Below are 72,089 nucleotides of genomic sequence, written 5' to 3'. Positions count from 1 at the left end.
GCCCCTTCAAATTCCATTTTAATTTTAATTTCTTACTTGTGTCTTTTGGTGTATCAAAATTGTGCTTGTGAGTTAAGAATTTTAACGAGATACATTTCGGTCTAAATTTTTCGATTATAATTAATTTAATTCGAATTATTAAATTAATTTAATTAATTCGAATTTTCTTAATATTATTCTTAAAATTCTGAAAAGCTTGTGTCTTATTATTATTCTTTAAAAAAATGGCTCTCAATTTCCAAATTGTCGCGCATAATCAAGTTGGTTATTTCAATCCGGAAAGATGTGATGTTGAAAAATTTAAGCCTTGGATTAGATTTTTAAATGATCATTCGATTGTTAGCTCTGCTATTAAATCAAATGTGATTTTAAACGTCGATCTACTTAGACTAATTTGCACAACTTCTACTGTGGCTGTTGATTCAAAATCTTTTTCATTCACCATCGCAAACACACAGTATGTAGTTGATGAAACAGTCGTCAATCGTGCTTTAAATTTTCCACTAGACAATTTCTGTAATTTACCCTCTGAAAATGATATCACAAATTTTTTCAATGCCATTCACTATCAGGGGGTGATCAATTTAACCAAACTTTCTAAATCAAATTTGGTGTCTGAATGGGATATATTCTTCGATACCCTTTCCAAAGTGTTTGCCAACTGCACAAAATCTAATTTTCATAACATTACTTCCACCCTGCAGTATATTGGTCTTGCGGTTGTTTTCAATCAAAGGATCAATTTTGGCAAACTACTTTTTCCCATTCTCCTGAGACGTCTAACTTCTGCTTTACGTGATCATTCTACAAATCGTAGGGTATCATGTTACTATGCTCGTTTTCTTATGCTCATAGCAGATCATCTACTCACCCCTGAACACAAAGCACTTTTTGCTAACTCTGCTGTAACTGAACCCCCACCAGTTAGCAAAAAGATTTACACTCGCCAAGACACAACCTTCAAATTTATGCAAGTACCAGTACTTGTATCTGCTTTCATGGCCAATTATATTCCCTTGCCTATTTTTAATCTTCCCGGCCATGAACAGCAACCTCAACCTCCAGTGGTTCAAGCCACCCAGGCTCTTCCATTACAGGTAGTAACTCCTCACTCTCACTCTCACTCTCACTCTCTTCCTACTTCTGTTAACAGACCCTCAGTGGTTGATAGGGCTGACCATGAAGTTGTAGAACCACAGCTTCAATCCCAGGTCATAGAGCCAAACACAGAGTCTCATTCTATCTCACCCTCTCCCCCACTGTCTAAAATGTTACCCAGAAGATTACTAGGAAGTAGTACAATGTTAAATATGAGTGAACCCTCAGCTCTGCCTCCTCCTAAGAAAAGAAAAACCTATTCTGAGGCATCTGAAAGCCCATCCTTGTCCTCCCAACAGGACATGGACTTTGAAATGGCCAATGAACAGTTACTAGAGGCATTCTCTCAACAGGATGCATCTATTGAAATTCGCCATCGGGCCATGGCATCTTGTACTGAGTCAAGCACAATTCCATTACTCACAATGGAACCATACACTTCCCCAGATAAAACTCAGGACACCCAGCGAGGAGTGCACATCGAGTCGGTTACAGTGCCTGCCATAGTTACGGCAGAAGAGCATTCACATGCTTCAGAGGGAAAATCTGACTCTCCGCCATCTTTAATAGAGTCATTTTCTCCCCTCCCAGATCCAACAACTCTGGCTCCCTTATGGGATTCTCCACTCGCAGATTTATCTGGAGAAAGTGGAGGGCAACTCGGTCAATCTATCCCTGAAGCAATTCAGACATCTATTCCAAAAGATTTGATAGCATTGACTGAGGATCGGGACTCGCGAATTCCCATTGCACCACCACTGACCTCTCTTGAAGAGGCTAGGGTGATTTTTAATGCAGGTACCCAAGGACAGCAATTGGAAGACTCCTCACGAGCAATCATATTGAGAGAAACACATGCACGTGAGATGAGTGAACCAAATATGAGTGAACTTCAGGTGAGAGCACACACAAACACTGATACTGTCAACCTGTTAGCTCAGATTGCTGCCCTGAAAGAAGAACTTGCCAAAAGTCAAGCTGAAGCTCAAGCATTCAAAGCACAAGTGGTTGAACGGTCTTCTTCTTCCACCTCTGTCGACAATCAGCTTGCGATCATAAGGAATGACATCTCAGATTTAAAGACTGCTGTAATACCAAAGCTCAATTCTATTCAGGACACTCCAAACTTATCAACTGATGACATATCCAACTTCTGCTCCCTACATACAAGAATGACTTCTCTTGAAGACCTCGTTGAGATGAATCATTCACTGGACAACTCAAGATTTGTAAAGATAGAGACGGGCATGGAACATCTAAATGAAGGCATGAAGCACTTATATTACATGATCAAGAATTCTCATTGCCCTAATGAAGAACAAAGAGCTTATTTTGAAGGACCGTCTGGTGGAGGATCAGGCTCTGGAAGTGGTGGAGGTTTCAAAGGAAAGTCTGTAGAGGATCCCTCAACTAAGGGGGAGAAGAAAGGAGGGAGTAGTTCCAAAGGGAAAGAAAAAGATACTTCTGCTGGAGATAAAGGAAAGGCTGATGATGCCTACTACAGTGGAGAACAGGATGACTTCGATATTTTTGACATCCCCACTGAACCAGTTCAGGAAGATAAAGATGGGTTATTTGAAGCTGAAGAAGAAAGTGATTTTGAAGATTGGGAAGAAGAAGATACAGTGGATCCTAGGTTTGAGAAAGAATTTCAGAAAGAACAGTCAGAAATGCAAAGAAAAGAAGCTGAACTCAAGAAGGTCTCACAGATCATTGATAGGAGAAAAGACATATAAAGGACAGAAACTCTTCAGAAGCAACGTCTTCATGACATTAAAGCTCAAGAAAGGAGAAGAGATGTCAGACTGAAGATGGGTGTAAAGTGGGATGAAGCTAGGAGAGTACTCGATATGCCTCAGCTATGCACTAACAATGATAGGCAGTTCTTACATCTTCTTGACAAGCTGGAAATATCAAATCCTAACAATGACATGTACATGAATGCTATCAAGACTGAAGTCTCAAGGATCACAGCTGCTTTTGATAGATCCCTAAATGAGATGAGCATTTATGTATATTGTCAGAGTGAAGGATCATTCAAGGTGTCACTTCATCTATTCGAGAATCGTTCGTTGTCAGAGATTTGGGTTCTTTTAAACAAAGTGAAAAGAAGCTCTGAGTTGAATGAAGTTCTTCGGGAAAGGCTTAAAGAGTTTGCCAGCGGGGCTAGTCCTCAAGTGGTCAACAATCCTCATCAAGTGAGATTCTTTAAGTCTGATTGTCTTCAAATCTGTCAGCTGGATGTACAATCTCTTAAAGACTACTCAGCTAAGCATCTGGTCTGGATGGAACATCATTTGAGAACTGCTGGATATTCATCCATGTTGAAGACTCAAGCTGCTGACTTGATTCAAGCTTATTGTGAGAAGAATGTTAAAAGGTACAATCAACTCAAGAATAAGTTGAAGACAGTTGGAGTTCAACCAGTCAGACCTGCAAGCTTCACTTCAGAAAAGGATCGTGTTTTTGACAAGGAATTGCTTCAAGATTTAGAAGAAGGTGAAGTCAGAAGAGAAGACAACTAAAGTCAATTAGCTCAAAACTCAATGTAATATGATTAGAGCGTTATGAATCAAGATAGTCTAATGTAGTTATATGTTCAGGCTAGAGGAACATCTATCTTGTATTCACTTGTAAATTTCATTTGGAATCTGGAAAATGTTAAATATAATCCAGAACTTTTCTGCTATTTACTTTACATTATTGTTTATATCTTTTTCTTATTTGATTAGTTGAGTTATCCTCTAGGTATTTGTTGTTATTGTCTAACAAGCAAATAGGGGGAGATTGAAAGGCATATGTCATAGCCTACTCGTTTATTCGAGTATTTAACTCAACTCAAATAAGAATGTAATAAGTAAATAGTGGATCAAGCATCAGAGAGATCTCACAAAGTAACATCTGTCAAAGAATAAAGAAACATTGTTCATCTGCAGACTTGAAGATTCACTGGAAGAAGTTCAAGAATTTGATCATGCCTCAGTGATATAAATCAAGATCGTGGATTTAATCAAGTGACAGAGATCTCGTCAAGGTATCATTTATTACAAGGATTCAATCAGAACAACAAAGTCAAGACATGAAGAAACGTCACGAAAGTTAGTCACTCATGAACCAGACAGTACATCGAGTGTCAGCATTGAAGTGACGGAATTGATTCATAAGTCTCAGTGACTTTCAGAAGATTGTCAGAAGAATGGTTGCTGCTCAGGGTTAGTATTAATTCTCCATTAATTAATTAAGTCATATAATTTAATTAAGAAAATAAATTATATCTGCAAGGATTAATTTATTAATTAATTGAATTAAATTGATTAATTAATTTAGAATTAATATTAAGGAATTACAGAATTTTAATTGGTTTAAAATCTATTTAAATTGGAACAAGGCAAACTGATTGTATTAGTATGACAATCGGTATGACAATCAATAGTCATACCGAAAGTCATGCTAATTCATTTGATTGTCTTGTTAGAATTTTTATTAGTTTAAAAATCTGTTATTAATCTTTGCAAGACAATCTGAATTGTACTTATGTAACAATCGGTATGACAATCAATTGTCATACCGAAAGTCATGCTGGTTCAAAGGATTGTCATTGCAGTTCATTTGCATTCGGCTGTTTACTTCAAAAGAGAAAAAGAAGCAGAAGATCATATCATCCAAAAATAGAGCAGCAACATACAGAACAAGATAAAAGCAGAGAACAAAAGAAAAATATTTCATCATCCATCTGCTTATTCAAGATCAAATATTCTAGTTTGTTAATGTTAAATCCAAACCACTAGAATTACTTATCTTGTTCCTGTATATCAATCTAGCGGATTAAAATCCCTAGAACTTAATCTCAAATCGCTTTTAGCATTTGATCTTTTAATTACAAAAATAGAAAAAGTTCATGTCGAATTTATTCTAAATTTGTAATAATTGATTTGAGATTAATCCCTTGTAATCGATACCGTAGTTGTAACACCTTTCAAGTTTAATAAAAGTTTTATTTAACTTGAATTTTGTTTCACAATTTTATTCCGCATTTTATTAGACGAAACGGTATTGTTTGCATTCAACCCCCCCTTCTACAAACAAATTGGGACCTAACAGATAGTAATATCTGTAAATACTGATCATAAAGTCTGATGCATCAGAATAAAAGCTAAGCAGATTTAGAGAAAGAACCTGAAACCATTCCAAGTTCATTTACCAATCTTGTAAAAGTAGCTTCACACAGTGGTTTTGTGAAGGTATCTGCTAGTTGTTGATCTGTTGGAACAAAGTACAATTCCACTGTACCTTCATCCACATGTTCCCTTATGAAGTAATACCTTATGCTGATGTGCTTTGTCAATGAGTGTTGAACTGGATTACCTGTCATAGCAATAGCACTTTGATTATCACAGTAAATAGGGATTTTAAAATATATTAACCCATAATCCAGTAACTGATTCTTCATCCAAAGAATCTGTGCACAACAGCTTCCTGCATCAATATACTCTGCTTCTGCAGTTGATGTGGAAATTGACTTTTGTTTCTTGCTGAACCAAGAAACCAATCTGCCTCCAAGAAATTGGCAGCTTCCACTTGTGCTTTTCCTATCAATTTTGCAACCTGCAAAATCTGCATCTAAGTAACCTATTAGTTTAAAGTCTGATTCTCTAGGATACCATAATCCCAGATCAGTTGTTCCCTTAAGATACTTAAAAATTCTTTTCACAGCTCTTAAGTGAGGTTCTCTTGGATCTGCTTGAAATCTTGCACAAAGACAGGTAGCATACATGATATCAGGTCTTCTAGCAGTTAGATAGAGTAAAGAGCCAATCATACCTCTGTAATCAGTAATATCTACTGATTTACCAGTATTCTTATCCAATTTTGTTGCAGTGGCCATGGGAGTGGATGCACTTGAACAATCTTGCATTCCAAATTTCTTCAGCAAATTTCTGGTGTACTTGGTTAGACAAATAAAAGTGCCTTCTTCATTCTGCTTGACTTGAAGGCCCAGAAAATAGCTAAGTTCCCCCATCATACTCATTTGATATCTTGACTGCATCAGTTTGGCAAACTTCTTGCAAAGTCTGTCATTTGTAGAACCAAAAATGATATCATCAACATATATCTGCACCAAAAGTAAGTCATTTCCATGGTTGAGGTAGAACAGAGTTTTGTCAATAGTTCCTCTGTTAAATCCACTTTCCAGAAGAAACTGAGCTAAAGTCACATATCATGCTCTTGGAGCCTGCTTAAGGCCATAAAGTGCTTTATCAAGCCTGTAGACATGATTTGGAAATTTGGAATCTACAAAGCCTGGAGGTTGTTCAACATATACTTCCTCTTCCAATTCTCCATTGAGAAAAGCACTTTTCACATCCATTTGAAAGACAATAAACTTTTTTTGAGCAGCATAAGCCAAAAATATCCTTATGGCTTCCAATCTAGCAACTGGTGCAAATGTTTCATCATAATCAATTCCCTCCTATTGAGAATATCCTTTTGCAACCAACCTTGCTTTATTCCTTGTAATTATGCCATCACTATCAGTTTTGTTTCTGAATACCCACTTTGTACCAACAACAAATCTGTTCTTTGGTCTTGGCACTATGGTCCAGACTTTGTTTCTTTCAAATTCATTTAACTCTTCCTGCATTGCCTGCACCCAATCAGCATCTTAAAGAGCTTCTTCCACTTTTTTTGGTTCAGTCTGAGAAAGAAAAAAATTATAAAGACAATCACTTGAAGTAGTTGTTCTAGTTCGGACACCTGCATCAGGATTTCCAATAATTAAGTCAGGCGTATGTGATTTAGTCCACTTCCTTGCAGATGGAAGGTTTTTTCTAGAACTGAATGCTCCCCCATGATCTATGCTATCTTTATCAACATTTTTCGATGCTCCCCCTGAAACTATGCTCTCTGAGTTGGATCCTTCAGAATTTAAGTTTTCAGAACTATCAGAACTTGGCTTATCAGAACTTGATGAATCAGAACTTGAAGAGCCAGTTGTATGTTCTGATGCTTCTTGAGATGTGGTTGTATCTTCAGTATGCTCCCCCTGCACAGGTGCATCCTCCTTTGACGTAGTCACCACAGTTTCAATAACATCATAGTTTAATCCATCAGAGTTTGCAGTATCAGGATTTAGACTGTCAGGATTTTCAGTATCAGAATTTAAGTCTTCATTTTCTAATCTCAGCTGATCATGATCATTGAAATCTTCAAGTCCAGTAATCTTCTTATCATCAAAGGAGACATTGATAGATTCCATGACAACCCTTGTTCTTAAATTGTAGACTCTGAAGGCTTTTGTGGAAAGTGGATATCCAACAAAAATTCCTTCATCAGCTTTTAAGTCAAATTTGGATAGCTGTTTAGGGTGAGTCTTAAGAACAAAACACTTGCATCCAAATACATGAAAATACTTCAGATTTGGCTTCTTTTTCTTCACCATCTCATATGGTGTCTTTCCATGCTTGTTAATGAGTGTAGCATTCTGAGTAAAACAAGCAGTCAACATATCTTCAGCCCAAAAATAGGTTGGTAGCTTTGCTTCATCAAGCATAGTTCGTGCAGCTTTAATAAGAGTACTATTCTTTCTTTCAACAACTCCATTTTACTGTGGAGTTCCAGGAGCAGAAAATTCCTGCTTGATTCCATGGTCTTTGCAGAACTCTTCCATGATCAAATTCTTGAACTCAGTGCCATTATCACTTCTTATGATCTTCACAGAATCTTTGACAAATTTATCCAGTTGCTTGACATGATCAATCAAGATAGATGTTATTTCACTTCTTGTGTGCAAGAAATACACCCATGTGTATCTGGTGAAGTCATCTACTATGACCATAGCATATTTCTTCTTTGCAATAGACATGACATTCACTGGATCAAATAGATCTACATGTAGTAGGTGATAAGGCTCAAGAATTGATGATTCAGTCTTGCTCTTGAATGAAGATTTTCTTTGTTTAGCCTTATGACATGAATCACAAAGACCATCAGGAGCAAATACTGATTTTGGCAGTCCTCTCACAAGATCTTTCTTGACTAGTTCATTTATATTGTTGAAATTTAAATGAGAGAGTTTCTTGTGCCAATTCCAGCTTTCTTCAATTGATGCTCTACTCATCAGACAGATTGCAGAACTATCAGTACTTGTTGAAAGCTTGGCTTCATAAATGTTACCATGCCTGTATCCTTTCAGAACAACTTTGTCTGTAGATTTACTTACAACTTCACAGTGTTCTTCAAAAAAATCCACATGATAACCTCTGTCACAGATTTGACTAACACTCAGCAGATTGTGTTTAAGTCCTGAGACTAGAGCTACTTCTTTAATGATGACATTCCCAAGATTGATATTGCCATATCCCAGTGTTTTTCCAATGTTGCCATCTCCATAAGAAACACTTGGGCCAGCCTTCTCCACAAAGTCTGATAGCAGGGCTTTATTTCCAGTCATATGTCCTGAACATCCACTGTCCAGAACTAGGATATTTTTCCTGTTGCCCTGCAATCACACAGACCACTAATGATTAGTTTTAAGGACCCAGACTTGCTTGGATCCTTTGGCCTTATTAAGTTTGTTAACATTTGCAGCGGATTTAGCATCAGAGTTTATGTTAACATTTTTCTTATCAGCATTTACACTATCAGACTTTGTATCAAAACTTACACTAGAAGGAACAATGCTAACTTTCTTTAAAGAAGGTTTTATTTGATAATAATCATAGTACAAACTATGATATTCCTTAAAAGTATAAATGGAATGCCATAAACTACCACAATGAAAACAAGGATTTTGTGGCCTATATCTAACAAACTGACTCTTAACTTCTGTCTTTGAAGGTAAGGAGTTTATGTTCTTATTCTTCCTGCAAAAAGAAGCCAGATGGTTAGAACTTCCACAGTTATGACATGTTTTTCTAGGAGCATTAGGAACATGCTTATAATCATTCCTTTTATTCATACCTTCCTTTCCATTCCTATTTTTCCTAGGTGACTGTACCTTGTTTACATTCTTAACATCTTTCAGCTTATGTTTAAGCTGCTTCTTTGTCATTAAGCCTACGTTAACTTCAGTTGTCTTTTCCTGTTTTAGTTTGTCAGAAGTTAATTCCTCTTTAACTTCTGATTTCTCAGTATCAGACTTTACAGCTACAAACTTAACATGTTTTAACTTTGGCTTTTGTTTAACAACTATAGGCTTAATTTCTACAGTTCCTTTATCATTCTTATCATCTCCATAACCTAAGCCCTCTTTCCAGTTTCCACTACTTAACAAATTCTGAGTTGTTCTGCCAGAGTTAGTCCAAGTCCTGATAATCTCTCTTTCCTTTTCTAACTCAGTTTTTAGAGATTCATTCATTTTAAGTACTTCATCCCTAACATAGAAAGCATCATCTCTATCTTTCTGAGTTTGATGGAACATGACTAACTCTTTTTCTAAATAATCATTCCTCTTTTTACAAGCAAGATTTTCAGAAGTTATTCTTTCGCATGTTAAAGTCTGATCTCTATAACTAATGAACATGGTTTTAAAATATCTTCTCAACTCATTAATATCATCAGTATGAAAGGCATAAGTAGTTTGAGGTACCTTTAAATCAGCAGCATCAGAACTGCTATCAGCATTTGCCATATCAGTATTTGCCATCAAGGCATAGTTCTCCTCACTTTCAGAATCTGAAGTGTCTGTCCAGCTTTTCTTCTATGTGACAAGAGCCTTGCCTTTGTCACTCTTCACTTTCTTGCAATCAGGAGATATGTGGCCTTTCTCACCACAGTTGTAGCATTTGACATTTGTGTAATCTCCTCTGTCAGACTTTCCTCCTTTGCCTTCAGACTTTTTGAAATTCTTCTTATCAGAACTTGCACCTTTCCTGAAAAACTTCTTTCCCTTCCTAAAATTTCTGTATGCAATCCTTGTGATTCCTTTCACCATAAGAGCACACAGCTTCATCATTTCTTCATCAGCATCCATCTCAAGCAAGCTTTCAGTTTCTGAGTCATCATCACTATCAGAATTTGATGACTCGGTATCAGACTTTGTGATGAGCGCTTTTCCCTTGCCTTTCCTTGAGATAGCTGCTTTGGGGGATTCTTCTTCAGCGTTAAGAGCAACTGTCCTTGACTTTCCTCCTTTCCTCTTGCTTCTTTGTTCATCTCAAGTTCATGAGTCTTGAGCATCCCATAAATTTCATCAAGAGTTGTTTCTTCAAGATTATAGTTGTCTCTTATAATTATTGCCTTCAAATCCCGACTTTCAGGAAGAGCTAACAGGAATTTAAGGTTTGAATCTTCAGGATCATACTCCTTATCAACCAGTGACAAATCATTCAAGAGTTTGACAAATCTGTCATATAGATCAGTCAATAACTCATTAGACTTTGAGTCAAAGTGTTCATACATTTGAGTGAGTATTGTCTTCATGTTCTTCTTAATTGAATCAGTTCCCTGGCACCTTGTCTCTAACGCATCCCATATCTCTTTTACAGTCTTGCAGTTAATTACCCTGTTTGATATTACATTATCAATGGCACTATGCAGCATGTGTCATACCTTAGCATCCTTAGAAATTGATGCCATATCTTCAGCAGTGTAATCACTCTTCTCTTTTGGTACGGACTTTGCTGCTTCACCTAAAACTGCAACAGTGAGTTTGGTTGGCTTGTGAGGTCCTTCATGGATTCTGTCAAGATATTCTGGATCAGTAGCTTCCAGAAACATAGTCATCCTCACCTTTCATATGGGATATTCAGATGGTTTCAGTATGGGAACTCTAATGGTCTCATATCGACTCTGGATTTGAGTTTTTGGAGGTTCTTCAGTTTTGGTGGGCTTGGTTAGAGTTTCTGCTTCAGACATGATTGTTTTTGGATCTTAAATTGTTTGTGTGTTAACAAATCTGCTCTGATACCACTTGTTAGGTCACACACACTGTAGAAGGGGGTTGAATACAGTGTATAGCACAATCAAATCGAATTCAAATAATACAAGTAACAGAAAATAGACTTTATTCAATGCAATAAATTTTGTTACAATATGGAACTGTCCTCTCTCAGTGATGAACAAATATCACGAGAGCTGCTAGGGTTACAATGAATAAAAGATAATGATAACACTTATAGTGTAAACCCTATGTCCGTGTTTATATATCACACAATTACAAGATAATCAATAATTGATATGGAATATAATTCTGCTTCCTAAAATATATCAATCAGTTATCTTTTCTTCCAAGTATTCCATTCTTCATAGAATTCCTTCTTCATGCATATTTCTTCTTACGTTTGTCTTGATCTTCTTTCCTTTTAATCAGCCGCCTTCCTTATCTGAAAGTTTCCTTTAAGTTATGATATTATCTCCTGATAAATATCTCCTGATCCTTAAGTACTGATGACTTAAGTTCTGACTTCAGTATAAGTGCTGATTTCAGTTAAGTACTGATTTGTTCTGTTTAAGTAAGATCTGAAAACTAAACGTAAATCATATTAGACATGACATTATCAAATATATCTAACAAGTTATCTTTGTCCAGAATTGGAATCTCTACTCCAACATCTTTTCTGCTCATCTTGTTAGTTGTTGTGATCTTTAAACTCTTTGTTATTCAAGATCTTGCTCTGATACCAATTGTTAATCCCAAACAATCTAAACAAGAATTACAGAAGGGGGGTTGAATGTAATTTAGGATTCTTTTCAATTTTAAGAATAGTTCTGCTATAAATATATAAATGTGTTTGATTTAGTAATTGTGTGGAATTAAAGTAGTAAAGAAATCAAAGCACAAAGTAATTAAATACAAGTACTTAAAAACTTTATGATGAATTAAACTTTTCCACCAGAGATATATATTAATAAGATAACTCTGTGTAGCAATGTTGTACACAGCTGCTCATAACATAGAACACTCAAGAACAAAGAAATTCTTTACAGATTTAGCCTTATCTATTTCTCTGGTTTTTGCTTGCTTGAATTCTCACAAGACTCTTTTAGTTCTACTTGCTACACTTGGTTTATATATCACCAAGTTACATGATAAAAAGACAAACAAATAAGACAAAATAATTGTAGTCTAGTTTCATGCTTCTTCATTTCTTTATTTAGCATCTTTGAATAACTTCAGTTTAGCATGGAAATGGAAATGCTTTTTTGTTCTCTAAACCCTGCAAATATGCTGCCATATTCCACTTCATACAATCAATGCATGTGACTTTCAGGTCACTATCAACAGCTCCTTTGAATTTGAACATCCGTTGAAGCTTCATTTAATCATCCGTTGAAACTGTGGCTGATCATCCGTTGAGACTATGTGAATCATTCGTTGAAACTTGAGTTGATCATCCGTTGAAGCTTTGTGAATCATCCGTTAAGACTGTTTTCTTGGCAGTTAACTCTATTTCATTTATACAAGATTACAAGGCATCTGATATTTACAATTAACCAACCTATCTTGCATATCCATCTAGTAGTCAACATGACTTATACATTCTATAACATCTAGTTCACTAAGCCATTACAGTATGCAGAAATGTGCTACTAATCTTATTATTACATAAGTTACTCTTTCAACGGATGTTGAAATAATCATCCGTTGAAAGCTACAAATTCACTTAAATAAAATCTACTAAGTGTTTTGTTTAGGTTATCATCAAGCACACAACATACTCCTAATATATAATCTTATTTTAAGTAAGGTGTGATACCTTTTCTATTTGTGGAATCTATTTGTGATATATTGCTATTATGAGTATGGTTTTTTATTAGAAATAGGTTTAGCAACATAAAGGTTTTATGTCACTTCTAACTTTGTCGTTAAAAATATTTTTGCATGATGGTTCATTAAGGAAATAGGAACAACGACTTAAGCCAATAGTTGTAAGCGGTGTAAAATGTAGTTACACCTTCCCACTAATCATAAAATCATCTTTCTTGGAGTGAGAACTGCTTGGATACTTCAATATATAAAATAGACGGAAACTCGAGAGGGTCGCCTTTGGAAATGTTCTCGATAGGATCCATATGCTCTTTATGATCGGGAAGCCCGTTCCCAATGCATATTTATTCCATAAGTTATGCGAAGATAATAAGATGGTGCTCCCCCTCTTTTTCTGCCTTTTCCCGCTTTACGAGTCTTCCCCTCTAACATGGATCGGGCGGCTGCAAGCATTGGAGAAAGAAAGAGTTGTGGAGCTAGAGGTGTTAACAAATAAGGTAAAAAATTTGAAATAAATACCTAATTAGAAAGCAAATTTTCATTCCCAATATTCAAGACTATTCTTTTGACGTTGCTGGGAAATTTAACCTTTTCACTAATGCGCTTTACCTTGATTTGAGGTGAACTCCATTTCCTCTTCTTCCGGACTAGACCCTTCCATTTTGCTTCTTGTTCGCTAAGCAACCCCCAACACTTAACTATGCTTTAAAGGGCGAACTCCACAAATTTTTGTAACCAGAGTCTATAATAACTACGGTAACCTTAGTATAGTAAACAAGAATAAAAAAAGAGAGGGTTTTTACTTGCTACTCTACATGGCTTCTTTACAAGCTACTTAACAAGACTAGCTAATATACCGTATAGGCTACTGTTGGAAGATAAAACTACTTACTTTGCAAACTCTTCTTTTATAACCTTGACCTAAACTAAAGTAGCTAGTTATAAGAAAAAGTCAAGGAGATTGGTTTTTATTTTCTCCCGAAATAGGCATGATGCAAAATCGTAGGTGAGTGATAAGCATAAGAGGCGTGCCCGAAGGGCAGAGCCAGCAGTGTAGTTCCAGGTGTCCATCATTAGATTGAGATCTGCAGGATGGTGGGGAATTCAACTGCTTTGTATTAGGCGAAGAGAATGGGATGGTAGTAGGTGTTCAAGAGTACTTCATGCCACAACCATCTATTTGTTTAGGTTATGCAGACCAATGCCTGCTGCTTCATCTGGGAGAAAAGAATGATAAATATACCGGTCATTAGAAATTTAAAAAGAAGAACCTCCATAAAAGGATTTCTCATGTATCGTTTGTAGCAAAACTATGAGTGAGAACAAATCTTTGTTCTTTCTTAGTTCTTCTGGATTTCTTTTCTAGATAGTAGTATATTAGTAAGGAACAAATAGGACAATCATATCATTCATAAAAGGTAATGTTATCTCGATTATTAAGATAGCGCTTCTATTTATTGAAATATTCTGGATCTTGGTTATCATAGTACTATGACCTTCGAGAAAAAATATGGGATGTCTTTTCAACTGAGAAACAAAAAAGATCAATTTGTTCCATTTTTTTTAAATAGTGAAAGTAAACAAGAATACCCAAGATAAGTACCGTTATATAAATGAAGTCTATAACAAATACAATAACCCTATTATAGTACACAAGAATCCGAAAGAGAGATTGGTTTACGCCCACGACTCTCTGGAAATGCTGAATCAGAACAAAAACAAAAAAGTCACTCTGATCCCATTATAAACAAGTAAGGTGACAATGGGCGCCCTTTCCTCCGTCTAATGGTTGATTTGAATCAGCTGGTAAGAGTTTTAGTCCTTTTTTTCTTTTAGAGGGAAATGTTCTATAAATACAATATGAGTTATCTAAGTCTAATTCGGGGTTGTTTGATAATAAGAGGTGCATATCATACTATACTTAAACAAATTCAATCATATAGTCAAAGCATATTATTTTCTTAGAGACGTATTTCATGATTTACATACCAATTTAAAATGAGATTCATAAACATATGTATTTATTTAACTATCACATGAACTACAACATATAACATGTGATCTTTTCTTTTTAAGGGGAAAAAAACCTCATAAATCTAGTGGAAGGTAATCAACAATGGCTATCATCATTTAAAATTTTTACTTAAAGAAGATATAAAAGGGTGTATATCAATTTACAGTTTTCTGGTTTTTCTTGTTGAACATAACATGAAAACTAATACGAATGAACACTCAATATAGAGCTTAGAATTATAATATGCAACATTATGCAGATATAAGGACAAGCTCGTAAAAAAGTATCACAAGCATTTTCCACCATTTTTAACTGGAGAGAAAAATTGAACTTTTCATTTCACAGTAGAGAGAGAAAGACCAAATATTGGGTTTGTTATGGATAAAAAACCAAGGTTATTATTTGCTGTATTTATTACTAAAATTCGGGAGCTCAAGGCCTTTAATGGCTGCTCTCGTGTTTCGTGACTCAATCTGCCTTTACGAGATGCCTACGTATCTCTGTGAATTAGAGAATCAAGCCAAAAAACGTAGTTCTGATTGGTGGGGGTGAGACCCCTTATATAGATATTGGGAGTCCTTGAATTGGACTTGGTATAGGAGACTTGGTGGGCAAGTCTCATAATTAGAATGGACTTTGGAGTCCTAGATAGTAGGAAACTGATTCCTTATCCTTTTAGGTCCCCTTGAGGCTAATCTCCAAGGATTTATATCCTTATCGGGACTCTTTTCAACATCTGATTTGTCCCTTATTAATTAATTACGAAATTAATTAATAATCAAGGCTTTTGGGCCTTTTTTATTCCATCAGGCCTGATCTGGTCCATCAGGCTTAACCTTTCTGGTCTGAGTATCATATATCTTTTTATTGGGCCTGGCAGCCCACAGCTTGTACAATTAATGCAGTAAATAAATTATACAAGCATAATTTATTTATCCCTATCATTTGCCCCCCAACTTTTGGGAAACATTGATTAGGTTTCGCAGAAGTTAAGTCTATTCGTTCCCTTACAGGGTTTCGTTTTTCCGTAAAGTGTGGAGCGACCTACACATTTACAACGATTTTTCCTTTATTTCTGTATTTTTCCCTAATTTTCTAGGATTTTCTGGGATTTTTCCTTATTTTCTGGAATTTTCCCTAATTTTCTGGAATTTTCTGGGATTTTTCCTTATTTTCTGGAATTTTCCCTAATTTTTCTGGGATTTTTCAAATTTCCAGCCCTTTTTTCGACCAGGATCCTAGTCAAAATTTCGACCTGGATCCTAGTCGAAAATAGGGGCCAGCCTTGCCATCCTAGTCGAAGGAATTCGACTAGGATCCACGACCTGGAATTCGACCAGGATCCTAGTCGAAATTTTGACCTGGATCTAGGACCTGGAATTCGACCAGGATCCTAGTCGAAAATTCGACCTGGATCTAGGTCGAAAATTCCACCCCTTTTTTTTTTTTTCTTGTCATGAGCCAATCGACTAGGATTTCGACTAGGATTCTAGTCGATATTTCGACCTGAATCCTGTTCGAAAATTCTTTGATTTTCTTGCTTCCTGGTCGAAGGATTTCGACTAGGATCCACGACCTGGAATTCGACCAGGATCCTAGTCGAACTTCGACCTGGGTTTTTAATCCCCATTTTTTGAAAGATGCTTGGTTTATTCGACCTCATTCCTGGTCGAAGCTTCGACCTCAATTCAGTCCCGTTATTCCAGCTATTTTCGGGTGTCTGCTCGAAAGATTTCGGGCAGGATTCACGACCTGGAATTTGACCTGGATTCTGGTCTTTTTTACCCGTTATTTTCGGGTGTCTGCTCAAAAGATTTCGGGCAGGATTCACGACCTGGATTTCGACCTGGTTCCTGGTCTTTCACTAGCCTTCTTTATTTAGCTTTAGGGTATGTATTTTCCAAATCCTAATTGGATTTGGGCCTGGCCTTTTTGTTGGGCCTTTTTTATTTTACTGAGCTTGTATTATTGGGCTTTTCAAATCTCATTGGGCCTCTCTTTATTGGGATTTGTCAAATATTACTGGGCCTTCTCATTGGGCTTTATCAAATATTGCTGGGCTTAACACACCCTGTTTAGAATGCCCTAGAATTCCTAGGTATATTCTGGAATATTCTTTTTTCTGGGCCTCTTCTTATGGGCCTTTGTTCTCAATAGGCTTTTTCATCCCTTCAACTTCCTTTTCCTCTTATATAAAGGAATGAGGAAAGGCTATTACTCCTCACTTTCTCATTTCTTAGTTTTCTTCTTCATCTTCCTGCTAAGATTCTCAGAGGAATAACAGCAAGTCGGAGCTCAAAGCCTTTTTTCAGGAGCGCTTCTTCAGGTAAGATTCCTCCCTTTGCTTTTCATTTCTATTTTTCCATTGTGTGCCATTTTAAGATAGCCTATTTACGTGCCTCATACTTTTTTCAGATGGCTGACAAAAGAATGACTCGTTTGGCCAAGATGAACGTGGCTAGAAAGTCCAATGATTTTCCTATTCGATCGAGGTATACTTCCTTAATCGACATGATCAACACTCGAGGGGACGAGTATCCGTCTGATGCGCATCTGGACGCACACGATCATATCAGTGCTTTACGGGATCCCAAGGAGCTGGAAAAGTTGAGCAGCTGCTTCAAAATCAAGGAGCCTTTTAAGCTGGTTCTTGCGGGTCCGGCCGACAGGGCCTGTCAGTGGAAGAAGGACGCGTTATGCGTCTATAGGGATACTCTGAGGGCAGATATTAGACTCCCTTTTCATCCATTCATTCCTTTGCTACTGGCTGATGTGGGCATCAGCCCTTGCCAACTTCCCCCTAATTCTTGGAGGTTGATTCTGTGCTATCTGTCGCAATGCGCCAAGCACAACGTCCCCACTTCTGTTGCTGTCTTCAGGAAGATTTTTCAATTCAAAAACAGCCCTGATAAAAGTCCGGGTTGGGTTTCTATCAACCAGCACCCCACTATCCCCCATATCGTAAATGGGAAGTCCATCCCTGACAACAACTTGGGGTGGAAGAAAGATTTTTTGTTTGTTATTTGGGAAGGTGGAGATTGGGGCTCCCTGTTTCGATCATCCTTTGGGCTGGCCGTAGACGGGAGCCCGAATGACATAACTTTGTCTGAGGAGGAGGCTAGAGGTTTCAACCTCCTTACGCAAGAAAACGGCACTTCCCATTGTTGGGACCTTATCCGGGAGACCGTCCTGGTAGAACGCGGCCTTTCGCCCGTTAATAAGAAAAGTAAGTTCCCTTTCTTATCTCCTTTATTTCCTGCACTTTTATTTCATTGATTTTCAACTGACTTTGTTTGTTGCAGTGGCTGAGAAGATTGAGGAGGCTACCAAGCCGAAGGACCTGGAGACAACCAGGATGAAGAGGGCCGGGAAGATCTTTAAGGACCCTCGACTGGGTGACCGCTTCCCGGAGTTCCATCTTCAGGCGACGGAGCCAGATGAGGAAGGCCCCAGCCAAGTTCTGCGCACCAAGCAGAGGCCAGGTGCCTACTTTCAACCTGCTTGGGGGATCCGGGGCAAGGACTCAATTGTGGGCAGCACGGCCCTGTCCAAGGAATGGTCTAAGCATTCCATTTCCCCGGTGGATTATCAAGATTTTGTCCTTCAACAGGACTTGGAGGGGAATGAGCTGTTTGGAGCCCAAGCTCTGGCGACGGTACGTACTTTACTTATGCTTTTTACAATTCTTTTTTCTTTCTTTTTTAAACCTTTGCTGTTTTCTCCTGCAGGCTAACGCCCATTTTCAAGGGGCAATTCACCAAGCCAAGGCTTGGAAGGTTGGCCTGGAAGATGCCAACAAGAAGTGGAGGAGGCCAATCAAAAAATTGAGGCCCTTGAAGCTCAATTGGCCTCTTCCACTTCTGACCTGGAGACGGCCCGGGCTGAAAATGTCATCTTGAAGGCGCAGAAGGAAAAAGCCTTTGATGGCTGGATGGACACTCAAGAATTCAAAGACTTGATGGTGGAGCATGACGCCCTTCTTCATCCTGTTAGCTATAAGGAAGGCTGGGACGCTGCTGTGGAGGCCATCCAGGATGAGTTTCCCGAGGTCCTTGAGCAGTTGCCCTTTCCTTGCCCAGTGCGGGTTCCAGAGCTTGGAGGTGTTACTGAAAAGCTTGCTGGTATGATCAAGGATGGAGAGGAGGAAGATTCCCCCGAGGAGGAATTCGAGCCTGTTGCTAAGAAGGCCAGGGTGGAAGAATCTCCCAAAGCAGCGCCTCAACAGCCATCATCTCCTGCCGAGGGAACTTCTACAGGGACTTCGGAGGGGACGACCGAGACGTCCGAAGAAACGACTGAAACTTCCGAAGAGACTTCGGATAGTGGTTCTGAGGAATCTCAGCCTTCCAAGGCCTAGCTTTTTGTATATCTTCTTTTTGAACTTTATTTATATCAGAACTTGTTACCCTTCGGGGTTATGTTTTATACGTTGCTTTTCTTGCCTTTTTCTGTTTTAACTTTACAATCTTAATATGCATTTGAACCTTAAACATCCTTGGATAGAAATAATTTCAAACTCTTTAATATGAAGTCTGGTTTTCCAAAACCTTACATAGCATGGGTTCGACCCTAATCAACAATAACTAGACAATGTAAATTCTACTGGAATATAAAATCCTATGCAAGCAAAGCTTCAAGGTGCTTTTAAACCTACTTGTCAATGACAAGTGAGAATCATACTTCACCTATCTTACACGTAGTAAACCTTCAGGTTTTGTGCATGCCAGGTCCTCGGGACTTCAAAACCTTCCATAGTTTCCAGCTTGTAGGTTCCTCTACCCTGAACGCTCTTGACTCTGTACGGCCCTTCCCAATTCGGGGCAAGCTTTCCTTTCTGTCCAACACCAGAAGCCTCTATTTTTCTCAAGACTAGATCTCCTTGTTTAAAAAATCTCTCTTTAACCCTTAGGTTGTAATAGAATGAAGCCTTTTTCTGATATTCTACTATCTTTGCATGTGCCTCATCTCGCACTTCATCAATTAGATCCAGGGCTAACCTCTGCCCTTCCTCATTTTCTACAGCATTGAAAGTCTGAATCCTTGGAGAGGAATGCGATATCTCCACGGGAACTACTGCTTCTGCCCCATATGCCAACATAAAAGGAGTTGCTCATGTCGTGACTCTACAGGTAGTCCTATAGGCCCATAATATTGGAAGTATCTCATCCACCCAATTATTTCTTGACTTCTCGATCCTCTTTTTTAGTCCATCCAGGATTATCCGATTTGCTACCTTTGCTTGCCCATTGGCTTGCGGGTGAGCCACAGAGGTGAATCGTAACTCAATTTCATTTTCTTCACAATACTTCTTGAATTCCTCATTGTTGAATTGTGTTCCATTGTCAGTGACGAGGATACGGGGAATTCCATATCGGCACATAATGTTTTCCCACAGGAATTGTGCAACCTGCTTAGTTGTGATTTTGGCCAAGGGTTTGGCTTCGATCCACTTGGTGAAATAATCAATGGCTACAATCAGAAATTTCCTTTGTGCCGTGGCCATAGGAAAAGGCCCTAGAATATCCATCCCCCACATGGCAAAGGGAATAGGCGAGTTGATAGAGGTCAGCATCTCGGGGGGTTGTCTAACAACTGGTGCATGCTTCTGACAGCGATCACACTTCTTCACATATTCTTTGGCATCAGCCATCATTTCTGGCCAATAGAAGCCTAAACGGGTTATCTTATGAGCCAAGGCCCTGCCCCCCAGGTGTTGTCCACAAATACCTTCATGCACTTCTTCAAGAGCCAAGCGTGCCTCATCGGGCCTGAGACACCTCAAGTAAGGAACCACGAAAGATCTTTTGTAAAGAATCCCATCTATCAAAGAGTACCTTAGTGCCCGAACAGTTAACTTCCATGCTTCAGTTGCATCACTTGGCAACCAACCGGTCTGAATGTGAGCCTTGATGGGATCAATCCATGACGTCCCCAAGCCTATGGGAGCCAGCAGCTTAACATCTATGCTTCATGTCTTCAAAACACAGAAATACACACTTCCTGAACTTTCTTCAATCTCAGACGAAGCGAACTTTGATAACGCATCTGCCTTAACATTTTCTTCCCTTGGAATGTGTTCAACATGGCACTCATTAAATTGGGTCATCACAGCCCTTACTAGGCGGACATACTTAGCCATCGTATCATCCCTTGCCTCAAATTCTCCCTTTACCTGGGATATGATCAGCTTCGAGTCTCCACGGACCTTTAAGTTTTTGACTCTAAGTGTCCCAGCTAGACCAAGGCCAGCTATCAGGGCTTTATACTCTGCCTCATTGTTTGTGGTTGGAAAATCTAGCTTCATAGCATACTCAATTAAAAACCCATCAGGGCTTTGCAAAACCAACCCTGCTCCACTGGAATTTGTTTTTGATGCTCCATAAAAATAGAGAACCTAATATTATTTCTCCTTGTCATTCTTCTCCCTGTCCCCATTGTCGACTCCCTTGTCTTGAGGTATGGTATCTTCCTGCCCCCCGACTTCTTGGTTGGGTATGGTACATTCCACCACGAAGTCAGCTAGTGCCTGGGCTTTTATGGCCGTACGTGGCTTATACTTGAGATCGAACTCTCCCAACTCTATTGCCCACTTAATCAGTCTCCCACTTGCCTTGGGACTGTGAATGATATTTCTCAGTGGCTGATTTGTTAGCACTTCAATTTGGTGAGCTTGAAAATAAGGACACAGCTTTCTTGAAGCCATTACCAAGGCTAAGGCGAATTTCTCAATGGCTGAATAATTCAACTCAGCACCATGCAAAATTTTGCTAACATAGTATACGGGTTTCTGGACTTTCAGTTCCTCCTTAACCAACACCGCGCTCAAGGCGCTCTCTGAAACAGCCAAGTACAAGAATAAAACTTCATTCAGAACTGGCTTGGCCAACAACGGGGCCTGGCCTATATACTTCTTTAATTCTTCAAATGCCTTCTGATTTTCCTCACTCCATACAAAGTCTTTGATGTTCTTTAGTGACTTGAAAAATGACAAGCACTTGTCTCCTGACTTGGAGATGAATCGTCCTAACGCAACAACCCTTCCTGTGAGCTTCTGAACATCCTTGACAGTTTTGGGGGGTTCCATGTCCAGGATTGCCTTTATTTTATCGGGGTTTGCCTCAATTCCCCTCTTCGAAACCATCAATCCCAAGAATTTTCCAGATCCTACTCCGAAAGCACACTTCGTCGGATTCAACATCATCTTGTGGTACCTCAGGACCTCAAAAGCTTCCCTTAAATGGGCTATATGATCAGTCTTTACTAGACTCTTGACTAACATGTCATCAAGATAGACTTCCATAGTCTTACCAATAAGATCCTTAAAAATTCTATTCACCAACCTTTGATAGGTGGCTCCTGCATTCTTGAGACCAAACGCCATAACAAGATAACAATAAACACCAAAGTCAGTGATAAATGATACCTTTGGAATATCATCCTTATGCATTTTGATCTGGTTGTATCCGCTAAACCCATCCATGAAACTCAGCATCTCATGTCCAGCGGTGGCATCAATCAAAGTATCAATTCTAGGCAGCGGAAAACAGTCTTTGGGGCATGCATCATTCAGATCGGTGAAGTCTATACACATCCTCCACTTTCCATTAGCCTTCTTCACCATTACAGGGTTTGCTAACCACTCCGGAAATTGAATCTCCTCAATGAAACCAGCCTCTAAGAGCTTTTCCACTTCCTGCTTTATAGCCTCTTGTCTTTCCGGGGCAAAATTTCTTTTCTTTTGTTTCACTGTCTTCCGGCTTGGATCCACGTTTAGCTTGTGAGTAATTAACTCCGGGTCTATGCCTGGCATATCAGCTGCTGACCATGCAAACACATCACTATTTTCTTGCAAAAATTTCACTAACTTTCCTCTAAGGGGCTCCTCTAATGTGGCTCCAATGAAAGTCGTCCTCTCAGGATTCTCAGGATCTAAAGGAACCGAGACCAATTCTTCTGCTGGCCTTCCTCTATTCTCATCATTTTCTCGAACATCCATATCTTCAATAGGAAGAACCTGCCCCCCGACTCCATCTGCCCTCAAAGAGGCCACATAACAGCTTCTAGCCATTTTTTGATCTCCTCTCTCTTCTCCAATCCCGTTTCGGGTGGGAAACTTCATGACTGAATGGTAGGAAGAGGGGACTGCCTTGAAGGCATGTATCCCTGTTCTCCCCATGATAGCATTATAAGTTGAACTAGCTTTTACCACTACGAAATCCAGCATCTGCGTTGCTTGCCTTGGCTCCGTACCTATGGTGGTTGGCAACTTGATTATCCCTTCCACAGGACATTCTACTCCAGCAAATCCATATATCGGCATGTCGGTTGGTGTTAACTGGGAGTCGTTATACCCCATCCTTAGAAAGGTGTCGTGGAGCAAGATATCCACAGAAGCACCATTATCCACAAGGACCCTCTTAACCGGGCTATTTCCTATTATTGGTGTTATGACCAGCGGGTCGTCATGGGGAAACTTCACACCCTCTAGGTCGGAATCATCAAAAGCCAATGTTACTTCTGTCCTGGCCCTCTTCGGGGCTTCTCCAACAATATGCATAACCTCTCTAGTATATGCCTTTCTGGAATTTTTGGACAATCCAGCAGCAGTTGGACCTCCAAAGATCGTGTTTATCACAGGCCCTCGAGGTCTCGGCCCTCCATAAATGGTGTTTATAACTGGTCCTCTAGGCTGGGGGTTTCGCCCCTGATCATCTTGGTCCCTCCTACGATCTTCAAAGTTCTTCCTTCCATTATTATTTCTGTCCCCTCCATCTCCAGTATACTTGTTCAATCTTCCTTTTCGAATCAAAAACTCAATTTCATCTTTCAATTGCCTACACTCATCGGTGTCATGGCCAACATCTTTGTGAAACCTGCAATACTTGCCCTTATCTAGCTTGGCGGGATCAGCCTTCAAGGGCTTAGGCCAGCGAATATCTCTGTCTTTCTCAATCTCCATCAAAATCTGACTTCTGGGAGCATTCAGCTTAGCGTATTCAGTGAACTTTTGCCCAGGTCCTCCCTTCTTGGGGGTTGAATCAGGGTTTTGTTCGGTTCTAGGATATTTGTCCTTAGCGATATACTCCAAATCAGTTTTTCGTTTCTTGCCTCCAGTGGGCTCATTACTTACTACGGTCTTCCTCATACTTTCTTCAACCTTGATATACTTCCCTGCCCTCTCTTGGAGCTGCAACATGCTCTCAGGGGGTCGTTTGGCCAAAGACATCTTGAAAAACTCATCCCTAGTTCCTTGTTGCAGTGCTATCATGGCTACCTTATCATCAAGGTCTGGGACTTTTAAAGCCTCCTTTGTAAAACGATTCAGGTAATCTCTTAAGGATTCCTTAGCTCCCTGCACAAGACTCATAAGAGATGCTGAACTTTTCTCATGGACTCTTCCACTGATGAATTGCTTAATAAAAGCCTGACTTAATTCTCTGAATGATCCAATAGAATTTGGGGGTAGGCGACTGTACCATCTTTGAGCCATACCCGACAGGGTTTGAGGAAAGGCCCGACATTTTATAGCATCGTTCACGGGTTGCAGCAGCAGTGCATTAGAGAATGTCCTAACATGATTAGCGGGGTCTCCCGTGCCATCATAGGCTTTGATAGTGGGCATCTTGAATTTCCTTGAGATATGGGCATTCATTATCTCTTCTGTGAAGGGTGGAGTTGGATCATCAGGATCTCCAAGGGGAAGGAGATTGCTTGGATCAGTTCTTGGGACAGCAGCCCTTCTTCTTACCGGACCATCCAGGTCTATGATAGGAGGAGGATTTCTCCCCCTAGGAGGTATGTGGGGTCTGGTGGCTTGGTGAGCCTCCAAATCACGCCTCAGCCTTTGGATTTCAGCCTCATGAGCCCTAATCTTTTCCTGCACTTCTTGGGGATTCGCCCCTGGGGTGCTTTGGGGGCGTTGCCTTCCATCGGCCATTGGCTCTTTTCCAGGACGCCTCCTTCTCGGGGCCACTTCATCATCCGAAGATTCGGAGTCTCTCTCAGTGTATGGACCAGAAAATTCCCGATCCTCAGGGATAGGATCCAAATCTCGTATATAGGGGGGCGACCGCCCTCGTGCTTCGCTTCGCCCAGCATATCCGCTTCCTCCAACCTCAGGGTGAAGGGGCATCCCATAAGGGGGGTTAGTAGTAACAATAATTGAATATTCATACCCGACGGGTCGAGAATTCACAGGTATATGTATTTGTTGAACTTGAGGATTCGTACCTTGAATAGTCGGGGGAGTTGTCCCTTGTGGCTGAGGATGAGTTGCCCCTGTCTGGGCTTCCCCCTGAGTAGATGCATAAGTTGAATGGGGTGGAACCTCCACAGTTGATGAAATCACCTGGGTTGTCTCTAATGGTGTTCCTTCCTCTAGAGCTCCAATTGTTCTCCGTGTTCTCGCCATGGTTGTTGTTGTTTTTTCCCACAGACGGCGCCAAATGTTATGGATAAAAAACCAAGGTTATTATTTGCTGTATTTATTACTAAAATTCGGGAGCTCAAGGCCTTTAATGGCTGCTCTCGTGTTTCGTGACTCAATCTGCCTTTACGAGATGCCTACGTATCTCTGTGAATTAGAGAATCAAGCCAAAAAACGTAGTTCTGATTGGTGGGGGTGAGACCCCTTATATAGATGTTGGGAGTCCTTGAATTGGACTTGGTATAGGAGACTTGGTGGGCAAGTCTCATAATTAGAATGGACTTTGGAGTCCTAGATAGTAGGAAACTGATTCCTTATCCTTTTAGGTCCCCTTGAGGCTAATCTCCAAGGATTTATATCCTTATCGGAACTCTTTTCAACATCTGATTTGTCCCTTATTAATTAATTACGAAATTAATTAATAATCAGGGCTTTTGGGCCTTTTTTATTCCATCAGGCCTGATCTGGTCCATCAGGCTTAACCTTTCTGGTCTGAGTATCATATATCTTTTTATTGGGCCTGGCAGCCCACAGCTTGTACAATTAATGCAGTAAATAAATTATACAAGCATAATTTATTTATCCCTATCAGGGTTAAAAGTGTTGGTCGAAGATTCCCTCTTTAGAATCCAAACATGAGGTTCTTTCAATGTTATACTATGTCAAATTTGCAAGATTCATGATACCGCCAAATTAAATAGATTTTCATATAATTCTATCTTGCTGCAAAAAAACAAGTAAACTCGAAAATGCAGGATGTATTATAGGAGCAGGCCTTAAATTTTTGTAAAACCTTGAAATCAGTTATCTTTTATAGTAAGATACCTGAAAAGGTTAAAAAAATTACTTTAGTGATAACTATAGTACAGAACTAAAAATCTGAAACAATAGATAGAGACTCAGGGTATAATATTACTTTACATCATTTCATAAACTTTCTCAAGACCACACAACCTTAAATACCGAATATGATATCTTTAATAATCTCTGGTTACACCTTGTAATTAATTGATTTTTTCTTCTAATCCCCTTCTTAAAAACGTCAATCATCTTACTGGATGTCAATTCAATCCTGATAACACGAAATGTAGAACATTGTTTCTTATAGATTTAATATAAGGTCTGGGTTTCTCCCAATAATTTGAGTCTGATGACATAGAATGATAAACAATGAAGTATTATAAGTTATTAAGTACCTTAAGAAAAGGTACATTAACTTACCCGAATCCACTCACGGATAATAAAGTAAACAGAAGTAATACAACTTTTTTTCATGTTTTTATAAAAAAAATTTATTGAGAAAAAAGAAAAGTAACATAACAACAAGAGCTAGCCCCACCAGCTTCTACTTCTCTCCTATGAAAAGAATTGATCAGTCAGACAAAAGAAGGGATAACAGCTGTCATTCAAGCCGTCCTCGAGATTTCAAGTGCTCTGTTCAAAATCTAAAAAAGTGCCCTACTAAATTTTTAACTTTTTTAGATGAAATAATAATAAAAAATTAAAGTTTATAAACAAAATATAATAATTAAAGTACAAAAGTAATTTTATTACATAATAAAGATTAACTCAATAAAACAGTTATACATGTAAATATTAATATGTTAAGCTATATTTTAGAAATTAAATATTTATCTTAAAGAGATAAGTTATACATATGACTTATTATATATTATTTTATAAAAATAATATAAAATATTGGTAAACAAAAAAGTAGTCAAATAAAAACTAATTTATACATAAACTTGTAATGTAGATCTGTTCAACCCATTATTTAATTTAGTTTATATTAAATTGATTTGTTTCAAATAATATATACTTTAAAAATGGATATATTTAAGATGAATTATATACCTGAAATTTGAATCATTATTTGAATGACATAATATATATATATATTATCACCAATAAAAAATAAATGTATATAATTATATTAGTTAACTATAAATTTTTTATTAAAACTAGTAGTTGAACATTAACAGTGATTTACAATGCAATTTTTATTTTTAAATAATTTTTATATTAGTCTTTTTAGAATTAATGGGACTTATTTAAGATAATAATTTAAAATTATTTAAATGTATAATATTTTTCAATTATTTTTCATTTACAAATTTTTAACATTAATAAAAATATATTTTTACCTAAACATTCTTTTTTCTACTTTAATATACATCTGTATATAGAAAAATGTGCCCCTCAGGGTGGCACCACTCTCACGGTTATGCTGACATTCCATCAAGCATACTCAACTCATAGCAAGTAACGTTACTTAGAATCGTTTTAAATTTTCTTCTTAACGTCTTTACTAATATCTTAAGAAAGTTATTAATTTTATTTTATATGATATATTAGGGGCCAATTATCTTAATAGACGTACCAATATATTTTTAAAATTATAGTGTGGAAAAAAAATTAATATTTTACTTCCAACTATTCTTATCCTCCGATTTTATTTATTTTGATAACATTTTATTTTTGTGTGCGCCAAAATATTGTCCAGGGATCTATTTTTATAATAAATTATGTTTTATTCATGTTAATTTGTTCGAAGAACACTACACCCTCCTCAGTCCCTCCGGATTTTTTACATACTTTTTCTCATGTTTAACACGCATTTTAAGACTACTATAAGGTATAATTCTATAAAAAAAATTTCAGAATTTTTTTTCTTGTATAATAGTTTAAACATTATATTTTTATTTTAAAAAAAATATTTAAAATTATTTAAAAACCATGTTTTACGAGAGTCTTAAAACGCGTGTCGATTCTCCGTCCCCAATGTAAATAACTCAGTGGGACGAAGGGAGTACATTTTAAAGTAATCATTTGTTTAATTAATATGACTGAATAAATTATAAACTTTTATTTATGGAAAAAATAAGTGGGACCAGAAAATATCATAATATTTTAATGTTCATTCATAACCCATAAATAATTTAGAAAAATAGAGTTTTGGAGCTGTTATGAGTATTTTAACATGTATTATATTATATGATCCCCTACAGAGTGAATATCACATAATTTCTTTGGAAATCATTGTTAAATCACAAACAATTGTGTCGAAAGACATATGATCTAAGCTCAAAATATGTAGCAAACAGTAAATAGGAATCAAAACTCAATAATCAACATAACAGAAAAGAACAGAACTGATAAGCTACTTCTTTTTCATTTTATTAACGGTTGTTTGTTTGGGGGTTAATGTGCTTGGTTAATGGAAATGAAAACCCTACTCCCTAACTATATTGTTTGAATTATATTTTATAAGTCCAGGAATGGGAATCCATTTCCTATTAACTGTGTAACCCAAACCTTACCGATACCCCGAGATTTCAAATTCATTCCCGACTATCTTATTCTATTTTTTACTTCGATATTTATTTCTTCTCTTCTCTATCGATTTCTCTAATCTCTCACTATTTTCTCCTTCTATATCTCTCTCCCTCTATTAGGGTTAGGGTTTAGATCTAGATTGGGTTAAGTTTACACTAGCGGACAAGATCTGAAAAATAAGAAAAAGCAATTTGTCATTTCATGATAAATCAACAGAGAACATTCCTGGAACTTGTATAGTAGCTAGAGCATGACACCTGTCACCAAACTATTCGTCTATCAATAACTACCACAAGCACCAAGGGCAGAAAATAATAAAACACAAATTACATTTCACATATGACCCAAAACGACAGCGTATTGCTCTGTAGCTAATTTTCCCGCCAAGCACAATTCATGACATACTCCCTGTTGCCCAGTAATGATATAATTGTTTAAGGGGGGTTGGATACAATTGTATAAATGTTTCAAACAGGTATTAAAAATATAACAGTTCTTTATATTTCTGATAAAACTGTTACAAACTCTCTCAAGAAATACTAATATTATTGAGAGCTTCTAGGTCGTACAAAGCTCAAGTTAATTCACTATGTGATGACCTAAACTGTGTTTATATAATACACAGCTGCTGCTAATCAATCTAAGATATGTATTATCAAAAATTAACCGAAACTGATACATATCTTTAACTGAATAGATAAAGTCTTATGACCCAGAAGTAAGAGATATCTATTCCTCAAATTAGGGAACAGAACAAATCTTCTTAGCTGACTGCCTCCAGCTGCTGATGACATGCAAATGCTGATGATGTATCAAATCCTAATGATACATCAAATACTGATGACATCTAAACACAGTCAGATCCTGAGCTTCTTCTGATCATTGAGAATCAGCACATAATAATCTCCCCCAATTTATGCTTAATGTAATGAAGCATAAATTCCATTCTCAATGATGCCAAAACCAATTACAAAATGTACAAGGAGTAAAGCTTACTTCAGTATCCTAAGATAACTGACAGTTGTTTCCAGAAAGTTATTCAACCCTTCTTCCTCCTTGTCTTGAAGGACTTTAACAAGCTTTTTCTTCAACTCTCTCTTCTCTTCAGTATCTTCTCCAAACTAATAGATGGCTGATCTCAGTTTATAAATTGAGCTTTTGTTTATTTCAAGATCACCAATCAGCATAAAGCTTAAACTAACATCTTCATGATTAGAACTGAAGGATAACTGAGAATTGTTGAGAAAAATATTTTAGAACTGCAGCTCCCTTTTGTATCTTCATTTCTTGACCAGTATAAGTTCTGTACATAGGACATAATCACCATTATATTTATCATCCTTGGTCATGACTCTTCTTTTGATAACTTCAAGTATCATATAAGACCAATTTCTGGTGACATTGTCCTCAACTCTAAGAAGGTAGTGAATGTATTTCAATTCTGTCACAGTTTTCATCAAGAGTTGCTGCAAGGTAAAACTCTTTACTTTACCATTTCTCAAAAAGTACAGAATCTCCTCTCTGACATAATTATCATTTATCTTTTTATATACAATCTTCACAACTCAATTTTATCAAGATGTGAAGGAGTAACTCTTTCACCAAGATTGTCAGTCAGAGTATTTGTATCCAGCTGATCAGACCTTAGAATCTCCATTCCAGAATGACCAATACCTCCTCTGGTTTGAGTTTTGATAAGCTTCTGCTTTTCATTATATTCCACCCAAGAAGGTTTCTTGATGGACTTGTCAACATCTTCCTGTTCTGAAGTAGGATCCCTTAGTCCCGCTAACACAAATTTAATATGCTTGAACCCTTTAGGATAATTGAATGAATAAACATCTTTCCATCTTTTATCCTTCTTGCTGAGAGGAACATAACCTGTAGATAAATCATGAATCTTTCCTTTTGTTTTATGCCATAGTTCTCTCTTTGAATTTAGAATTCTCTACACGTAGTCATTGCATGATTGATCAGCTTTCCTTCTGTCAACTCTTTCTTGTTCATCAACCTCTGAATTATGAGAAGTGACTACTATAGTAAGAGTTGACTCATTCAATGCTTTGATCACTTTTTCATCAGTGTCAAAATCAGCTATCAGGTTCACAGCATCAGGATCTGCTTTTTCTTCAGGATTTGTATCTGCTTCAAGAGATACATTCTGATTTGTTATATCAGCTTGATCAATGCCAGTGGTTGATCTTTTCTTCCTTCGAACAATCAACTCTTCAGGCTTCTGAACTTCTTCTGCTACTTCATGTCCTTGTACAGGAACATAACCTTCTCTGGATAGGAGATTCAGAAATGCAGAATCAAATGCAACCACTTGACTTGGTTTAGAAGTCCGTTATCTTCCTCCTCTTCCTCTAGCTCTTGTAGATCTTCCACCTCTTTTTCCTCTTCATTTAGAGGTGTTGGCTTTAGCTTCAATTTGAGTCATTAACTCCTGTTGTATAACTGCTTCTTCAGTTGTTAGATCAGGAAATTCTTTAGTTATCAACCCAAGAGCACTCCTAGCATTCTTTTACTCAAACCTTTTATCTTTGTAGTACAAGATAATCTCTTCACCTCTTTCCTTATGTTTTTAAGGAAAGAATAACCCTTTAGCATCTACTAAGTTAGAGATTGTAACATCACCAGTCTCAGGAGCATCATCAGTAGTCTTGTGCTTAGCTTTATGAGCACCAGTAGACTTCCCTTGTTCTGAAGAACCAGACTTTTTGGAATGTTGAGGTTGTTGAGCAGTAGAAGCAATTGGAATATTTGTAACTGGATTTTTATTACCATCATCATCAATATATTTATCCTTTATCTGAATAGAATCTGGTGTACATTTTGTAGAAACCATCTTCTCCCCCTTTTTGGCATCAGTATTTGAAAGAAGAGTAAACAGAGCATCCAGTTTGTTAGCCATAGAAGATACCTTATCTTCCAAAGAAGAAATTCTAGAATCCATGCTTTGTTGAAATTGAACGACACCTTTAATGACAGTTTTCACACTTATGAGTTCAGCTGAAGTAGGTGTGTTGATCATAAATACATCAATTTTGTCCTTGATAGTAGCATGAGATTTCTTCATATCAGTTAGTTCAGAATGAATCCCTTTGACAGAAATAGTAGAAGCCTTAAGATGTAATTTCAGATCAGGACTTTGAATTTCATCATAGGCCCTATGAACATGTTGCATACCAACAACAGATGAAATAGAAGTATTTGTATATCTCAATCTAAAATTCCATTCAGTCTGTCGAAAGTGCTCAGCATCAGTATTGTAATAAGAAGGATTTTCATTAAAATGTGAAAAAGAATCGACATTTGACTTCTTAGATGCATCAATAACAGTCTTAAGCTGAGCTGTGTCAGAATCATCATTATTACTGTCATCATCAGAGTCAGAACCAGACAGACCCTCAGAAGAATTTGCAAAACTAGGCAAAATTGCTTTGCCTTTAAAAGAATTCTTAGCAATAGGTGCCTGTTTCTGATGAGATCCCGAAACATAAACAAGGTAACACCTGAATCTCTCTTTTTTTTCAAGTGATCTCATCACTTCTCACACAATATATTACTTTTGAGAGTAATATGGTTCTCACAGAAGAAACTTTATAAGTAAGAGAAAAAAACTTATACAATTATTGTCTCAAAGCTACCTCTCCTTTTGCCAGTACAGGAGACTGCCACTCAAAAATTTAATTTTCTCTCATAGTATTTTCACACAGTCTCACAGAAAAGCACAGTCACACATTTGTCAAAGAAATAAGAGATGGCTGAGAAGAGTAGTATGCTTGTCATATAAATAGAGGTAACCTCAAAGAAAAGACTATTTATAATCATACAAACATGAGAACAATGTAGGAAAATAAGCAATACCTGAAGGTGAGTCCTTAAGTGGAAGTGATGATAGTGGAGGAACAAACAACACATCAGGATGCTTTTGCAAACTAGAAATCATTACGTGATCATCAATGGTAGTTGTTGCAGTTGAAGGATGAACCTCATTAGGATCTGATGTAACATCAGGATTTGACTTGTCAGAAGGATGAGACAAACCAACATCAGTACTTTGAACTGATGGTTCTTCTGTGGTCTGAGAAATATGAGCTGCTTTAGTAAGTATTGGTGAAGGTTCTTTTGTGCTTTTCTCAAAAATAGGATCGTTGATAACTGCATCCACCTTTGACAATACGTGGACGAGCCTTCTTTTCCTTCAGTAGTTGGTCAGAGTCAACAAGAAGATCACTTTGAGCAAAATCAACAATGATTTGTGCAGCCTTTTTTTGTCTGCATCTTCCCTTTGAGAAGATGGTTCTTGTGTGACTGGATGTGTTGCAGTTGCTAAATCCCTTTGAGACTTTGGTTCTTGTGGACTGACATCCATAGCAAGGAACTAAGCCTTTTTCTTCTTTCTAATGTACCCAACCACTTCTTCACTTTTTCTTTTCAACCTGCTCTTATTTGCTGTCTTAGGCACAACAGTTGCTTTGATCACTGGAAGCTTTTTGAGCAGAGCACTAGCATCAGTAGTTGGCTTCATGGTTCCAGTAGTGTCAACAGAGTCATCAGGATTTTTAACAGTTGATTTCTTGATCTTCAATATAGACCCAATGGGCATCTGATCATTAGAGTTAGAATCATCATGCATGATCAGTCTTCTTTTCCTGACTGGAAGACATTCTTCTTTCTTCTTACTCTAACCCAGTGAGGCCTGTATAGCTCTCTGTCCAGATTTGACAGATTTCTTAACTAGCCTTTTCTTTGTTACAACTGATTTCTTTGGGGAGACATCAGAGGAGGCTAATTTAGAAGCTGGATAAGAATGCTATTTAGGAGAAGAAATGTTTGGGTTAAAAACAAGATGGGTAGTTTCTTGTCTCACAGCATTAGGAACTGTTACAGAGGTGCCAACATCAGGATTTGTAGCCACTTGGGTAGGAGTAGGTCTATTTCTTAACAGAAATTGCCTCTCCTCCCTAGGCAGGAAAGGAGGTCTTGAAAATTCATTCTTTTCATCCATTTTAATGTGATTAGTGATAGCTTTTTCAGAGATTTGAAACACTGAGAGTAATTCATCATTATCAAAAGTAGCATTAGGGTATAGAAAATTAAAAATCAATTCAAGAAATCTAGTATACTCTATAACTCCTGATGTATCTGCTCTCCTAGCAATTATGAATCGAAGTATAGTATTGCCATAGTTATAATTACCAGAGTAAAGGAGAGAGTACCCAATTTTCAGAGAAGTAGATGGAAGAGCATCAAAATTTGTTATTTTGTTCAAGAAACGCCTGCTGATGTAGTCAAAGAAGAAATTCCATTCTCTCTTCAGTTTTGTCCTTATCAGTTTGCCAATGGTTATGATTTCACCTTTATAGCTTGGGGTCCTTAGCATCTCAAACAGCTACTCAATTGCATAGTTATGAGGAGCACCATCATAAGCAGGCAATCTCAAGGCTTGAATCAGGACATCAGCATGAACCTCATACCTGCGTCCTTTATATTCAAAAGAAAAGGTAGTGTTTGTTTCATTAACCAAAGATGTATTCCATACCTTGCATTACAGCCATGTATTACAACCAAATAATTATTGGTGCCAAATATGTTTCCATGAATGATTGTAGTTTGGCTGAAGAGTGGTGAAACTTCAGACGATGAAATGATGTATGTAGGTGTTGAGAGAGAATATGAGTGAGATGTGAATAGGGAAACTATGTGTATGATGAATTGCGTCACTAAAGTTCTTATGGTTATATAATTTTGCAACTCTGGATTGTATATAACACACACACGAAGAAGGAAGTTTAGTGAATTAGACTTCTGACAGGTAACAATTACTGAGTAATAGAATTTAACAGTGGAGTAAAGTACGGAAGTAACTACAAAATACATACAGATTTGTCAAGAAATTAGTGTGTGAATTTGTTTAACAGATAATCCACCATTAATCAATAATTAAGTAAGATACCTAATTATAGCACTAAACCACTCAAAAATTATTTAACACTAATATTTTGAATTACAACATGCTGACCTGTCGTCAGTATTTGAAACCTCTTTTCTGTCAGGATTTGACAATATCAAGATTTGCCGATTCAAATTCATCAGTATTTGTCAAAACAACGCAAATTATTAGAAAACCACAATTTTAATCTCAAGAATCATCAAAGGATACATGTTAACTGGATGATGTAGAGATTAACAGGCTACAGTAAAGAACACTCACATGTATACACAGCTAAAGAACATAGACTAAATCTTGTAAATAAAAGAAATTTCATTAAATGATCAAAGGAGTACATTTCATGAAATTTTTGATTACATGCAAAAGAAATTACAAGAGAATCCTAGTCTATGATAGAAGAACTTCAACAGCCTTAGCCTAAGAAGTCCAAAAAAGCTGATGGTGAAGAGAAACAACTAGAGGGTGTTTGCCGGGAAGACTAAGGCGGTGGATGATCAACAGAGGGGATAGCAACACGAATGATCCTCTCTTGCTGTCGAAGAGTGTAGAGGTGAAGGTCTCTTTGGAATCCCATAAGGTCATTTTTGATGACTTCTGGAAGTTGAATCCATATGTCGTTTGGAATGGCGTTGATGTGATATAGAGTTTGCATTCCATCATGAAGAATTGTCACAATATTAGTGAAATGGTTGTAGAACCAGCTGAAATGCGCCATCATTATAGAGAAGAAAGAGATATGAAAAATGAAAGTGAAGAGAGAGTTTTGTGTTTAGGAAGAGATGATTGGACTGGATGATGAATGATGGTTAAATAATCAAGAGAGAGAGGGAATATCAAAGGACTAGGGGTTTGATTAATTATTAACTACAAAGTTAACTTAATGATTTAACCAAAAAAAATATAATTTATGAGTGTCTCCCTAAACCGATTTGTAATGATGACAATGATATATATTCATACATGCACATTTAGCAAATAAATTCACTTAATTTAACATGCATAGAATAAAATACATCAAAAATTCCCAACGTAATATCTTCAACAGTATTTAGGACATATCAGTATTTGATCAATATTAATCAGAATTTGATCAAATATAAATTAAAAGGAAATTATCTGTCCCAACTAACCGTACCAAGTTCATTGACAAGCTTTGTAAATGTTGCTTTAGGTAATGGCTTTTTGAAGATATCAGCTAACTACTAATCAGTGGGAACAAAATGGAGCTCAATTGTTCCTTCCATGACATGATCTCTTATAAAGTGATATCTGATGCTGATATGTTTAGTAAGAGAGTGTTGCACTGGATTTCCTGTCATAGCAATAGCACTTTGATTATCATAATAAACAGGAATTTTAGAAAATGATAATCTATAGTCCATGTGCTGGTTCCTCATCCATAGTAGCTGAGCACAGCAGCTTCTAGCTGCAATATATTCAGCTTCAGCAGTTGAAGTAGAAATGGATTTCTGCTTCTTACTGAACCATGAGACTAATCTTCCTCCTCAAAACTGACAACTTCCAGAGGTACTCTTCCTGTCTGTTTTACATCTAGCAAAGTCAACATCTGAATATCCATATAATTCAAAATCAGCCTTCGTTGCATACCATAGACTAAGTGATGTAGTGCCCTTGAGATACCGAAAGATTGTCTTAACTGCAATAAGATGTGGCTCCCTAGGATTTTCCTGAAATCTTGCACACAAACAGGTGGCAAACATAATGTCTGACCTACTAGCCATTAGGTATAAAAGAGAACCAATCATACCTATGTAGATTGTGACATCAACTGATGTACCTTCATGAGGATCAAGCTTTGTAGAAGTTGCCATAGGAGTAGTTGCAGTTACACTTTCTTGCATATTAAACCTTTTCAACAGATTCTTTGTGTACTTGGACTGATTAATGTAGATGCCATTATCAGTCTGTTTAATTTGCAACCCCAAGAAATAGCTCATCTCTCCCATCATACTTATTTGATACCTTGATTGCATCAACTTTGAGAACTTATCACACAGTTTTTGATTAGTTGATCCAAAAATGATATCATCCACATAAATTTGAACTAAAATCAAATCTTTGCCATTATTCAGATAAAATAAAGTTTTATCTATTGTACCTCTTTTGAATCCACTTTCAAGTAGAAACCGAGCAAGGGTCTCATACCATGCTCTAGGTGCTTTCTTTAGTCCATTTTCTGGCATGAGGAAATGTCCTTCTTGAGCTAGATGTTCTCCCTGAATCATGTGCCTCATCAAATGCATTTGTGGCTCCCCCTGAATCAGTGTTGTTGTCTCCTGATGAAATATTGGAACTTGACTCATGCTCACCTGATATTGAATCAGTATTAGATTCTGACTGACCAGATTGAGAAGAACCTTGAGTTAATTCTTCAGTGTTAGTATTGTCAGTTAAATCTTGCAGTTGCTCCCCCTCAACATGTGCAGGTTCATTAGAACATTGATCATCTTCAGGATCTAAAGGGTTATCAGGATTTAGGTCATCAATAGTTGATGATTTATTAGAGTCTGATGCAGATTCCAACAATGCATTTTCATTTGCAAAGATCAAACTTACATGAGAGTCTTCTTCAAAACCAGGAATCTTTTTATCATCAAAAGACACATTGATGGAGATAACCACAGTATTTGTTCTCAGATTGAAAACTTTGTATGCTCTTCATGGTGAATAACCAACAAAGATTCCTTTATCAGCTTTTGATTCAAATTTTCCTAGTTGATCAGTGTGAGTTCTCAGAACAAAGCACTTACATCCAAATATATGAAGATGTTTCAGACTTGGCTTCTTTTCTTTCAGCATCTAATAAGGAGTAACCCCATGTTTGTTTATCAGAGTGATATTCTGAGTGTAACAAGCTGTGTTTACCGCTTCAGCCCAGAAGTAAGGAGGTAATTTGGCTTCTTCTAGCAGAGTTCTGCCAACTTCAATCAAGGTTCTGTTTTTCCTCTCAACAACACCATTTTGTTGAGGTGTACAAGGAGCTGGGAATTGTTGTTGTATACCTTTGTACTTGCAGACTTCCTCCATCTTTGAGTTCCTGAACTCAGTGCCATTATCACTTCTCAGTATTTTCACATTGAAATTTGTTCCATTTTCAATTTGCTTTACATAATCCAGAAGAATCTCTGGAGTTTCATCCTTCTTGTGTAGAAAATAAACCCATGCATATCTAGTGAAATCATCAACAATTACAAGTGTGTACCTTTTCTTATTGATGGATGTTATGTTCACTAGCCCAAAGAGATCCAAGTGTAACATATGATATGGTTCAGTGATGGAGAATTCTATTTTGCTTTTGAAGGATACTCTTCTTTATTTGGACTTTTGGAAAGCATCACAAAGACCATCAGATGAGTATAGCATATTTGGTAATCCTCTTACTAGCTCCTTCTTGACAAGTTCATTGATAGAATTAAAGTTGAGATGTGAGAGTTTCTTGTGCGAATTCCAGCTTTCATCTACTGATGCCTTAGAGATAAGGCAAGTAGCTTCCTCCTCAAGACTTTCATGCATCCGTGCTTCATATATGTTACCATGTCTTTCAAGCCAACTATCTTTGTCTTGATGTGAACAACTTCACAGTGACGGTCATGGAACACCACATGATAACCTTTGTCGGTGATCTGACTGATGCTCAGTAGGTTATGCTTCAATCCTTCCACCAAGGCTACATTCTCTATTACCACCTTTCCAATTATCAAGTTTTCATATCCCAGAGTGCGTCCTATATTTCCATCCCCATAAGATATATCCGGGCCAGCCTTTCTCTCAAATTCTGACAACTGGGTTTTATTTCCAGTCATATGTCCTGAACATCCACGGTCCAAGACAAGAATGTTTTTCCTGTTACCCTGCAATCAGAAAGATGATTAATTAGTAGGATTTTTAAGGACCCACACTTGTTGGGCTCTTGTTTTGAACAACTTAAGTTTCTGTGATACAGAATCATTTCTGACAGTTTTCCCTTTGACATAATTTGTCTTATCAAAAGTAGATTTAGTAAAACTGGCAGTATTAAACACATAAGCAGTTTTATTGAATTTCGGCAAAGGTTCATAGAAATTGTGATACAGCTTATGATAAGAACTACAAGTGTAACAAGAATTACAAAAGGGGGGGTTGAATGTAATTCTGGCTACTTTTTCTGATTTTAAGAATGTTCTAACTTAATATATAATCGTGTTTGATTTTGCAAGAAGAGCGGAATGAAAGTATAATGGAAATCAAAACACAAAGTAATAAAACACAAAGCTTTAAAACTTTCTAATGGATTTGAACTTATCCACCAGAGATATATATATAAACTTGAGAACTCTGTGATGCTTGAGTAGCACACAGCTGTTTACAAGTGAACTTACAAACTTACAGAGAAATGCTTAACAGATACAGCTTTATCTATCTCTCTGAAAATTATGCTAACTTAGTTAGTTTATTCTACTTGCTACACTTGGTTTATATACCACCAAATTACATGGTAAAAAGACAAACAAATAAAACAAAACTTGTTTCTAGTCTAATTCCATGTTGCTTCATTACTCTATCCACCATCTTTGAATATCTTCATAATTGCATGGAAATGGTAATGCTTCTTTGTTCTCTAAATCCTGCAATTAGGCTGCCACATTCCATTTGCAAACATCCAACGCATGTGACTGTATTGTCACTGTCAACTGATATTTTGAATATGATCATCCATCGGGATTGTGTTGGTCATCCGTCGGGTGCCTTGTTGATTATCCGTCGGTAGTCTTTATAGATCATTCGTTGGTAGCCTTTCTGTCACTTGACTCCATTTAACTTATACAGAATTACAAGACATCTTATATTTACAAATAGCCAACCTATTCTGTATACCAATCTAGTAGTCAACATGACTTAAAGAATCCTACAACATCTACTCAACCAAAACATTGTTGTTTGCAGAAATGTGCTACAAGACTTATTGTTACATATGCTACACTCTCGATGGATGTTCAGTTGTCATCTATCAGGACTATAAGGTTCATCCGTCGGGACTATATTAGAACATCCGTCGAGAGCTACAAAAATGCCAAGTTAAATCTACTAAGGTATTTTATTCAACTTATCATCAAGTTCACAACATATTTCTAACAATCACCTCCAATTTATGTCTTCTGGAATTGTAGCCATAAATTAAGAGAAACTTGAAGATAACAAAACACCCTAAATGTACAGATTGAATTATAGTAGATAAAACTAGTAAGTGCTACAATTTATTTGAAAATTGAACAAAGTAAAGTGTACAAAGAGTTCTCACAATCATTTTCAAGGTGCTCCTCTAGTCTGAGCAGATGATTTCTATTTCCTTGATTGTCTTGATTTCTTCCCAAGCTTCCAGTTGTTTTCTTCTATTTGATTTTGGAGTTGTCTGTGAAATTCAAACTCTTCAGCATTTGATAGATCTAACTTTTCTTGCATTTCCAATAGAGTCGCATTGCTTGAGATGCTCAATTGGTCATCCAATCTAAAGAATCTTCTAACACCTTTATCATCCATGAATTCCATCATCCAATAAGGCCTCAGGTGCACTGTACTTCCTGTGAAGGGAATTGTTAGAATTCTTGGAAGTGCATTTGAGGCTTTTCTGCTCCTCAATTCTTCTATCTTCTTTAGAACCAATTTCTAGGCAGTCACATTGAATCTAATTTTCTTCTTTAAGGATGAGAAGATCCTTATCAAAACAGTACAACTTTCTTGGAGAATCCTGTGAAGGGGCCATGTCATCTCTTTTCCACTCTTGTATTTGAATACCAGTCTTTCAGGGAGATTTATGTGTGAAAGGATATCTTCAATATATTATTTATTTTGGTATTTGTACGATTAAACATAAAATTTAAATACACGTAGATCCTCTCCATTAGGACATCAAATCAAGTCAAAATAGTCAAACTAGCAAAATTATTTTTAAGTATATTCATATAAAAGAGATATTCTATTATTCTATAACATCAAAATTATATCGTTATGGAATATATCTCTAAGGAAATATGATCAAAGAAGATATATCAAGACATGATATGTCTTAGATCTTAGTTACAACATCAATAAGGCAATAAGCTCGAAAAAGGGATATATAAGATATATTCCCTAGAAGACTCGTGCTATATCAAAAATATTTTACTCTTCGCTCCAAAATATATGTTTACATCCATAAAAAGAGTTTTTATCCAAAGTTGATTAATATTCATGATTGAAATATTAATATCCATTTTTATAACCCATTCCTTGTATACGTGAAGTAATTTTCTCTCGTTTCGTAAAATCGGCATTTCTCAGAGTAAATTATTTAAAAATACTCTAAAACATTTCTTATCATCCAAATATATTTTATTAAGAAATATATTTTAAGTATTTATCCAAGTCAAAACTTTGGTCAAAAGATCCATCTCCTTCATTTCAAGACCAATGGTATTTTTACTCGGAAGAAAAGGCTGACAGAACAGTTTTATTTTAGATAAAATACTTCCACATGCTAGAATGACTTGCAATTTTATATGGATCATTTAAATGGTATTTTATTAGTATGGTAAAAATTTCGTAACATTCAAAGAATTTTTTCCGACACAAAAATCGAGGCAGTTGGTCCCACAGTTGACCATGTTTGACCTAGCTACCATTGACCAAGGTTGACCAAAACTTGCAGGACATCATTTTATATTATTTAGGTAATTATCATATTTTTTATGATATTTATTTAAGAGTTTTTAGGGTGGTCATATTTAATGGTGCTTAATGCTTAATTAAAATGATTAAACAATGATAAAAAAAAAGGAAAATATATATTTATTTAAATATATTAGCTGAGTTTTGAATCCCATAAAGTTGTTTGTCTTATATGGCTATGTCAAAGAAACATAACCTACTTGCCAAGTCATCAATCCATGTGACATACAACATCCACCATCCATTTTCCTCAAATCTCCACCATTCAATCCACCTAACTTTTCCTATAAATAAACCCCCACCCCAACCCATTTTCAAAAAGCTAAAGAGACACCAAGTTGCTGGGATTTTTTTAAGAAGTTCTTTTCTTCATCTCTTTCAAATTCTATAAACACACTTCTTCTCAAAAACCTTCTCTCTCTTAAATATATATACATATATACAAGGTTTTTGAAACCCAAACTTAGCTTCACCCAACCAAGCTTTAGCCCACCAAGTGAGCTCATCCACTACCACTCTCCGGCCTTCCGAAGGGCTTCCCAAATTCATTCATAGTGCCAAAATCCGGCCGAACCTCCGGCGAATTTTTCCGGCGAACTTTTCCGGCCGTTTTCCAAAAAGTGGTAATTTTTAGCTTCTTCTATGAGTTTCTTTTATTTGAGCTTCGTACTTAATTTCTCTAATTCATCTCAATCTCTAATACTAGATCTCCTATAAAGAAGGATCTCAAAGAAAAGAGAACAAAGATTCGAACTCGGAATTCGAATAAAGTACTTGATCTTCAAAAAGAAGCTTTAAAAGAAGAAGATCTATAAAATACAAGTACTTAAATCTCTATAACTCCTCATGAGTGAGATTTCATAAATCTCTATAACTCCTCAGGAGTGAGATTTCATATTTGACAAACCTCACGAGTTGGCCATTTACTTGCACTTTATTTATTTCGATCTTAGCCAACATATTTCGTGAATATAGAAATAATTACGAAAGGTATCGTATAATCCTCACTAATATCTTTAGTGTTCCGTGGGATTATAACTCGATCAATAGTAAGCTTCGTAATTTTGTCAAATATCAAAGACTGATATAATCACACGAGTTGACCAATTACTTGCACTTCATTTATTTGGATCATGGCCCACACATAGTTCGTGTATATAGTATCATTACGAAAAATATCGTATAATCCCCACTATCATTTTTAATTTTCCGTGGGATTATAAATCAATAAATAGTAAACTTCGTAATCATTTTTCTAAGCTTCAAAGGTGGATTTAATCACACGAGTTGGCCAATTACTTGCACTTCCTTTATTTGGATCTTGGCCAACGCATAGTTCGTGTATATAGAACCATTATGAAAAGTATCGTATAATTCCCACTAACATCTTTAGTGTTCAGTTGGATTATAATTCGATAAATAATAAACTTCGTAATCATTCACCTAAACTTCAAAATCACAAATCCAAAGCCAATTACTTGCACTTCTTTTATCTCGATCTTGGCTTATATAGAACCTATAAATTGTGCACGACGTTAAAAGTATACTTTGGCTCTATAATTGTCAAAACATAAGTATACTAAAATCCTTAAGCCTACGAGCTTAAAAAGGATAAGTTACAATTCCGAGATTGTAACTAAAGTATTCTTCGATTTATAAATACATAATCGAAAGAAGAAGAATACTAAAGAACTCATAAGCTATTTTGCTTATATATATAAAAGACTTCTTTTATTACTCCGATAAACATATATTTTATAAAGACGGAGTAATCAAAAGTATACTTGACATATTATTCTATATCTCAAGTCAAGTATACATAGTTGATACTTAATATTCTTATTTGAATATTATATTATCTTGTGGGCTAGTACCGTAACATACTAGTTCAACCTATCTTTTCTCTATACTTGTTATTTTGTGGATTATCTTATTAGTTTTATAGTGAGGTGAAGTGACGTGAGGTGATTCTCGTTCTAAGACCCATGTCCTATACGTACTAACGGGGAGTTAGTAGTATTTGCACTGTGAAGAAAAGGAAAGACCAAAGACCGGATCACTAAGATCCAAGACTGATAAAAGCTAAGGAAGCCAAGTCCACACAAGGGTTCTACATCAACTTTGAAGAAACAGCGGGGAGTTATTGTCTAAGATATGTTGTGTAGGTATTACATTTATTTTGAGGTGGTGACCCTTGTGTTACGCACCAAGACAAATATTTGTAAGGGTGTAAAGGCTTCTCCGCCTACTAAAGGAGCGAGTTTATTATAAGGGAAAATCCCGAGTCCGGGAGAGGAGCTTGGGGACTGGAGTAGGGGTGAGTGAATCTAGTAGAGGTTGCGCCATTGCGAACCAGGATAAAATCACCGTGTGGTATTTTCTTTCCTTGTACTTTATTTTACGCACATATAAACTGTATAACCACTCGGTAATGTTTTAAAAAGGGATAAATTATTTTAAAACGCCACAACAATTTTTAAATTGGTAATTAAGTTATTCAACCCCCCTTCTAGCTTAAAATAGCCCATTTACGGGACCTATCAATTGGTATCAAAGCGGTGCTTTTTAACATGCTTGTTAAGTGATTCGTAGATTTACAGGCACAATAAAAAGTGATCCTAAATGGCGTATATTAATCCCGTTGGTTGTGGCAAAGGACTGTCAAGCTCACGACCTCCTCTATTTGATGACACCAACTTTGCAACATGGAAAACGAGGTTTCGCATCTATGCTAGATCTCAAGGAGTCAAAGTTTGGATGGCTATTGAAGATGGTGTTCGCGTTTCTACCAAAACTGTTGATGAAATCATCATCGAAAAGAAGGTTAGTGAATACAATCTAAAGGAAGAAGACACAATAAATATAGCCGCCAAGGCGGAAATGGTTCTCACAAGTACACTTGTAGAAAAAGAATATAAAAGAGTAAATAATTGCAAGTCAGCACAAGAAATGTGGAATAAATTAGTGGTAACCTATGAAGGAACCACTAATATAAAAGATTCTCGGATGAAAAAACATTGATCCAAGAATACGAGAACTTTAAAATCCAAGAAGGAGAATATATCATCGATATGGAAATAAGATTTACTCGTATAATCGATGAGTTATCTCAACTTGGAAAGAATTATACTCAAAATGAAAAGAATAGAAGAGTGCTCAAATCTCTCCCTCCTAGTTGGAAGGTCAAAGTTACTACTATAAAAGAGATGCACAATTTAAATGAGTATAAGATCGATAACCTATTCGGAAATATTCGTGCTTACGAAAAAGATAATATTCCGGAAAAGGTTGCTCCAAAAGTGGAGGATAAAAAGAAAAATATGGCTCTAAAGGCCATATTAATTGATGAAGATGAAAACGACGAGGAGTTAAATGAGGAACTCCAAAATCTCGATGAGAGTGAAATTGCTCAACTCACGAGACAACTTCATTGTGTGCTTCAAAGCAAAGCTCAAAGATACGGAAAAGGCTTTCTAAAATCAAATAATCAACAAAGAGTTTTTAACTCTAACGGAAGGCCAAATTACTCTCAAAATTATTCTTCCAACTATAAGAATAATTATCCGTCAATGAGCTACAATAAAGGCAAATGTAATCAAAATATAAATACCTATAGTAATGCCAATGCCTCTACAAACCATCCTAGTTACACTCCTCCAAAACCTAAAGATCCATCTCTGGAGGAAACACAAGATGTGTGTTTTGAGTGTAAACAATCCGGTCATTATAAAAAAGAATGTCCTAAACTCTCAAAGGGACGAAGTCTCATGGCCGAAAATGGTTGGGATCTAAGTGAAGATGAAGAGGCTCCTGAAGCTAGTGAAGAAGTGGTCAATCTATGCTTAATGGCTCTCGGAGATGAAACCACCTCAACAGAAATCTCCTCTTCAAATCAAGATGTAACATCTAACTATGTGTCAATTAAATCTTTATTAGATGAATCTAACTTATCCCTCTTAGATATGAATATGCATGATTTAATTGAACTTGTAGTAAGTTACAAAAATAAGTATAAAGATGTTGAACAAAGTAGTCACTTGCTATGGTCCGAGAAGATAAAACTTGAGGAAATTCATCATACCTAAAATAAAGAATATACTCGGATGATGGGCTCAAAAGTCCAAGATGAGAATGAGATTACATTTCAAAAAGATCAAAACCATCTCATCAAGATTGAGGTAAATAAACTTCAAGAAAATATACTCAATCTTGAGACAGAGAATATATCACTAATTCTCAAAGACTAAGAGATGGAACGTGAAAAGATACAATTGAATGATAATATTTGTAAACTTCACGTTGATCTATTGAACTTAAAGATTCTAAATGAATCAAATGTTCAAGATAAATAAACATCTTATAAAGACAATCTTGATAAAGAAAATGAGCTATTAGAAACCAATGAGATTAAAAGTGAAGCTCTAAGGTTAAAAGAAGAAAATCATAAACTCATAGCTCAAGTTATGGATCAAGAAAGAATCCTTAACAACAAGATTGATGCCTTAAAGAAAGAAAATAAAAATCTTAAAGAAGTCATTCAAAAATTTACAAAAGGCAATAAGATGTTGGATCAAATGGTGCATACAAAAACCTCATATTATTATGAAGGTTTGGGATTTAATAAGAATTCTCCTCCTAAAGAAAGTACTCAGAGATTGGTATCACCAATAAAGACTTCACCTGAATCACCATCATATAAATGTTCATATTGCAATAAGATTGGACATACCGTTCAATATTGCAAATTCACGAATGGTGAAATTAAGGGGAAACATGTATGGATTCGCAAGGAATCATACAAGAAAGATGATAAACGAATTCCTTACAAGAATAGGGAATATAATGATCAAAGGCAACAAAGGTCTCATCAACCTCCCATATTTCAAGATAGAAACATAAAATATCATGTCAATGGTAATGCATTTATAAGACAACAACCCCTCAATAGGAAGGTGTATGCAAATTATCATGCTAAAAATAGACATATTATTTATCATGATCCTCCTAGATTTCATGATAGCTCTAGGTATTATCAACCTCAAACTAGGCATTATGCATCTAGAAATTTTTATGTGCCTAATGATAAGTATACTATGCCTAGATTTTTCCATGAAAAATCAAATGTTATGTATGATGTACTAACCCCAGGACCCTCAAGACAAAGGGGTACCTATAAATTTAATTAATTGGTTTTGTAGGTTTGTCTTGCTGTGAAACAAGACATATGGTACCTTGATAGTGGGTGTTCAATACATGTAATAACCCCAATTTTTGGGAAATTTTTGAAACCCTTATGAATAGTGTTTTTGCTGAATGAGAAAACTTTTCATGCCACACTATGTAGGGGTTCTGATATGGATATTCTGAGATTTTATTAGTACTTTATATGGGATATAAGTGTATGTAAAGATCGTCAGAATCCAAATCCGAACACTTTGATTTTTCCCGGAAATTCACAAGATACGGAGAGAATTGAGTATAAGGTAACAGGATAAAAAGGATTTAAATTAAAGGATTATAGGAGAGGATCATAAAAGGAATATAATATATTGAGAAAGGTTAAGGGAACCTAAGTAATAAGATCTCGGGTATGATCCCTCAAACGATAAACGAGAACGAAAGATAAGCGAACCGTAAAACAAATAAGTGACCAAGAGACAAGCTTGTACAAGAAGCCAGGGATTGTGACATCATCAAACCACAAGGTGTGGACAAGTGGGAGCATTATGACATGTGCAAGGTGACATAAGCATGACATGGGAAGGAAGGAGGTGTGGTGGCTTTGTAACCACACAAATTCAAGGGCAAGAAGGTAATTGACTAAAGCAAGCACAAAAACCAAGCAACCAAGCCAAGCAAATCATTTTTCATCAAAATCAAAAAGAAACCAAGGCATTGTTCTTCATGCTCTCGGCCAAAACAGAATCAGAACACTAAAACTGCTGTATCTCCTTCATTTCTCACTCAAATATTGTGTTCTATAGCTCATTGGAAAGGTATTGAGATGGCCTACAACTCTTGTTCACAAGTCTCATCCAAATAATCATGGTAAGACCCTCATTTTACAGTTCTTTAAATCAGACTTTTAGAAACTTCAAAGCCTAACTTTGTGTTCTTGATTTCTTTGGAAAGATCAAGCTTGTAGGAGGCTCCCTAAGGCTTCCTAGCAACTTAACACCTCCCAAGGAAGGTATAAACTTCAAACCCTAGCCTTTACTTTATTTGTTAGTAAGTTTAATGGTTGGTGTTGTGAAATGAGAAGCATGGATTGTGATTATTAGTAGTTTGGTTTTATTTGGAAGTGTTTTGGTAATTGAAGATTGATTATAGTTCATAGGTCTTGATTGTGGTTGTTTGAATTGAAAACCTTGGAGATTATGGACTGATGTGGTATGGTTTAGGTGAAGTTTTGTTGTATTGATGGTTATGAGTTGGTTGGTGGTTAATTGGAGTAGTTTAATCATTGGTAATCGCGTAAACATAGCCGTCGTAACGTCCGATTTTCTTTGGACTGTTTTTGTGCATAACATTAGGACCCGAGAACCCCCTGCTAGATTATGACCACTGCCATGTTTAGATAGCTCATGTTACGAGCTTCGTTTTGATATGTAGTTCGTTCGATTCCGATTTACGGTTTAGGAGAAACGACCGTTTCAAGTAACGGCGTTTCGCGAACGAAACTTTTTCCCTCGCCTTACTTTGGAATGTAGGTTAAAGACCAAAAAGGGTTAATTAATGCATGAAACATTTATGGTAAGTGTTTTAGGCAGTTGGTAAGTCACTCGAGAAGGAATCGCTTTAAAACTCGTAAAGGTTAAATTATTAAAAATGGTGGAGCCGAGGGTACCCGAGTGACTTAAGCGAATCAGTGAGCGCAAAACAAGCGTTAGAGTCTAAGTTAGTTAAAGTATAGATTTACAAGTGACTTTGGTTTAATTCCAACTTACTTGTTGTTTATAGGTTACCAGACTCGTCCCGAGCCATTCGTAACCCCCAGTCGCTCAGGCAAGTTTTCTACCCGTTATACTATTGTTGTGATGTAAATATATGTATATGCATTATCTTGTGATATTGCATGATTGTTATTAGCAAATTTTGCAATATATTGGAGTATGCTAATATGGTATATATGCATGCCTGTTTCATATTCTTGAAATATATATCTGTTGGTTCAGTTGATAATACCTATGCTAGAGGATAGCGGTATCTTGCATATACCCTTAGTATAGGGACCCAAAGGTGAAAATATTTTCTAAAACCGGGAGTCGAGGATCCCGAGTAGATTTTGTATATATATGGATATGGATATATATATATATATATTTATATATATATATGGTTATAGTTTTTCCAAACTATTAATCGAATAAGGTTTATTCGATAACTTTAACTTTATTTTATTATTGAATATTATTTCGAATATTATTCGAAGGCGTATGACTCCGTTTATTTTATTAATAAATATTATTTTGAATATTCATTCGAGGACTTATGACTCCTTTTATTTTATTAATTGAATATCATTTGAATATTCATTCGAGGGTTATGACTCAGTTTATTTTATTATTTCAATATGATTTGAATATTCATCGGAGGACTTATGACTCCTTTTATTTTATTAATTGAATATTATTTGAATATTCATTCGAGGGCTTATGACTCAGTTTAATGAATATTATTTGAATATTCATTTGAGGATCTATGACTCCGATTATTTGCTGAAATATTCTTTATTTTATTAAAGAATAAGGTGTTAATAATCAAACTTATTTTCGATTATTCAAATAAGGATAATACTTTCATATAAGTATATCTTTGGTTATTTAATACTCGTTTCAAGTATAAATTTTAATACTTCTACTTCAATTATTTTTATAAAGATTATTCTTATGGGAATATTATTTAAATAATAATATTCAGTCATTTTCTAAATATTCTGGGGACTGATTTACTTCATTAAATCAGCCTTACTCCAAACACTCTTTAAAGTATTTTCGAGTCTTCAAAATGATTTTTAAAAGTCAGAGCGGATCCCAAAACTCATTTTTATATTTAAGATCTTCCTTTTTAAGGGGATTTAAATACTCGCTCAAAACCTGGGGAATCCGGCTCTGTGGTGTATTTTATATTCGCAACGAGGTTGCAGTTTTGGTAAATGAATTGATTACTTGCCCAACGTTCGGGAAGTAAGCCCATCTAATTGAGTCGGCATAAGCGACAGGCCGGGGTACGGTCTATTATTATGTAAGTGGCTGGGTGGCAGTCCATCAACGCGTGAGGGGCCGGGGTACGGTCTAGCGCGAGGTCCTAATGCGGCCAGGGTGATGACCGGTGAGGAATTCATCCATCTACAGTAGAAAAGGTTACTTATTGGTATCTTTGCCTGATCAGCGAGATATCGGGTTTATGCCAAAATTCTTTTCCTTTCCAAAATTCATTGGATGTTTCAAACTCTGTTCATACTTTGCATAACAGAGATTCCAGGAAATGTTTAAAGGGATATATATATGTGGATATATATATATCGGGACTAAATAAAGTATCTCATAACTTTTTCATTCAATAATATTTCAAAGATTGAATCTATTCAAGTCTTATCTTGTGGTCTCATCAGTGGGATGAACTTTTGAAATTGATTATAACTTGAACGGTGGTAGTTCAAGTAGTATTTGGGAATGATATAAGTGTAGTGAAGTATTTGGTAACTTCATCTTTTAAACTTATATCTAATTAATAATTGTCTTATGAATGACAAAGATTTTCAGAAAAACGTTGAGACAAGGTTAGATATATGAGATCACCTTGCAACGATATTTTTTTATACAGTTATACAATGGGACTTTGTGCATATTATGCATGGAAGAGGACTTCCATTATTTTGAAAAGTATATATGTATATATACTGAATATTTTGCGACTTCATCGCATTAAGATATCAAACTTGGTTCATTTCTTTTGACCAAGATTTTCATGAGTATTATGAGTAGACTCATATACTATTAATCATTATACATATTATTTTGGTGGGCTTGCTGCTCACCCTTGCTTTCTTCTTTCATCACACAACAACAGATAGAAAAGATGAACAGAACCAAGCTCCCGATTCGCAAGCGATTAGGAGACGTTCCACAGTTTTCTAGAAGCATTGATGCCGCCGTAGCTGAGGTAGGAACTACCAATAGGCTAGGCTTTCAACTTTTGATGGACCAGATTTATTTATATTTATGAATTGTAATAATGGCAAAGAAATGTAAATTTATTCAGAAAACCTTTTAAGGTGTATTGGCAGATAATTATGGAATAAAATGACTTGTGGTTATTTTTGGATGTTCATCTCTGAGACTATAACGTGTGGTGTGTGTGTTTATTGTGGGGTCACAGTACAGAGTAGTTGAGTAATTATTAAGATTGGGTGTTATTAAGGGAAATGGAACTCGTGACGACCCGGATCCCCGACCCCGGATCTGGGGGTGTTACAGAAATGGTATCAGAGCTAAGCGTTATAAACCTCAGAGATGATGGGACGTTAAGATAATAAGTTCACTAAGATAATAAGAACTCTTGCCAAGTTCATAGTCGGGCTACCTAACGTAGTACTGACAGTTAAAACCCTTATGGGAACCCTTATAAATATCGTGATAGGAGCCGTAGTTCGTTATCGTATATGGTAGCGGGACTCCGAACCCTGAGGTTGAGGAGCAACAATCGCGATGATATTTTATTACTAATTGGAGATCGGATTGTGGATCCGATAGAGTGTCCTAATGCAGGACCGGACGATGTTGATATTGAGGATTTAGCGGTTGAGGATGTTGTCCTAGAAGGGATAGTTATTGAGGAGGATCCCATGGAGGATCCTGACAGGATTGGATAAAGGACCACTGATGAATTGATGACCATGGTTTGGTCGACTACCAGAGGTAGGATTGGCCGGTCACTACCGGAGGTTCGTTCAAGTTGTAAAGATAGTAGTCCCTTTAACGCGGCTTACTCGTAAGACTGAGAAGTTCGAATGGACTAGAGAAATGCGAGAACAGCTTTCAAGAACTGAAGCAGAGGTTGGTGATGGCCCTTATGCTGGCGTTGCCGGATGGAAAAAGAGATTTTGTGAAGTATAGTGACGCTTCGCACAAGGGCTTAGGGTGCGTGCTTATGCAGCACGGTAAGGTAATCGCGTACATGTCAAGACAATTAAGGTAATATGAAATTCGATATCCCCGCTCATGAGCTTAGGCTCGTGGCAATAGTTTTACCCTAAGGATTGGAGGCACTACTTGTATGGAGAGAAGTGCAAGAATTACCTAAGACATAAGTGCTCTAGTACATTTTCACGTAGAAAGAGCTCAACATATGCCAGAGGAGGCAGTTAGAGCTAATCAAGAATAATGATTGGGAGATTCTTTATCATACGGGGAAAGCCAATGTGGTGACTGATGCCCTTAGTAAAAAGGAGAGACTCAAGATGATAATGACTTTGGGAGGGTTGATAAGAGATTTTGAAAAAAAAAAAAAATGGAAATAGATATGAAGGTAACCGGAGCCGGTACCGAAAAGTTGTTTGAGATTGCAATACAGCCCGAATTATTGGAAAGGAACATATTGTGCCAGAAAAAGTGATGAATGAAGGCAGAGAGCCAACAAATAGATATGAGATTAATACCGAGAGAGATGATAAGGGAATAATGAGGTATTCCTATAGAATTTGGGTTCCAAATGTTTAAGAGCTTAAAGATGAAATCTTAGATGAAAGCTAGTTTGAGGAATAAGAGTTAGAGCAAACCCTGAATGTGATAGTCAGGGAGGACGCCATCAAGATAGAAGGAACCCATAACATAATGAAGTGGAAAATGAGGATTTTAACATACAAGATAACCCCAAGTATGGGAGAAGGATGAAACATTCCATACTAAGGAAACGGAAAGTCGAGTAAGGAAAGGAGACCCGAGACGGTACTCCAATACGACAATTCATGGACCTATCTAAAGAGAACTTAGACTATTATCCCCAACCACCACCCTGAGGGGACAATGCGGCAGGAAATTCTTTCATGACCTTTAAATCGTTAAGCTCTCAGAGTTCCAAGGAACAGGTTGACCCAGTCGAGGCAAGAGCCTGGCTAAAGGAAATATAGGAATTAATTGAGATTCTAAATGATTGACGAATCACAAAAGACTATTTTTATCACTTACCCTCCTAAGAGAGAGACCACCCGCTGGTGAAAGACCAAGGAAGGCACGGAGCAAGAGATTATAATAAACTGATTTAAGTTCAGTCAATTGTTTTCAGGAAAGTACTTCCCAAGGTTATAAAGATAGAGTAAAAGCTTTAGAGCCAGAATAAAGGCAGACGAGTATGATGAATTGTGAATTTAAGTTGTAAAAGTTGTCAAGATTCGTTCTGAAGACACGAATCCAGAATGACGGAATGTTTGGAATCAATGCTTATGTTGTGTTGGTTCATGAAATAATGATAAGAGAAAGGAATATAACGGCAATAGAGTTTGAGGAATGATAAGGGAGTTGGGTATGAGGAAACCCTAAAGACTCGTAGAAATAGAAATAGAAAAGTATGCATTCGTCAGGATGAGGGTGATTCACCATGAGTTAAAATTGATGGTTGAAGGTATAAGAGTTATGTATATTTTATCCCCTTTAAGTTGGGAGGATTCGAGGAAACCTTGAGGTAATTCGAAGGATAAATAATGAGACGCGGATAGATTGAGGAGACAAGAAAGTAAGAAATTAAGAAAATTGGATGAAGGAAGTGACCTTCAAGAATGTAAATTGTAAGACCGGTGGAATGATACCCAGAAAGGGAGACGCCAGGTATGAAAGATATCCCAACATTGAGGTGACTGTTGAGATAAACAACAAAAGTAAATAAGGAATTATTAAGAAGAAGTTCACGTTGAACACGACCAATATCTTCCAGAACATCCTTGTTATCGTTACCAAATTAGGCAAGATAAGCGGATGACCATTGTTATCTTTTGGAGGCCATATGGATTGACCTCAATTTGAATAAGGACGCTATTATGAAATTAGGTATCGACTATCGAGGTGGGAATGATGAATAAGATAATCTGTCAAGGATATATGACTTGATTTATCCATGGAAGGATGCAGGTACCTTTTAAAGGTGGAATTAAGGATAGAACATTGGTAACTTAAAATGAATCCTAGGGGACTGCATAAAGGTTGGCATGTCACCCTTAATAGGGACAGTATGAGTTTTGACAGTATGATTGGGAAAGGGTTAAGGTAGTAACAACCTTTAAGGATCAATGGAGAAATTTTTTAGAAGTATATAGACTATGATTCTGGTATTAGTAAATGGTATTTTGATATGCCTTGTATCTAGGGAATACAGGAAGAACGATTGAAGGATAACCTTAGAGGTTTACAAGGAGAAAGGTAATATTCAAAATTCTCAAGAATAAAAATGTTGATAAAGGAAATATGACGTAATTATAATGTTGCCAAGTGGGGCACGTGTTAAACCACGAGAAAGTATGGATCGAACCAGTAATGGTCGAAATTGTTCAGGGCAATTAGGGCCTAGGATAAAAGATGTTCTAAGTATGATTGAGAGTCAGTCGTGACAGTGATTAGCCTCTAAAGACTGAGGCAATAACTTATGGAAAAATGGTGATATTTTTTTTTTTCTCCATCTGATTTTAAGGAATACATCTTCACAAAAGCAGTGATTGAAATAAGGTAGAAAATTTATTTGGAGGTGGTTAAAATGACATTGACTATAAGGAAATTTTAATATCAGGAAAGGCCAAAGAGGTGGCCGACACTTTAAAGGTAAGAGGATAATTATAGGCGCTTGTGCCAGAGGAATACAGTGATGATGGTTAAAACTGTGAAGGTTGTATTATGGTTTGGAAGATTGACATTCCTTCTGATGACTGTGCAATACCCAACCGTAATAGTAGTTGGTAAAAGTTTAATTCGTGTAATCGCCATGAACGGGCTATCTATCTTAGGAGGTCCTATCTTGGGATAAGCCAGGACCATGTTTCCAAAAGGACTAGACGAACCTTTGAGTTAAGTCTTCTATTTAAGGCATATGATTAAGAATGGTATTAACCTGCTATCGTTGCTTTGATTGAAACTCTTCTGCAATTTTATCTGCTTCACGTCATGAATGTACGTCAGGATCAGGAGTGTTCTTCATGAATCAAGAACGGTGATCATGTTACCTCCTTAGAAGAATTCGATATGATATGAATGGACTCCGTATGGTTAGCTATTAAAACTTCATGGAAAACGAATGACTACAGTAGGTCAATGGTGGGCCATAGTAATGTAGGAATGATTCTGCGAGTAGTGGGATGATTACAATCGTGAGAGTTGTATTAGAATGGGTGTTGAGATTGAGTACCACTAATCGGGTCGTGGTAGTGTATAAGTTATCATTGATAGACTAATTAAGTAGAGTATCTACCTAGTGAATAATTATTCTTTCTTATCAATAAGAGAGTCGTATTATTATACGAGGAAGGTTGCGGTGCGAGCATAGAATTCTAGTAACGATGATGTATAGAATGAGATCCCAGATTCGATTTTCGATGTCGAGGGAGTTTCAAAGGTGATTGTGTATAAGCTCGATGAAGAGCATGGGTCCATAGAATGATGGACGGAATAGAAATATTTAAGCACGTGAAATGCGATGCTATAATACTTGATGTTGATATAAATACATATATGTTTTGTTCTTCTATGACAAACCTCTATAGTTCAGAGGTAGGTTCCAAGCCAGATATTTTGTGGCAGTATATTTTTTTTTCATATATACAATCCTCTTCAGTTCATTCTTTTCTCTTCTTTTCATTTCATGTAAGCTGAGAAGAACAACCCTTCCAGAAGGGGAGGTATTGCCGAATGACTATCTATCTGTGTGATAGAAGCCGAGTAGGATACCAGCTATTGTTTAATTGCTTGTCAAGTACTAAAGGCTGGCCACCTTCTGTACTAACTATGCGATATAACAAGTGTTCATGATCATAGTGATCTCTCAACAAATTCTTTTACTTCTATATGATTGATCAAGCTTCCAAAGATAGAAGCAGCTGAAAAAGGAGTAGTAAAGTTGTGGTAGTATTCGGAATGGAAACACATTCGTGATACTAAGGTTGACGTGGTTAATAAAGGGTTATAGAACGCTAGCGAGCAAAAGTATAACCAGTATAATATTAGGAACGGAAGGTAGTAGCGATTACGAACTGGAAAAGAATGGGTATTAAGAAGCAAAAGCTATAAATCTAGAAGCTATAATGAGAGTCTGTGCAATAGACTTGAAAGAAATTTGAATGATCACATAACGCGGATTGAGTTTTCTTATGACAATAGATCATATGTCAGTATTGAGGTATCGCCTTATGAGATCCTTGAGGGAAGACAATGTCGATCTCCCTTATGTTAGGATGAAGTTGTAGAGCGCAAGATGCTCGGACCCGCAGTAGTCCAAAGGACCAAGGATATGATAGATCTAATCAGAGGACGGCTGGTAGTAGCCCAAGATGGTCATGATAAGTATGTTGATTTGACACGAAAGGATAAAGAGTATGAAATAAGGGACCTAGTAATGTTATAGGTATCCCTTGGAAAGGATTGATGAGGTTCGGAAAGAAAGGAAAGCTAAGTCTACAATTTGTTGGACCCTTGGATATATTAAGACGTTTGGGAAGTTAGCATAGGAGCTAGCCTTACCCCCGAACCTGCAACAAGTTCATAACGTATTCCACGTATCAATGTTATGGAAGTGTAATTCGGATGCCAGACAAATAGAGGCATATGAGCGCATAGATATGTAACCCGACGTAACCTATATGGAGCAACCAAGAAGGGTTATAGAGTGAAAAGGGATCAAGTGCTTTGGAGAAGGGTTATCAAACTAGGCAGAGTTTGGTGGTAGGACCACAATATGGGAAAATTTACTTGAGAGTTAGAAAGTGCAATGCTAAGAAAGTATCCCCATTTATTTTCTATCTGATTCCGGGACGGAATCCTTTTAAGGAGGGGAGACTGTAATAACCCCAAAATTTTTCAACTTTTTGTAACCCTTGTGAATAGTGTTTTAGCTGAATGAGAAAACTTTTCACGCCACACTATATAGGGGTTCTGTTATGGATATTCTGGGATTTTATTAGTACTATATGAAGTATATAAGTGTATGTAAATATCGTCAGAACCCAATTCCGAACACTTTGGTTTTTCCCGGAAATCCACAAGATACGGAGAGAATTGAGTATAAGGTAACAGGATAAAAGGATTTAAATTAAAGGATTATAATAGAGGATCATAAAAAGGAATATAACGTATTGAGAAAGGTTAAGGGAACCTAAGTAATAAGATCTCGGGTATGATCCTTCAAACGATAAACGAGAACGAAAGTTAAGCGAACCGTACAACAGATCAGCGGTCATTAGGCAAGCGATTAGGAAGCTAATCAAAGGGTTTAATGGGAGTGATGTCATCCAACCAATAGAAAGGAGACAAGGAAGGGAGGATGACATCATAAGGGTGACATAAGCATGACATGGAAGAAGGGAGGTGTGGTTGATTAAGGACCACACAAATTCAAGGGCAAGGTGGTAATTTGCTAAATCAAAAACAAAACCAAGCCAACCAACTAGCAAATCATTTCATCAAAAAAAATCAAAAAAATCAGCCAAGGCATTGTTCTTCATATTAGCTCTCGGCTTTTTGCCTTTTTCAAAGAAAAAAATTTCCAAAATCAAGATCCAAGCATCCTTAATTGGTAAGAAAATTCCCTAACCATCTTTATGCTTAGTTATGGCTATATCATGAGTTTAAGCCATTAATTCTTTCTCTAGCTTCTCCATTTAATCAATGAAGAAGACAATGAATAGTGTTTTCAAGTTTTTAACTTGAACTTTTTCTTGTTTTCTTGAAGATCCAAGCTTTCCTAAGGCTTCTCCAAGCTTCTTAAGGCTTCCTAGCTCAACCCACCACTTCAAGGAAGGTATACCATTTTCAAACCCTAGGTTCATATATATTATAAGGTGATTTTGATGAGTAGGATGTTATTGTAGTTGTTGTTATGATTAGAGTTTAAGATTTGGAATGGTAGTGAAATGAAATGGTAATTTTGTGGTTTTGATTTAAAGAAACTTAAGAATGATTAAAGTAAAGTTTAAGCATAAGTATGAATGGTTAAATTGAATTGGTTGGGGTTGTTATGATGTGATAAGGATGGGTGTTTGTTGTGTGTTGGATTTGAGGATGGTTTGTGTTGATTGTGGGTAGTTTAAAAAATGGGAAATCGCGTAAACATAGCCGTCGTAACGTCCGATTTTCTTTGGACTGTTTTTGTGCATAGCATTAGGACCCGAGAACCCCCTGCTAGATTATGACCACTGCCATGATTAGATAGCTCATGTTACGAGCTTCGTTTTGATATGTAGTTCGTTCGATTCCGATGCACGGTTTAGGAGAAACGACCGTTTCAAGTAACGGCGTTTCGCGAACGAAACTTTTTCCCTCGCCTTACTTTGAAACATAGGTTAAAGACCAAAAAGGGTTAATTAATGTATGAAACATTTATGGTAAGTGTGTTAGGCAGTTGGTAAGACATTCGCGAAGGAATCGCTTTAAAACTCGTAAAGGTTAAATTATTAAAAATGGTGGAGCCGAGGGTACCCGAGTGACTAAAGCGAATCGGTGAGCGCAAAACAAGCGTTAGAGTCTAAGTTAGTTAAAGTATAGGTTTACAAGTGATTTTGGTTTAATTCCAACTTACTTGTTGTTTATAGGTTATCAGACTCGTCCCGAGCCTTTCTCACCCCCAAGTCGCTCAGGCAAGTATTCTACCCGATACACTGTTGTTGTGATGTAAATGTATGTTTATGCATTATCTTGTGATATTGCATGATTGTTATTTAGCAAATGTTGCGATATATTGTAGCATGTGATATGGTATATATGCATGCCTGTTTTATATTCTTGAGATATATATCTGTTGGTTTATTTGATAATACCTATGCTAGAGGATAGCGGTAACTTGCATATACCCTTAGTATAGGGACCCAAAAGGTGAAAATATTTTCTAAAACCGGGAGTCGAGGATCCCGAGTAATCTTGTATATATGGATATGGATATATATATATATAATTATATATATATATATATGGTTATAGTTTTCCAAACTATTAATCGAATAAGGTTTATTCGATAACTTTAAACTTTATTTTATTATTGAATATTATTTCGAATATTGTTCGAGGACTTATGACTCCTTTTATATTATTTATTGAATATTATTTGAATATTCATTCGAGGACTTATGACTCCTTTTATATTATTTATTGAATATTATTTCGAATATTATTCGAGGACTTATGACTCCTTTTATATTATTTATTGAATATTATTTGAATATTCATTCGAGGACTTATGACTCCTTTTATATTATTTATTGAATATTATTGAATATTCATTCGAGGGCTTATGACTCTTTTATATTATTTATTGAATATTATTGAATATTCATTCGAGGGCTTATGACTCTTTTATATTATTTATTGAATATTATTTGAATATTCATTTGAGGATGTATTTATTTTATTTAATGAATATTATTTATAATATTCATTCGAGGTATTATGACTCAGCTTATTTTATTTATTGAATATTATTTGAATATTCATTTGAGGATCTATGACTCCGATTATTTGCTGAGGTATATTCTTTATTTTATTAAAGAATAAGGTGTCAATAATCAAACTTATTTTCGATTATTCAAATAAAGATAATACTTTCATATAAGTATATCTTTGGTTATTTAATACTCGTTTCAAGTATAAGTTAATACTTCTACTTCAATTATTTTTATAAAGATTATTCTTTATGGGAATATTATTTAAAACAATAATATTCAGTCATTTTCTAAATATTCTGGGGACTGATTTACTTCATTAAATCAGCCTTACTCCAAACACTCTATAAAGTGGTTTTCGAGTCTTCAAAATGATTTTTAAAAGTTAGAGCGGATCCCAAAACTCATTTTTATATTTAAGATCTTCCTTTTAAAGGGGATTTAAATACTCGTTCAAAACCTGGGGAATCCGGCTCTGTGGTGTATTTTATATTCGCAACGAGGTTGCAGATTTGGTAAATGAATTGATTACTTGCCCAACGTTCGGGAAGTAAGCCCCTCTCATTGAGTCGGCATAAGCGACAGGCCGGGGTACGGTCTATTATTGTGTAAGTGGCTCAGTGGGAGTCCATCAAATGCATAGGTGGCTGAGTGGCAGTCCAGCATAGGTCTTAATTATGACCAGGGTGATGACCAGTGGGGAATTCGTCCATCTACTAGTAGAAAAGGTTACTTATTGGTATCTTTGCCTGATCAGCAAGATATCGGGTTTATGCCAAAATTCTTTTCCTTTCCAAAATTCATTGGATGTTTCAAACTCTGTTCATACTTTGCATAACAGAGATTCCAGGAAATGTTTAAAGGGATATATATATGTGGATATATATATATATCGGGACTAAATAAAGTATCTCATAACTTTTTCATTCAATAATATTTCAAAGATTGAATCTATTCAAGTCTTATCTTGTGGTCTCATCAGTGGGATGAACTTTTGAAATTGATTATAACTTGAACGGTGGTAGTTCAAGTAGTATTTGGGAATGATATAAGTGTAGCGAAGTATTTGGTAACTTCATCTTTTAAACTTATATCTAATTAATAATTGTCTTATGAATGACAAAGATTTTCAGAAAAACGTTGAGACAAGGTTAGATATATGAGATCACCTTGCAACGATATTTTTTTATACAGTTATACACTGGGACTTTGTGTATATTGTGCATGGAAGAGGACTTCCAATATTTTGAAAAGTATATATGTATATATATATATACTGAATATTTTGCGACTTCATCGCATTAAGATATCAACTTGGTTCATTTCTTTTGACCAAGATTTTCATGAGTATTATGAGTAGACTCATATACTATTAATCATTATACATATTATTTTGGTGGGCTTGCTGCTCACCCTTGCTTTCTTCTTTCATCACACAACAACAGATAGAAAAGATGAACAGAACCAAGCTCCCGATTCGCAAGCGATTAGGAGACGTTCCACAGTTTTCTAGAAGCATTGATGCCGCCGTAGCTGAGGTAGGAACTACCAATAGGCTAGGCTTTCAACTTTTGATGGACCAGATTTATTTATATTTATGAATTGTAATAATGGCAAAGAAATGTAAATTTATTCAGAAAACCTTTTAAGGTGTATTGGCAGATAATTATGGAATAAAATGACTTGTGGTTATTTTTGGATGTTCATCTCTGAGACTATAACGTGTGGTGTGTGTGTTTATTGTGGGGTCACAGTACAGAGTAGTTGAGTAATTATTAAGATTGGGTGTTATTAAGGGAAATGGAACTCGTGACGACCCGGATCCCCGACCCCGGATCTGGGGGTGTTACAGTCCCACCTTAGATGGTGAAAGTGAGGGTGTGAGGGTGGGAAGCCAAGGGGAGCTCTTGATGCAAAAACAGAGAAAACATGAGAGAAATGCAGGTACTGGAGAGATAAAGATGAACACCATTGCTAGTGAGTCAATGAATGTCAGTGATGCAGAAAGGAAAAGACTATTTCAGCAAGAATATCAAGCTGTCATAGATTCTATTTCCCTAGATGCTGAGACATTTACTCATCCTGTTACAGCTTATCAAACTCTAGCTATACAGGGCAATGAGGAGGCTGAAAAGATAATCAACTTAGTGCACACTACTCAATATCTAAAAAGATCAAAGTATGCAATCACTGCTATGCCTTCAACTACTGACAGTGATTTTGAACTGGCTGAAGACTCATTTGGGGATGCTGGTGGGGATGATGAGGAAGACAACATGAGCATAGGGGGAGATGCAGATATTCTTGCCTGGATGCTAACTAAAGAATGTTCCTACTCACATCTCCAATCAACACTATTCAAGCTCATTCATGACACCCAAACAGCCATTCAAGCATCTACAAATGCCTGTAAAAAGAGACTATTTACAACACATCTTGAAGCTCTTCAACTGCACAAAATTCAAGCTCTCCAACACAGTCAAAGTATGGATGAAATTAAGCAAGAAGTTTCTGAAGTCAAAAATGATTTCATAGCAAGGTTGGATGCTAGACTTCCTGGAACCACCATGACTGAGATAGCTTAGAAACTGAGGAAGGAAGCTAATCTCAATAGAAAGGTTGAGGCCATGGACTCTAGATTATCTGATGTGGAGAAGTCAATGGCCAAGATACTTGCTAATCAAGAAACTCAGACTGCTCCGCTCTAACAGTTGGTGGCTGTTCAACTCCCTTCTACTCAACAACTTGATGTTAACAAAAAGGGGGAGAAAGGCTCATGAAGTGAGGGGGAGAAACAACTTAACATCCAAGTTAGCAAAGTAATTGTGCCTACAATTACTTTCTCTAAGACACCAGCCATGAAAAATATTGATATCATCAATCTGGCAGCAGCAAAACTGGAATCAAATGACAACCTGCTAAAGATTGATGTAGCAGCAGCTGAGAAGGAACTAAAAATAAAATGGAGGAAAATAGATGCAGAAATTCCATAGAAATTTGGACCAATTCAGAAACCAGATAAAATCCTTAATCATCACTCTCAAGTCAAGCAGATTTCTGTGAATGAAATGAGTTTGAAATATCTGGAAAAGGGTCAAACATCCTGAATAAATTCTCCAAAGGCAAATTTGGTCCTGAAGCCTAAAAGAAACTACTCAAAGTTTTCAGACAAAAATCCTATAGATATTGTGTATAAAACACCTAGGCTAGATGAGAAGAAGCTATTGGCTAGGTCAATTGCATTTTTCAAAGATCCAGCTGATTCAGCACTTAAAAGAAGAATTTCCAAGATTTACAGAAGTGGTAAAGAAATCTGTGTGGTGGCTGGACACCCTCAGTTTGTAGAAGCTAAAAAGGAAGAGAAGGAAAGAATCAGGAAAGAAAAGAAGCAAGTTGCCTTAGATGCTAAGAAGCTCAAATAAAAGAAGGAGCAAGCTGCTATCTAGGCCAAACTTCAAGCTGTGAAGACTACAACAGAGATTTCTGCACAACCATCTATGATTGCTGAACCTCAAGATTAGAAAATGCAACAAAAACCACAACAAAAAAGAAGATTTAGATATAAGATCCACCCCAAAAGAAAATTGGACTTCAGTGATGAGGAAATGGAAAACTACATTCTCAAAAAGTCTACAACTTCAACTCAGACATCAAAACCCTTAATGGTATTTTAAGAACTCAAGGTGGTGGATCTAACAAGGAATATTCATGGTGAGCCCATAATTCCAAAGGATGAGCCAGTATACTGGGATAGTTTGCCAATTCCTGAACTAAACTTTCCAATCTTCAACTAGAATAATTAAGAAAGTGAAGCCTGTGACTCTTAGATCCAGGTCCCTAACCAAATCTCAACCCACAATCAATAAGGAGGATCTTATACATCTGTGACATCAAGGAGTTCTCTGAAATAAACCTCTACTTGGAAGAATTGGAAGAAGTAAAAGGGATTGATGCCTATAGACATCTTCCTGAAAGGCTAGTGTTCAAGTATAAGGGAGGGAAATAGATCACATGGCCACTTCACAGGATTCTTTAAGAAAGCCAATCTGTACTGATAAAGGTCTATTCATCCTTCAAAAAGAACTTTGGATTTAATGTGACTGTAAGGAGAATAGTCCTAAAGAAAATAGAGGAACTAAAGAGCAGTAGAGCCAAAAATGCACTTCCAAAAACTCTGTCTATTCCCTTCACAGGAAAAAGAGTGGATTTGAGGCCTTATTGGCTTATGGAATTCATGGATGATAAGAGAGTTAGAAGATTCTTCAGACTAGATGACCAACTGAGTATCTCTAGCAATGCGACTCTTTTGGAAATGCAAGAAATGTTAGATTTATCTGAAGCTGATGAACTTGAATTCCACAGACAACTCCAGAGGCAAATAGAGGAAAACAACATGAGGCTTGGGAAGAAATCCAGACAACCAAGGAAATAGATTAATCCAGACAGTCAAGGAAATAGATTTATCTGTTCAGACTAGAGGAACACCTTGATAATGATTATGAGCAACTTCTTTGTATACTTTGCTTTGTTCAATTTTCAGTAAATATTGCAGCGCTTATCAGTTTTATCTACTACCTTTCAATGTGTATCATTAGGGTGTTTTGTTATCATCAAATTTCTCTTAATTTATGGCTACAATTCCATTAGATATAAATTGGGGGAGATTGTTAGGAATATGTTGTGAACTTGATGATAAATTAAATAAAACACCTTAGTAGATTTAACTTATTGAATTTTATAGCACTCGATAGATAATCAAATATAGTCTCGACGGATGATTTAATATAGTCCCGATGGATGACAATTTGACATCCACAGGGTGAGTAGCTTATGTAACAAATAAGTATTGTAGCACATTTCTGCAAACAACTTTGTGTAGATTCTGTAGGAGTATATGAGTCATGTTGACTACTAGTGAATATGTAGAATAGGTTGATTAATTGTAAATATGAGATGTCTTATAATTCGGTATAAGTGAAACTGAGTCAAGTGACAAATAGCTACCCGATGGATGATCAACAAAGCTACCCGACGGATGATCAACAAAGCTACCCGACGGACGATCAACAAAGCTTCCCGACGGATGACAAACATGTACCCAACGGATGATCAAATTCAAATATCCGTTGACAGTGAAAACATAGTCACATGCGTTGGGTGTTTGCAAAAGGAATGTGGCAGCCTGTTAAGCAGGAATTTGAGAAGAAATAAGCATTACCATTTTCATGCAATTGTGAAGATATTCAAAGATGCTGGAATAGAGTAGTGAAGCAGCATGAAGTTAGACTAGATATGTTTTATTTTATTATCTTGTCTTATTATCATGTAAACTTGGTGATATATAAACCAAGTGTAGCTAGTAGAACATTCAACTAAGAAAATACGTTTTAAAGAGAGATAGAAAAAGCTGTACTTGTAAAGCAGCTGTGAGCCATTTTAAGCAACACAGAGTTCTCAAACTGATATATATATATATATATATATATATATATATCTAGTGGATACATTCAAATCCACCAGAAAGTTTTAAAAGCTTGTGTTCTTACTACTTTGTGTTTGGATTTATATAATTCTTTCATTCCGCACTCTGCAAATCAAACACTTATATATATTCAGTTAGAACAGTTTTTAAAATCTTGAAAAAGTAGCCAAAATTACATTCAACCCCCTTCTGTAATTCTTGTTGTATTGTTAGGGAATAACAATTGGTATCAGAGCAAGCTCTTGAAGTACAAAGAGTGTAAAGATCACAACAAACAGCAAGATGAACAAGAAAGATGTTGGAGTCAAAATTTCATTTCTGGATAAAGATAATTATCACCACTGGAAGGTAAAAATGCACCTACATCTTCTTTCCCAAGATGAGGCCTATGTGGATTGCATAGAGAGAGGTCCTCATGTACCAATGAGAGCTGCAACTGGCAATGAACCATCTGTTCCCAAACTTAGGCATGAATGGTCAGATCCTGATATTGAGCAAGTCAGGAAAGATAAGAAGGCCATGAACATTTTGTTCAATGGAGTTGATGGTGATATGTTTGATAACATCATCAACTTTAAAACAACCAAAGAGGTTTGGGACACAATCCAGATTATTTGTGATGGTACTGAACAAGTAAGGGAGAACAAGATGCAGCTATTGATTCATCAATATGGGCATTTTAATTGTGAAGAAAGTGAGTCTCTCACTGATATTTTTAGTAGATTTCAAAAGGTACTAAATGCTCTGAAGTTGCACGAAATAGTCTATCAAATAAAAGACTCTAACCTCAAGTTCCTTAGATCTCTTCCAAAAGAGTGGAAGCCAATGACAGTTTCATTGAGAAATTCTCAGGATTACAAGGAGTTTACCTTGGAGAGACTGTATGCATCCTAAAAACTTATGAGCTTGAAATTGAGCAAGATGAGAGGATAGAGAAAGGAAGGACGAAAGGAGGGTCCATAGCACTGGTTGCTCAGTTAGAGAAAGAGAAAGAGATGAAGGTAGAAGTTGTTGAGTGTACATCAAAGGTCTGTGAAAGGCAAGGGTTAAGGGCTGGTAGCTAAAAATAAAGATCAGTTGAGCCAAGATGACTTGGATGATATTGATGAGCATCTAGCATTCCTATATAGAAGATTTTCCAAGCTCAAGTTCAAAAAGAATTTTGGAGCAGCCATGTCAAGTAGAAATATGGTGGATAAATCCAAATTCAAATGTTTCAAATGTGGCTTGGCAGGGCATTTTGTCGATGAGTGTAGAAAGTCAGATTCTAGCAAGAAGAAGTTTGAGCCTGTTGATTATAAACATAAATATTTTGATTTGCTCAAGCAAAATGAAAGGGCTTTCATTACACAAGAAAATGACAGGACAGCTGATGGATTGGATGAAGATGAAGATAGCCCTGATGGCCAAGTCTGATGAAACAAAAACAAGTTCTTCAAATAATCAGGTAATCACCACTAACCTAGCACATTTATCTAAAGATGAGTGTAATGATGCAATCAATGACATGTCCATTGAATTATATCACTTGCGTGTTACACTTAAGTCCCTCACTAAGGAAAATGCTAAAATTAAAGAAAACAATTTGTTTTTAAGTGAGAGGAATAATGTGCTAGAGTCTCAGTTTATTGAATTTGAAAAATTGAGAATTGAGTGTAAGATTGCTAAGGATGAATTAACTGAGTCCTTGAAGAAAGAAGAGATTTTAAAGAAGCAGCTTAAAGAGAACATGAAGTGACTAAAGCATGGAAATCATCCAGAGATGTCCATGCTCAAATCACTAAAGTTCAAGGTATTGAGTCCTTTTGTAATGCATCCTGGAAGAAGAGTAAAGAGGAGCTTGAGTCCCATTTGGTTGAAGGATTGCTTACAGATGTGGACTCGACGGATGATGAAAATCATCCGTTGAATAATCAAAAATATTATCTGTCGAGTGATAAGGAGCCACATTCGTCGGCTGTGAGTAAACCAGTTAGCAAATCTAAGCTAGCCATGTTAAATGAAAAATATGGCTCAGTTTCTAAAAACTTTATTCCAGGAGAATCAAGTCAAGTCAGGAATGAAAAGAAAGTTAATGTTGGTAATCTGTCCATCAAGCAATTAGATGACCGACTAGAAAAGATTGAGGTTAAAACAGAAGCTAAAAATAAAAACAATAGAAATGGGAAAGTAGGAATTAACAAACATAACAACTACACACCTGATAAATATGCTTCAAGAAAAATCTGTGTTAAGTGTGGTAGTGTTAATCATTTTTCTGTTAATTGCAAACTTACCATGCCTACTCCTATGTCTACACCCTCTTCTTTTCCCAACATGACTGCCATGCCTACCATGCCAATGAATGTTATGTCTGCTCAGAATATGAATGCACAATTTGCTAATATGCCATTTGTACCTAATCCCTATTATGCTGCATTTAGTATTGTTAGGCACAAAATATGCGCTAATAATTCACGCAAGTATAAACGTTCACAAGTAATATAGAATAATTTCTAGTTCATTCCCACAGAGACTCAGACTAATTATGTTCAATTAACACTTACTCACCAATGTATGATTACTTCTCAATGTCAAGACAATAACATTTAGATTTGATTAACTAATTATTAACTATAATTAACTATGAAAATTAAACACTTAATTGACACTTGAATTAACAATATTAAACACACATGAGATCATAACTTCATTACTACTTCCTTCAATAGTTATTGTTATTACCCTTAGCATGTAACGATGATGATATTAATCGAACAACACGAAATTGATAAAAGCCAACTTTCGTTGTACCAATACCATTCTATCAAACATCCAAAATTAAGATAGAAGTTGAATAGGCATCAATTATGTTGAGATCCTATATGTCTACAGAATTTGACAACATAACGATTTAAGCACACGTTATTCTTTATGATAACACAAGGCAAGTAAAACGGTTAGAGTTACCTACTAATAATGCACACACACACATGAACCTATGCTAGCATGACAAGTTCTAAACCTCAAGATCCACCGTCGCTTCACAAGAGATTAACAGACTATCTTATATGTTCGCGACGCACATAAGATGAATAAGCGCAACCTATGCTAGATATCATACAATCATTACATACTAGGGTATTAAAAAAACTAACTAAAGAAATCCATAGTAAATCCGTTACGACCCCATGATCACAATTAGCCCATGATAGAACTCATCGTCACCATTAGTTCATATGAAAACATGATATAACATACAATATAAACTAATGAAAATACTTATTAAAACCAGAGTACGTCACAAGAGTAATAAGGTTCAAAGTAAAGAAAACTAGCATCCACTGATACAACGAATAAAAGAATCACAGGAAAACGTATGCTTCCTCTTCTTCGTTGCAATGTGCTAAAACGGTCTTCTTCTTCTCTCCTCGCTCCTTGCTTGATAACTCCCTCCTGTGAAACGTATCTAAGAACTACTTATATAGAAGCCCACAAGAACCAGCCGTCTCAGAAGTCCATCAGAGCAAGGATTATAAAAATCAGAATTAAATTTCTCACCCCTGAGCGACCGTCCAACATTCCTGAGCGGGCGCCCAGCATCCTGAGCGGCCGCCCAGCTTTCCTGAGCGGGCGCCCAGCAGGTTACTGGAAAAATCCTTATTCTACTCCCGATTTCTGCTGCTAACTTCCCACATCCAATGCCAAGCAATCCTGAGTGGGCGCCCAAGGGGTCTCTGGAAAACTGTTTTTCCTGCCCAATTTTTCTGATTTTTTTATGGTTTTGGATAGGTTACTAACTTCTAAGGGTTCCTATAGTCACAATTCTTGGGTTGCCTCCCAAGAAGCGCTTCTCTTACATCATTAGCTTGACGTAGAGTACTTCGATCAAGTTGACAATAAAACGGAACTAACCACTTCCCGGTTTGCCGTGTCCCCATAGTAATGCTTCAATTGCTGACCATTAACCTTGAATGCTTGGCCTGGATCATTCTCAAAAATCTCCACCGCTCCATGTGAAAACACATTTTTGATAATAAAAGGTCCAGACCACCTTGATTTCAACTTTCCCGAAAAAAGTCGAAGACGAGAGTTGAATAACAGAACTTGTTGCCCCGACACGAATGACTTAGAAGATAGCTTCCTGTCATGCCACCTTTTCACTTTTTCCTTGTACATTTTGTTGTTCTCGTACGCTTGAAGTCGAAATTCATCAAGTTCATTTAACTGAAGCATTCGCTTCTTCCCAGCTGCATCTAGATCAAGGTTCAAGTTCTTCAACGCCAATAAGCCTTATGCTCAAGCTTCGGGGTTAAATGACATCCCTTACCGTAAACAAGTTGAAATGGGAACATCCCAAGTGGAGTCTTGTATGCTGTTCTATAAGCCCAAACAACTTCATCGAGCTTTAAATCCCAATCCTTCCTTGACGGACAAACAACTTTCTCTAGAATGCGCTTGATCTCTCTATTAGACACTTCAGCTTGACCATTAGTTTGCGGATGATAGGCAGTAGTAATACGATGATTCACATTGTAGCGCTGCATCATAAAAGTGAACTTACGATTACAGAAATGCGACCCTTCATCACTTATGATTACTCGTGGCGTTCCAAACCTTGTGAAAATCTGCTTATGAAGAAAATTCAACACTACCTTTGCATCATTCGTCAGTAGAGCCTTGAATTCTACACATTTTGAGACATAATCGACTGCCAGCAAGATGTACTGATTATTGCAGGATGAGACAAATGGTCCCATGAAATCGATTCCCCAAACATCAAAGACCTCGACTTCAAGCATCACATTTAACGGCATCTCATCCTTCCTCGTAAGATTCCCCACTCTTTGGCAATGATCACACCTTAAAACGAACTGATGTGAATCCTTAAACAAAGTAGGCCATAAAAAACCTGCTTACAGAATACGAGCTGCTGTCTTTTTACCACCATAATGTCCACCATAAACTGTGGAATGGCAGTCTCGTAATATCCCCCCCGTCTTACAGAATGAGATATATATCCTGATGATCAGGTCAGCTCCTTGTCTAAACAAATACGGTTCATCCCACATGTACCACTTCACCTCATGCAGAAACTTCTTCTTTTGAGCTGCATTCATATTAGGAGGCATTATATTGTTGACAAGATAGTTCACAATATCTGCGAACCATGGCTCTTCCTCCTGAACTGCGAATAACTGCTCATCCGAAAAAGATTCGTTGATCAATTTCTTATCATGTGAAGTAGAATCGGGATTCTCCAATCTAGAGAGATGGTCAGCTACTTAATTCTCAGTACCTTTTCGATCCTTGATCTCTAACTCAAATTCTTGTAGCAAGAGCACCCAACGAATAAGTCTAGGCTTCGAATCCTTCTTTAAGACTAGATAGCGAATGGCAGAATGATCAGTGAATACTGTCACCTTTGTCCCAAGTAGATAAGATCGAAATTTTTCGAAACCAAAGACTATAGCCAAGAGCTCCTTTTCAGTAGTGGTGTAGTTCATTTGGGCCCCATTTAAGGTCTTACTAGCATAGTAGACCACATGAAAAAGATTATTCTTGCGCTGCCCAAGAACTGCTCCCACTGCATAATCACTCGCATCACACATCATCTCAAAAGGTTCTGTCCAATCAGGTGCCGTAATAACTGATGCAATTATCAAACTCTTCTTGAGAGTCTCGAATGCCGCCAAGCATTCATCATCAAATTTGAAAGGCACATCTTTCTCGAGCAAGTTGCACAACTGCTTAGATATCTTCGAGAAGTCCTTAATGAAACGCCAATAAAAACCCGCATGACCAAGAAAACTACGGATTCCTTTCATAGAAATAGGTGGTGAAAGATTTTCAATGACTCCCACCTTGGCTTTGTCCACCTCAAGACCCTTGCTAGAGACATTATGCCCAAGAATAATGCCTTCACGCATCATAAAGTGACATTTTTCCCAATTGAGCACCAAATTAGTTTCCACACACCTTTTGAGCACCGAACGAAGATTATTCAAACATTCATCATACGAATGTCCAAAGACGGAGAAGTCGTCCATGAACACTTCGACATTGTTTCCAATCATATCAGAGAATATAGCCATCATACATCTCTGAAAAGTGGCAGGTGCACCACATAAGGCAAACGATACTCTGCGAAAAGCAAACGTGCCGAATGGACAAGTGAATGTAGTCTTTTCTTGATCTTCTGGTGCAATACAAATCTGATTATACCCCGAATAGCCATCTATAAGACAATAATACTCATGACCAACCAACCTGTCAAGCATCTGATCAATAAATGGAAGAGGGAAGTGATCCTTTCTTGTGGCTTTGTTCAACTTTCTGTAATCCATACATACTCATGAGCTCGTTCTTCTCATTTTCTACCACAGTTATACCTCCTTTCTTAGGTACACATTGCACGGGGCTCACCCAAGAACTGTAAGAAATAGGATATATGATTCCTGCATCCAGCCACTTCAGAATTTCTTTCTTCACCACTTCTTTCATGATAGGATTAAGTCGCGCTGTTGCTCAACAGTCGGCTTACTACCTTCCTCTAGAAGAATTTTATGCATGCAATACGAAGGGTTAATCCCTTTGATATCTGCTATAGTCCATCCGATAGCCGATTTGAATTCTCTCAAGATCCTCAAGAGCTTGTCCTCCTCACTACCTGAAAGGTTAGATGCAATAATAACAGGTAAAGTAGATGCATCACCTAAAAAAGCATACCTCAAGTGTTCAGGCAATGGTTTAAGCTCCAAAGTAGGTGCTTCCTCAATAGATGGTTTGAGCTTTCCTTCAGCATTCTTGAGATCAGTAGTACCAAGAGATTCAAATGGCATGTCTAGCTTTCGCCTCCAAGGAGAAGCATTTAGATATTGTAGTTGCTCATTGCCATCCTCATCGTCACTGTCAAAGTCCCCCACCAAGGCTTTCTCTAAGGCATTAGACATTAGCATATGATCAAATTCTGAAGTTACCGCAGAATCAATCAAATCCACCTTTAAGCACTCCTCGTCTTCTGTAGGGAATTTCATCGCTTTGAATACATTGAATGTCACATCCTGATCCTGCACCCTCATAGTTTGTTCACCTTTCTGCACATCTATCAAGGTACGACCTGTAGCCAAGAAAGGTCTTCATAAGATTATGGGAATCTTCTTATCTTCCTCAAAATCTAAAATGACAAAGTCTGCAGGGAAGAAGAGCTTATCTACCTTTACTAACACGTCCTCCACGATGCCTCATGGGTATGTAATAGAACGATTAGCCAATTGTAGAGACATGTAGGTGGGCTTTGGATCAGGAAAATTCAACTTTTTGAAGATAGACAATGGCATCAGATTGATGCTTGCTCCCAAATCGCACAGGCATTTGCCGAAAGACAACTTGCCGATGGTACAAGGAATGGTGAAGCTACCTGGATCTTTAAGCTTTGGAGGTAATTTTTGTTGCAGCACAACACTGCACTCTTCCGTTAGAGCAACGGTCTCAAGGTCATCCAGTTTCACCTTCCTTAAAAGAATACTCTTCATGAATTTTGCATAACTAGGCATTTGCTCCAGAGCCTCAGCGAAAGGTATGTTGATGTGAAGTTTCTTGAACACCTCCAGAAACTTACCGAACTGCTTATCCAGCTTTTGTTATTGTAATCTCTTTAGGAAAAATGGTGGAGAATAGAGCTGTTTCTCCCCTGTATTACCCTCAGGTAGAGTGTGTTCAACAGTAGTCTTCCTTGGTTCCGCCGCTTTCTCCTT

This window comes from Apium graveolens, chromosome 2, assembly GCF_009905375.1.
Source record: "Apium graveolens cultivar Ventura chromosome 2, ASM990537v1, whole genome shotgun sequence".
NCBI lineage: Eukaryota > Viridiplantae > Streptophyta > Magnoliopsida > Apiales > Apiaceae > Apium > Apium graveolens.
This window is presented reverse-complemented; position numbering follows the sequence as displayed.